At 37.9% G+C, this 72,089-nt stretch overlaps 1 long non-coding RNA gene across 1 annotated transcript; it reads right to left on the bottom strand.

Annotated features, from left to right (window-relative positions):
- Window positions 1-22,676: 22,676 nt before the first annotated feature.
- On the bottom strand, window positions 22,677-57,209 carry LOC128638448 (uncharacterized). Its single transcript, XR_008399094.1, has 2 exons — window positions 57,168-57,209; window positions 22,677-23,263 (listed from the first exon to the last, which is right to left on the bottom strand). It is a non-coding gene; the product is annotated as an uncharacterized LOC128638448 (long non-coding RNA).
- Window positions 57,210-72,089: the final 14,880 nt, after the last annotated feature.

The following is a 72,089-nucleotide window of genomic DNA, read 5'->3' as shown; positions in this document are numbered from 1 at the left end:
AAAACAATAAGCCCATATAATGGACTAGGTAATAGCAACATAATGAACAGAGTGCCACCTATGAATATCCCATAGAGGCAATATAGGACAGAGAATTAGACCTTATCATCAGTGGTAATGCGCTCATAATTCAATCATAATGTTATTAAAGTACCACATAGATATATAAAGGATATGTCAGAATAAAAGAAAAAAAAGAAAAAAAGAAAAGAAGGAAGAAAAAAAAAAAAATCAAGAAAGAAAAAGTAGAAAAATTGGAAAGGGAGAGAGAAAAAGAAGCCAGAAAATGGATAAAGGAAAAAAGAGAGGGATGAGAAACAGACCAAGGAAAAAAAGGAAGGAGAAAAAAAAAAAAAAAAAAAACCAAGGCAAGAAAAAAGAGAATTGAGCAAGAAAAGAAGGAAAAAAGAGAGGAAATAAAAAGAAAAAGAAGAAACAAAAAGAGAAAAAAGAAGGAAAAAAGAAGAAAAGAAAGAGAAAAAGAAAAAGAAAAGTAGAATAGAAGAATAGAAGGGGAGGAGAGAGAGAGAAAGGAGTAATGGATCATGGACTCCCAATAGTGTAGAACATCAAACACCCCACTGGTGTATCATGGACCTCACAGTTCATAGATAACATTGCCATCCTGTGTGGGTATTGAGACCCCTGGGGCAAAGGGTACCCAGTTCATAGATCCATCTAGATTCTTTGCGTAGCAGCATGTTTCCTCTGTCTCCTCCCCTTCGTGGAATCGGTACGTGGTCGATCAGTCTAAACCTCAGATCATTGACAGTGTGCCCTGCCTCCAAGAAATGTCTTGCCACAGGCTGGTCTGCCTTTCCATTTCTTATGGCCAAACGAATACTAGACCTATGGTTGGCCATCCTCGTTCTAGCATCGTCAGTTGTTTTGCCTATGTAAAATTTTCCGCAGGGGCAATTCAGGAGAAAAATTACAAATTGAGTAGTGCAGGTTAGATAGTACTTAATCTCATATTTTTTATTACTTTCCGGATGATGAAAGTGAGAGCCAGTTATCATCGCACTACAAGTGACACAGCTAATACAGCGATAGCAACCTTTCTTATTTGTCTTCAGCCATGTCCGTATACCCCCTTCAGGGTTGATGTCAGCTTTAACAAGATAATCTCTCAAGTTTCTTCCTCGTCTGAACCCGATCCTTGGTGCCTTCCAGTTCTTGAAAGGCAGCGTGTGGTCTGCTTCAACCAGTTTCCATTCTTTTTTAATAATGTGAGTTAATGGTATGATCTCTGGAGAGTATGTGGTCACAAAAGTGAGTTGATCATCTTGCTTGGATGGAGCCTCCGCTCTTGGTTCCATAGCTGATAGTGCAAATGATTTAATCTCTAGCAGATCTTTTTGCCTATATCCTCTTTCAATAAATCGCTGTGTCATCTCCTGTAGTTGTTCCTCGCATAATATCTCATTGGAGTTATTTCTGATTACCCGTTGGTACTGGGCTTTAGGGATATTATGTATAAGACTGGGTTGGTGGCAACTTCTGGCATGTAATAATGAATTACGCTCAGTGGCTTTGCGGAATAGAGTTGTGCCCAATCTCCCTTCAACTTTAAAAACCCTAACGTCCAAGTAGTCCACCGTGGAGTTGCTGATTGTGTGGGTAAATTTAATGGGACTCTCAAGAGTATTCAGATGGTCAATCCATCGTTTTAAACTATCTTCCCCATATCAGAAACAGGTCGTCTATATATCGACAATAGTACCTGATGTTGTCATTATTGAAGACCTTCATGATTGATGTTTCATACAGTGCCATAAACAGATTGGCCAGCGATGGGGCCACATTGGACCCCATCGCCGTCCCAGAGATCTGTAAATAGAATGTAGAATCAAAATAGAAAATAATTTTCCATAAGGCATAGCGAGAGGAAACAGATAAGTACCTCTTCTGATGGGCCAATGTATGCAGCCTTCCTAAGTGCCTGTGTTACAGCTGTAATGCCTTCTTGATGGGGGATGACCGTGTAGCGGCTAGACACATCGAGAGTGACCAGAAGGTCTTCATCAGTGATATTCTCCAACTTCTTGATGCCAGTGATAAAATCATTCGAATCACGTATATATGATGGCATAGATTGAACCAAAGGCTGTAGGTAATGATCAACAAACTGTGCTAATGGTTGGAGTAACGAACCCCTCGCTGAGACGATAGGTCTCCCTGGGGGGTTATTGGCATTTTTATGCAACTTAGGTAAAGTATACAACAAGGGGATTAATGGATGTTCACGACATAAAAAATTGTAATCTTGTTGTGTAACAAGTGCTCTTTCTTTAAATTCCATTAGTGTAGTGTCCATTCTCTGGTTAAGCCTCAATGTTGGGTCACCCCTAAGCCATATGTAGTATCCAACAGGACTATCGCCCCACCCTTACCGGCTGGGCGAATCACTATTGAGTTGTCATCTTTCAAGGATTTAAGGGCTGACCTCTCATCCCTGGTGAGGTTGTCTCTGATCCCCATTCTTGGTCTATCCTTGATGGATTTGGTGAGAATGTTTGTAAGAGTGTGGATAGTGGAGTTGTTGGAGGAGGGGTCAAAAGAACCCTTTGCTCTAAATTCACATACTTGTTCTTGATCATAGTTGAAAAATTCTCTGAGTCTTAAGTTTCTGCCAAATCTCTGAATATCAATATAGGCATCAAACTCATTAATCCCAGTGGATGGCACAAAAGATAGGCCCTTGTTCAGTAAGCTCAACTCAGACTCAGTCAGGGTGCGTGAACTGATGTTGATCACAATGTTTTCTAGATTCTCCGTTGTTGGTGGCGGCGGGCAATGCCCCCCCCCCCGCCTCGTGTGTGGCCTCCGCCTCTTCCTAAAAAACGGTTGGCTGTTGGATGAGCCGCCAATGGAGGTAGTGCCGCTCGATTGGCACTTGAAGTCTCCCATTCACTTCTATTGCCCCTTGATCGGGTCGTGACTCCTCTTTGAGTGGTAGTGGAACTTTCCAATGGGGTTTCTGTGCCTTAACTATCACCAGAACTAGTATCCACTGTTGTCATCAATTTTTTGGTATATCTACATTCCCGTCTCGGTCGGTATGTCCTTCTGTCTTCTGGGGACAGCATCCACCTACAGATAGATTTATATGTATAGTCCTGTGTGACAGTCTGTAACTTTCGGTTCTTGAAGGCTATCAGTTCCTGTTTATAGCTCTTGATCTGAAGACTGAGTTTAGAAAGCCAGTTGGTATTGGTATCAGATTCGAATATATTAAGTTTTTCCAATTCAAATGTCTGTATCTCAGCTTTGTCTATCTGGAGCAGATGACCCACTTCTCTGATAACAAGTAACATTAAGTCAAATGAGCACTTATTCAGAATTTTGCACCAATTGATGCAAAATTCGTTATTCGATCTTCCAATGGTCGGGATGTTTCTGCTTCTGAACCCCCTTGGTATCATCCTCTTTTTATGATAATCAGAGAGGTACGAGCCATGCAGATTCAGATCTATTTCCCTTTGTTTCAATTTGGTCAATGTATTGTACAGGGACTGTGTGGATTCCTCAACTTGTTTCTCCTCAATGGAGCCGAACCGTATCATTTCTGCGTCTTCATCTGTAAAAGTGACGATGTCCTCGTATCTATCTTCTGAGGTGATACCACTCTGATGTATTGGGGCTTCAATGTCCATATTAACTGTATCTTCTCTGTTCATCATGTTGTTGGTAAGACAGGTGTGTCCAAGAACCAAGTAGGAAGGGGGAAAAACCACCAGTTGGGTGTTTGATGTTCTACACTATTGGGAGTCCATGATCCATTACTCCTTTCTCTCTCTCTCCTCCCCTTCTATTCTTCTATTCTACTTTTCTTTTTCTCTTTCTTTTCTTCTTTTTTCCTTCTTTTTTCTCTTTTTTTTCTCTCTTTGTTTCTTCTTTTTCTTTTTCTTTCCTCTCTTTTTTCCTTCTTTTCTTGCTCAATTCTCTTTTTTCTTGCCTTGTTTTTTTTTTTTTTTCTCCTTCCCTTTTTTCCTTGGTCTGTTTCTCATCCCTCTTTTTTTTCCTTTCTCCATTTTCTGGCTTCTTTTTCTCTCTCCCTTTCCGATTTTTCTACTTTTTCTTTCTTGATTTTTTTTTTTCTTCTTTCTTTTCTTTTTTTCTTTTTTTCTTTTATTCTGACATATGCTTTATATCTCTATGTGGTACTTTAATAACATTATGATTGAATTATGAGCGCATTACCACTGATGATAAGGTCTAATTCTCTGTCCTATATTGCCTCTATGGGATATTCATAGGTGGCACTCTGTTCATTATGTTGCTATTACCTAGTCCATTATATGGGCTTATTGTTTTTAATTTTAATTTTATTTTAACTTTATTTATTCACCTATACACTTCTTTTGACACCCCGTGTTGTTCTTTTTTGGGGGAGTCTTTCTCATTCCATACCAACATTCAGCACTACAAGGTGATTTTGTTGTTAGATAGATGTATCTGGATTTTATTATGTTATGACAGATATATTTTTTCAGATTTGATTTTTTTGGCTACTCATTCTTTTGAATTCACCATAGGAGCTGAGAATAGCTTGTATTATTATAGATTTTTTTACACAGGGGTAGGTAGCAACATACTGCTAATTTTGGGATGTCATTCATTAAGTGTTGATAATGGATGCTTTTAATTTGGTTTATTAATTTTTTTGCTCTATTTTCTTGCTCTATTTTTTGCTCTACTTTTTGGCTTTGGCTTGTTTGTTTTTGGAAGACTGGTGGGGGACCGTGTCATGATGTGATCAAGTGCCGGTCCGATTGTGGAGATTAGCTTGAATTATTATAGATTTTTGTATTTTTACACAGGGGTAGGTAGCAACATACTGCTAATTTTGGGATGTCATTCATTATGTGTTGATAATGGTTAATTTGTTTTATTATAATTTTTTTGCTCTATTTTTTGCTCTACTTTTTGGCTTTATTCTTTTCCATTCTTCTATTCTAGGTTGGTGATTTGGGTACTAGAGGCGAGCCTGCATATATTTAGTTTACGCAACGAGATGGATTATAATAACATTTATGTTTTAACATTAGAGTAAGCACCTTTGTTTATTTTTGGAAGACTGGAGGGGGACTGTGTCATGATGTGATCAAGTGCCGGTCCGATAGTGGAGCTACACACCTTCTGTTTATGTAGAGAGCCTGCTCTTTGTGAGACGACAGCTATATACAGTTGAGTGCTTACAGCATTAGTATGATGGGTGTGCTTATTAGTGTCAGTATGACACGTAGAATCTGTTCACACTTGGCAGTGTTTTGATATGCCTACATGGGGGTGGTCCAGTCTATGATTGGATAGTTCTCTGTATTTTATTTACCTTTGTTATGAGGGCCGTAGTAGAATAATTATGTGCGGCACTAACAGGGCTTATTTATTTATTTATATTTATGTTAATTCTCCATTGCAGATTGACGACTCTGAGGCGGTGTGACACTGATTGTCCGTTTTTTGGTGCCGCTTGTGATGGCTGATCTGATACAAACACAGATCAGCTTCGGCCATTGAGGTATATTAAACATTGGCGATCTATGGGCGGCCTTACAGTGATTGTGGTCATACATATGCAGCGATCTGGGCGAGCTTTCTATTTGGGATTATATTAATGTGACATTTTAGTTTGTGAGGCAGTATGCGTCCCTAGTGACAGGTGGGCGTAGTTTGAGAGCATATAACTATGACGCATTGAGCCCTGGGTGCCACAACGCCGCTGATTGGTGGTATTACGATCCCCAGGAGTCAGAACACTGCTGGTTGGTGGAATTACGATCTCCATGAGCCAGGGCGATGTTGATTGGTTGAATCACGATCCCCATTCTCACTGTTTATTTACGGTCTTGTCTGTATATTTACCTAATTTTTAGCTGACTCTTAGGTCTGGTTGGAATGAGATTGCCCCTTTCTATTGACAATACAGGGTTCCATGTTTAAATTGCTTTATTACTATTCACTTGTATCACTGTATACATTGGTAGTTTTCTATCATTGATAGCTATTGGTCACTATGGAAGGTGTGTTATGTATCCTTGGCCATGATTGGTCAATCACTAGGGGAGGGTAGTTTGGAGCCTATTTAAGGCCTGTATTTTCACATTGTTATTTTGTCAGAGGAAGGGACTGTTGTTGTCCAGAAACGTCACAATTTTGAATTAAAACTTTTTGTCACAGTTGGAACTGTTCAGTGAGTGCTTTTTTGCTACAGAATATTATTATCCCTACAGCACCCTGACATGCTGAAAGAGTTGGTGAGAGTGCACTTACACCATTGTTTGGAATATTGGGGTTGTTCCTTACAGCCAAATTAATCTTCCCCCTTCCTACTTGGTTCTTGGACACACCTGTCTTACCAACAACATGATGAACAGAGAAGATACAGTTAATATGGACATTGAGGCCCCAATACATCAGAGTGGTATCACCTCAGAAGATAGATACGAGGACATCTTCACTTTTACAGATGAAGACGCAGAAATGATACGGTTCGGCTCCATTGAGGAGCAACAAGTTGAGGAATCCACACAGTCCCTGTACAATACATTGACCAAATTGAAACAAAGGGAAATAGATCTGAATCTGCATGGCTCGTACCTCTCTGATTATCATAAAAAGAGGATGATACCAAGGGGGTTCAGAAGCAGAAACATCCCGACCATTGGAAGATTGAATAACGAATTTTGCATCAATTGGTGCAAAATTCTGAATAAGTGCTCATTTGACTTAATGTTACTTGTTATCAGAGAAGTGGGTCATCTGCTCCAGATAGTCAAAGCTGAGATACAGACATTTGAATTGGAAAAACTTAATATATTCGAATCTGATACCAATACCAACTGGCTTTCTAAACTCAGTCTTCAGATCAAGAGCTATAAACAGGAACTGATAGCCTTCAAGAACCGCAAGTTACAGACTGTCACACAGGACTATACATATAAATCTGTCTTCTGGGGACAGCATCCACCTATAGATAGAAGGACATACCGACCGAGACGGGAACGTAGATATACCAAAAAATCGATGACAACAGTGGATACTAGTTCTGGTGATAGTTCAGGCACAGAAACCCCATTGGAAAGTTCCACTACCACTCAAAGAGGAGTCACGACCCGATCAAGGGGCAATAGAAGTGAATGGGAGACTTCAAGTGCCAATCGAGCGGCACTACCTCCATTGGCGGCTCATCCAACAGCCAACCGTTTTTTAGGAAGAGGCGGAGGCCTCACACGAGGCGGGGGGGCATTGCCCGCCGCCACCAACAACGGAGAATCTAGAAAACATCGTGATCAACATCAGTTCACGCACCCTGACTGAGTCTGAGTTGAGCTTACTGAACAAGGGCCTATCTTTTGTGCCATCCAATGGGATTAATGAGTTTGATGCCTATATTGATATTCAGAGATTTGGCAGAAACTTAAGACTCAGAGAATTTTTCAACTATGATCAAGAACAAGTATGTGAATTTAGAGCAGAGGGTTCGTTTGACCCCTCCTCCAACAACTCCACTATCCACACTCTTACAAACTTTCTCAGCAAATCCATCAAGGATAGACCAAGAATGGGGATCAGAGACAACCTCACCAGGGATGAGAGGTCTGCCCTTAAATCTTTGAAAGATGACACCTCAAAAGTGATTCGCCCAGCCGATAAGGGTGGGGCGATAGTCCTGTTGGATACTACATATTATAAGAGTGAAATCCTTGGACAACTATCTGACAAGAAAACATACATGCCACTTAGGGCTGACCCAACATTGAGGCTTTAACAGAGAATTGACACTACACTAATGGAATTTAAAGAAAGAGCACTTATTACACAACAAGATTACAATTTTTTATGTTGTGAACATTCATTAATCCCCTTGTTGTATACTTTACCTAAGGTGCATAAAAATGCCAATAACCCCCCAGGGAGACCTATTGTCTCAGCGAGGGGTTCGTTACTCCAACCATTAGCACAGTTTGTTGATCATAACCTACAGCCTTTGGTTCAATCTATGCCATCATATATACGTGATTCGAATGATTTTATCACTGGCATCAAGAAGTTGGAGAATATCACTGATGAAGACCTTCTGGTCACTCTCGATGTGTCTAGCCTCTACACGGTCATCCCCCATCAAGAAGGCATTACAGCTGTAACACAGGCACTTAGGAAGGCTGCATACATTGGCCCATCAGAAGAGGTACTTATCTGTTTCCTCTCGCTATGCCTTATGGAAAATTATTTTCTATTTGATTCTACATTCTATTTACAGATCTCTGGGACGGCGATGGGGTCCAATGTGGCCCCATCACTGGCCAATCTGTTTATGGCACTGTATGAAACATCAATCATGAAGGTTTTCAATAATGACAACATCAGGTACTATATTCGATATATAGGCGACCTGTTTCTGATATGGTCAGATGGGGAAGATACTTTAAAACGATGGATTGACCATCTGAATACTCTTGAGAGTACAATTAAATTTACCCACACAATCAGCAACTCCACGGTGGACTACTTGGACGTTAGGGTTTTTAAAGTTGAAGGGAGATTGGGCACAACTCTATTCCGCAAAGCCTCTGACCGTAATTCATTATTACATGCCAGAAGTTGCCACCAACCCAGTCTTATACATAATATCCCTAAGGCCCAGTACCAACGGGTAATCAGAAATAACTCCAATGAGATATTATGCGAGGAACAACTACAGGAGATGACACAGCGATTTATTGAAAGAGGATATAGGCAAAAAGATCTGCTAGAGATTAAATCATTTGCGCTATCAGCTATGGAACCATGAGCGGAGGCTCCATCCAAGCAAGATGATCAACTCACTTTTGTGACCACATACACTCCAGAGATCATACCATTAACTCACATTATTAAAGAAGAATGGAAAGTGGTTGAAGCAGACCACACGCTGCCTTTCAAGAACTGGAAGGCACCAAGGATCGGGTTCAGACGAGGAAGAAACTTGAGAGATTATCTTGTTAAAGCTGACATCAACCCTGATGGGGTTATACGGACATGGCTGAAGACAAATAAGAAAGGTTGCTATCGCTGTATTAGCTGTGTCACTTGTAGTGGGATGATAACTGGTTCTCACTTTCGTCATCCGGAAAGTAATAAAACATATGAGATTAAGTACTATCTAACCTGCACTACTCAATTTGTAATTTATCTCCTGAATTGCCCCTGCGGAAAATTTTACATAGGCTAAACAACTGACGATGCTAGAACGAGGATGGCCAACCATAGGTCTAGTATTCGTTTGGCCATAAGAAATGGAAAGGCAGACCAGCCTGTGGCAAGACATTTCTTGGAGGCAGGGCACACTGTCAATGATCTGAGGTTTAGACTGATCGACCACGTACCGATTCAACGAAGGGGAGGAGACAGAGGAAACATGCTGCTACGCAAAGAATCTAGATGGATTTATGAACTGGGTACCCTTTGCCCCAGGGGTCTCAATACCCAAACAGGATGGCAATGTTATCTATGAACTGTGAGGTCCATGATACACCAGTGGGGTGTTTGATGTTCTACACTATTGGGAGTCCATGATCCATTACTCCTTTCTCTCTCTCTCCTCCCCTTCTATTCTTCTATTCTACTTTTCTTTTTCTTTTTCTCTTTCTTTTCTTCTTTTTTACTTCTTTTTTCTCTTTTTTTTCTCTCTTTGTTTCTTCTTTTTCTTTTTCTTTCCTCTCTTTTTTCCTTCTTTTCTTGCTCAATTCTCTTTTTTCTTGCCTTGGTTTTTTTTTTCTCCTTCCCTTTTTTCCTTGGTCTGTTTCTCATCCCTCTCTTTTTTCCTTTCTCCATTTTTTGGCTTCTTTTTCTCTCTAGCTTTCCGATTTTTCTACTTTTTCTTTCTTGATTTTTTCTTTTCTTCTTTCTTTTCTTTTTTTCTTTTTTTCTTTTATTCTGACATATGCTTTATATCTCTATGTGGTACTTTAATAACATTATGATTGAATTATGAGCGCATTACCACTGATAATAAGGTCTAATTTTCTGTCCTATATTGCCTCTATGGGATATTCATAGGTGGCACTCTGTTCATTATGTTGCTATTACCTAGTCCATTATATGGGCTTATTGTTTTTAATTTTAATTTTATTTTAACTTTATTTATTCACCTGTACACTTCTTTTGACACACCATGTTGTTCTTTTTTTGGGGAGTCTTTCTCATTCCATACCAACATTCAGCACTACAAGGTGATTTTGTTGTTAGATAGATGTATCTGGATTTGATTATGTTATGACAGATATATTTTTTCAGATTTGATTTTTTTGGCTACTCATTCTTTTGAATTCACCATAGGAGCTGAGACTCCATTTATTTAGCTTAGAGAATAGCTTGTATTATTATAGATTTTTTTACACAGGGGTAGGTAGCAACATACTGCTAATTTTGGGATGTCATTCATTAAGTGTTGATAATGGATGCTTTTAATTTGGTTTATTAATTTTTTTGCTCTATTTTCTTGCTCTATTTTCTTGCTCTACTTTTTGGCTTTGGCTTGTTTGTTTTTGGAAGACTGGAGGGGGACCGTGTCATGATGTGATCAAGTGCCGGTCCGATTGTGGAGAATAGCTTGAATTATTATAGATTTTTGTATTTTTACACAGGGGTAGGTAGCAACATACTGCTAATTTTGGGATGTCATTCATTATGTGTTGATAATGGTTAATTTGTTTTATTATAATTTTTTTGCTCTATTTTTTGCTCTACTTTTTGGCTTTATTCTTTTCCATTCTTCTATTCTAGGTTGGTGATTTGGGTACTAGAGGCGAGCCTGCATATATTTAGTTTACGCAACGAGATGGATTATAATAACATGTATGTTTTAACATTAGAGTAAGCACCTTTGTTTATTTTTGGAAGACTGGAGGGGGACCGTGTCATGATGTGATCAAGTGCCGGTCCGATAGTGGAGCTACACACCTTTTGTAACTTGTACTTACGCTGTTTATGTAGAGAGCCTGCTCTTTGTGAGATGACAGTTATATACAGTTGAGTGCTTACAGCATTAGTATGATGGGTGTGCTTTTTAGTGTCAGTATGACACGTGGAATCTGTTCACACTTGGCAGTGTTTTGATACGCCTACATGGGGGTGGTCCAGTCTATGATTGGATAGTTCTCTGTATTTTATTTACCTTTGTTATGAGGGCCGTAGTAGAATAATTATGTGCGGCACTACACAGGGCTTATTTATTTATTTATATTTATGTTAATTCTCCATTGCAGATTGACGACTCTGAGGCGGTGTGACACTGATTGTCCATTTTTCGGTGCCGCTTGTGATGGCTGATCTGATACAAACACAGATCAGCTTCGGCCATTGAGGTATATTAAACATTGGCGATCTATGGGCGGCCTTACATTCCGCCGATGAAATAAGGAAACCAAATGTGGAGCAGATAAATTCGAAGCCGGCTCCCAAGAATCATCGTCAGAGGTGTATCCCTTCCAACGAATTGGATATTGTAATCTCCCAGACACCTTTCGGGAATCCAGGATACTCTGTACTTCAAATTCATGTTCTGGCTCAATGGGAGGTACCACAGGCAACTGATCCACCACTGTTCGTAATGATTTGTACGGTTTCAAGAGGGACACATGAAAAGTGGGGTGTATTTTATAGTGACTAGGCAGCTCCAAAGTTACAGCATTTTGATTGATCACTTTTTGCACAGGGAAAGGTCCTATGAAGAACCTATTAAATTTTTTCGTGGGAGCAGTCAAACGTAGGTGCTTTGTGGACAACCATACCAGATCTCCTGGTTTGTACTCGGGTGACGGTTGGTGCCGCAAATCATAAAACTTTTTCTGTCTGTCTTTTGATGCCTGTATGTGATTTGCAGTTATAGTGAAGGTTTCAGCAATAGTATTAACCAAGTCATTAATGACTGGGGAACTATTTTCTCTTTGCTCAAGATAATTGAAAGTGGGATGAAACCCAAAGTTGGTAAAAAAAGGGGTACTTTTGGTTGAAGAGTTCAAGGAATTATTGTGAGCAAATTCTGCCAATGGCAGTAGATCTGCCCAATTATCTTGTTGTTGAGTGGAAAAACATCTTAGATACTCTTCTAACCATTGATTTGTGCGCTCAGATTTGCTCTATTTTTTGCTCTACTTTTTGGCTTTATTCTTTTCTATTCTTCTATTCTAGGTTGGTGATTTGGGTACTAGAGGCGAGCCTGCATATATTTAGTTTACGCAACGAGATGGATTATAATAACATGTATGTTTTAACATTAGAGTAAGCACCTTTGTTTATTTTTGGAAGACTGGAGGGGGACCGTGTCATGATGTGATCAAGTGCCGGTCCGATAGTGGAGCTACACACCTTTTGTAACTTGTACTTACACTGTTTATGTAGAGAGCCTGCTCTTTGTGAGACGACAGCTATATACAGTTGAGTGCTTACAGCATTAGTATGATGGGTGTGCTTTTTAGTGTCAGTATGACACGTAGAATCTGTTCACACTTGGCAGTGTTTTGATACGCCTACATGGGGGTGGTCCAGTCTATGATTGGATAGTTCTCTGTATTTTATTTACCTTTGTTATGAGGGCCGTAGTAGAATAATTATGTGCGGCACTAACAGGGCTTATTTATTTATTTATATTTATGTTAATTCTCCATTGCAGATTGACGACTCTGAGGCGGTGTGACACTGATTGTCCGTTTTTTGGTGCCGCTTGTGATGGCTGATCTGATACAAACACAGATCAGCTTCGGCCATTGAGGTATATTAAACATTGGCGATCTATGGGCGGCCTTACAGTGATTTTGGTCATACATATGCAGCGATCTGGGCGAGCTTTCTATTTGGGATTATATTAATGTGACATTTTAGTTTTTGAGGCAGTATGCGTCCCTAGTGACAGGTGGGCGTAGTTTGAGAGCATATAACTATGACGCATTGAGCCCTGGGTCCACAACGCCGCTGATTGGTGGTATTACGATCCCCAGGAGTCAGAACACTGCTGGTTGGTGGAATTACGATCTCCATGAGCCAGGGCGATGTTGATTGGTTGAATCATGATCCCCATTCTCACTGTTTATTTACGGTCTTGTCTGTATATTTACCTAATTTTTAGCTGACTCTTAGGTCTGGTTGGAATGAGATTGCCCCTTTCTATTGACAATACGGGGTTCCATGTTTAAATTGCTTTATTACTATTCACTTGTATCACTGTATACATTGGTAGTTTTCTATCATTGATAGCTATTGGTCACTATGGAAGGTGTGTTATGTATCCTTGGCCATGATTGGTCAATCACTAGGGGAGGGTAGTTTGGAGCCTATTTAAGGCCTGTATTTTCACATTGTTATTTTTTCAGAGGAAGGGACTGTTGTTGTCCCGAAATGTCACAATTTTGAATTAAAACTTTTTGTCACAGTTGGAACCGTTCAGTGAGTGCTTTTTTGCTACAGAATATATATATATATATATATATATATATATATATATATATATATATATATATATACACACACACACTGTAATGACCCAAATAACACTTATGATTGAATGAACAAAAGTTATAGTAAAGTCTCCTTATTTCTTGAATTTCTGTAAATAAAGTTTGAACATTTAGCATTGCTGATATATATATGACTTAACATAAGGGGATGTGAGTAAGGGTTTAATATTGATACAAAGCTTATATATTGCCATTCCTATAAGCAACAAAGTAAACTTTAGTACTCAGTACAAGTATGACAAGATATATATAAACTAGTTAACATAGATTTATATGACATTGGTGATTCGTGTGTTAATTGCGCAGTAAATGTATATACAAGTAAGACTCTGCAGATTATAGCAAAAATATATCACAATGCTGTCTCAGCACAAACGCTGTACTCACGAGGAGAATGGAGGATGCAGTCTGACATCGGTTGAGACCGGAAGCAGCTGAAGGGGACTTCACCCGGTGTTCTGTGAGGCTGTCAGGTCTGGAGATAGAGCGTAGTAGCAGAGGTAACTGCACAGGAAGCAGGGAGAGTGTTGTCAGAAAACACTGAGCAACCAGGTAGGCAGATACAACAGGAGATATCCAGCTGAAGTTAATCCCTTAGTAGAAGGGGGAAGGAAACAGCTGAGTTCAGTAGCAGTGTAAGACAGGCTGATACAAGGGTGTGACCAGAATACCAAGCAATGTATTCTGGGAGCACCTAGACTTTATAGGATTATGGGATAAATGTCTTAAAGGCACAGTACACATTACAGATCACCCCTCCAAAGATGAACACCACTGGGGTTCATGGATGAGGACGTTTAGGATTCCGCCGATGAAATAAGGAAACCAAATGTGGAGCAGATAAATTCGAAGCCGGCTCCCAAGAATCGTCGTCAGAGGTGTATCCCTTCCAACAAATTGGATATTGTAATCTCCCAGACACCTTTCGGGAATCCAGGATACTCTGTACTTCAAATTCATGTTCTGGCTCAATGGGAGGTACCACAGGCAACTGATCCACCACTGTTCGTAATGATTTGTACGGTTTCAAGAGGGACACATGAAAAGTGGGGTGTATTTTATAGTGACTAGGCAGCTCCAAAGTTACAGCATTTTGATTGATCACTTTTTGCACAGGGAAAGGTCCTATGAAGAACCTATTAAATTTTTTCGAGGGAGCAGTCAAACGTAGGTGCTTTGTGGACAACCATACCAGATCTCCTGGTTTGTACTCGGGTGACGGTTGGTGCTGCAAATCATAAAAGTTTTTCTGTCTGTCTTTTGATGCCTGTATGTGATTTGCAGTTATAGTGAAGGTTTCAGCAATAGTATTAACCAAGTCATTAATGACTGGGGAACTATTTTCTCTTTGCTCAAGATAATTGAAAGTGGGATGAAACCCAAAGTTGGTAAAAAAAGGGGTACTTTTGGTTGAAGAGTTCAAGGAATTATTGTGAGCAAATTCTGCCAATGGCAGTAGATCTGCCCAATTATCTTGTTGTTGAGTGGAAAAACATCTTAGATACTCTTCTAACCATTGATTTGTGCGCTCAGATTGGCCATTTGTCTGTGGATGGAAGGAGGTACTCAAGCGTCTAGTAATGTTTAATGTTCTACAAAGATCCTTCCATAAGTTTGAGGTAAATTGGGTTCCTCTGTCAGTTGTTATAGACAGAGGTAACCCATGTAATTTGAAAACATTCTGAATGAATAAAGATGCAGTTTCCAAAGAAGTTGGTAACTTGTGGTACGGAATAAAATGGCACATCTTGGAGAAAAGATCTACCACTTCTAAGATGGTATTGAAAGATTTAGATGGTGGTAGATCCACAATAAAATCAGCTGCTATATGCGTCCATGGCCTTTCTGGGATGGGCAAAGAAAGTAGCTGTCCATAAGGTTTTTGCCTATTAATTTTACATGTGGAACACGTTTCACAAAGAGAGACATATTCTTGTACATCATTCCTCATTTTAGGCCACCAATAATTGCGTTTAATCAAATCATAAGTATGTTGTATACCCGGGTGACCTGATAACTGTGAGTCATGAAAGGTTTGTAGGATAGTTTATCTTTTCTGTGGAGGAACGTATATGTTATCTCCGTTGTAGTATAAACCATCGGTTTTTCTAATTAAATTTTCCTTTGGATAGGTTACATCAAGAAGCTGTTCGCTTTTGAGTTGTAATTCTGCTGGAATGGTTATTCCAAGGCAAGGGGTAAAACATTCTCTTGGTATCACGGAACCAAATGAAGGTTTGATCTGATGTTTTTCCATAAGTCTCGATAGAATGTCAGCTTTTCTATTTTTACTCGCAGGTCTATACGTGAGTATATACGAAAAGCGAGAGAAAAATAAACTCCAACGCACCTGCCGTGCTGTCAATGTCTTATGTGTCTTTAAGTATTGGAGGTTTCTGTGGTCTGTAAAGATTTGTATAGGATGTTCTGTACCCTCCAAAAGATGTCTCCATTGTTCTAGAGCTGACTTCATGGCTAACAATTCTTTTTCTCCTATATGGTAATTAAGTTCTGATGAAGTTAACACCCTAGAATAATATGCCACAGGGTGTATAGGAGCAATTGCATATTCAGAAGCATCTATTTCTAGAATATAGTGATATTTTGGATTAGGGTATCGCAGTATAGGTGCTGTGGTGAAACTGTTTTTTAATGTTTGGAAAGCTTGATCAGCTTTTTGTGTCCAAAGGAAAGGTATAGTACTCTTAGTTAACGATGTTAAAGGTTTGGATATTGAAGCAAAGTTTTTAATAAATTTCCTATAGAAATTTGAGAAACCGAGAAATTTTTGAACATCTTTCTTGGTTTTAGGTGTTGGCCAGTCTTGGATAACCTGTACTTTTCCATTATCCATGGATATACCATCTGGTGTTATATGGTAACCTAGGAAGGTTATATCCTGGCTATGGAAGATACATTTTTCAAGTTTGACATAGAGATGGTGAGCTTGTAATCTGGAAAGAACTTTCCTTACATGCATTACATGTTCCTGTAGGTTTGATGAATAAATTAAAATATCATCTAAATAGATCACAATGCAGATATCCAAAAGATCTCTAAAAATATCATTGATAAATCTCTGAAAGGTTGCGGGAGCATTACATAGCCCAAAGGGCATCACAGTATATTCATACAACCCGTATCGCGTTCTAAAAGCAGTGAGCCACTCATCTCCTGGTCTCATGCGAATAAGGTTGTACGCCCCTCTTAGATCTAACTTAGTATAGATAGTTGCTCCCTTCAACCTGTCAATCAGTTCAGGTATCAGGGGCAAGGGGTATCTATTTTTGACTGTTCTTTTATTAAGTTCCCTATAGTCTATTATAGGTCTTAAACTTTGATCTTTATTACGTACAAAGAACATCCCTGCTCCTGCAGGTGAAGTCGAGGGACGTATAAACCCTTTACGCAAAGTATCTGTCAGATATGTTTTTAATTCCAATAATTCAGGTTCTGAGAGGGGGAAAATATGACCATAAAGTATGTCAGAACCTGGTATCAAATCTATTGGACAGTCATAAGATCGATTGGGAGGTAAATTTTCTGCCTCCTTTTTACTAAAAACAAGCTCAAAATCAGTGTATTCAGGTGGTATAGGATGTTCCGCCACCGTCATGATTGTAAAATTCTGGTTACAAGTGTTTTCACAGTATTCAGAATTAAATGTGACACTACTTGTTTGCCAGTTAATGGTAGGTTGATGCAATCTCAACCATTGTAATCCCAACACCACTGGGAAAATAGGAGATGTTAAAACATCAAAATAAATATATTCTTTATGGTCATTAGATATCATAAGTAAAGGTACTGTCTCATGTGTTATGGGACCTGATTCTAGTTGATTGCCATCAATTAAACGTACTGACACAGGTATGTTTTTTTTTTAATTAAGGGTATTTTATTAATCTTAACTATATCAGAATCAATATATGACATGAAAGCTCCCGAGTCAATAACAGCGTCAAGTGGATGCTGATGGTGTTCCCACTGTAGAAAAATAGGAAATTTTGTATAAGTCAATTTTTCATTAGGAAAAGAGAAAATCAATGTTGTGTCATGTCCCTTACCTTTCTTAGGTTTTTTAAGGATAGGACAACTTGAGACTTCATGCTCCTTGGAAGCGCAGTACAGGCATAGATGGTTTTCTTTTCTTCTTTGCTTTTCTTCAAATGATAGAGGGCCCCTTATTACCCCTATATCCATAGGCTCGTCACCTAGCCTTCCTGGAGTGGGGTTTGTGTGTGCATCTCTGTCTGGTTGGATTATCTACAGTGTACCTTTCTCTTTTCCTTTCTCTTATCCTATTTTAATAGCTAAGTGCATCAGCTGCTCCAAATCTTCTGGGATATCCATTCTGGCTAGTTCATCTTTAATGAGATCAGAAAGTCCCAGTCCGAACTGATTTCTTAATGATATAAGATTCCATTCTGAATCTTTTTGCCAAATCTTAAATTCAGATATATAGTCTTCTACAGCTCTCTTGTTTTGTTTTAATGCTCTCAATTTTGTGTCTGCAGTGAGCTGTCTGTGTGGATCCTCATACAGAGTAGATAAGGCTTTAAAGAATTCATTTGAAGAATTTAGTATAATATCATTCTGTTCATATAAACTGTCTGCCCATGCTCTGGGCTGTCCTCTTAAGTAAGAAATAATTGTTAAAACCTTAGTTCTTTCATTTTGAAATGTTTTAGGTTTCAAGGAAAAGAAAAGTGTGCAAGAGTTAAAAAACTGTCTGTATTGCTGTCTATTCCCTGAGAATATATCAGGAGGACTGACAGGAGGCTCTGGAATTGTTTTCAGAGTGAGGTTGCATTTTATTCAAACCTTTAGTAATTATTCCCTTAAGTGTTTGATTCTCAATTTGCAATTCTTTCAGCCCTTGACTAAGCTGATCTACTCTTTGTCCTAAAGTTAGTTCTTGACGCTGTACTCACGAGGAGAATGGAGGATGCAGTCTGAGATCGGTTGAGACCGGAAGCAGCTGAAGGTGACGTCACCCGGTGTTCTGTGAGGCTGTCAGGTCTGGAGATAGAGCGTAGTAGCAGAGGTAACTGCACAGGAAGCAGGGAGAGTGTTGTCAGAAAACACTGAGCAACCAAGTAGGCAGATACAGCAGGAGATATCCAGCTGAAGTTAATCCCTTAGTAGAAGGGGGAAGGAAACAGCTGAGTTCAGTAGCAGTGTAAGACAGGCTGATACAAGGGTGTGACCAGAATACCAAGCAATGTATTCTGGGAGCACCTAGACTTTATAGGATTATGGGATAAATGTCTTAAAGGCACAGTACACATTACACACACACACATATAACATTGTTTAACATCCAATTAGTGTTGTTATAAGTATACAATATATATATATATATATATATATATATATATATATATATATATATACTGTATATGTTAGCATTTTGTTATATGTGACTTTATTAGTTCTTATAAAAATTATTATTAGGTGTGTATCATTATCTTATTAATCTAATGTCAGTACTATTATTAACCTTTACACATATTTCTATGTAAAGGCAAATGCTATAGAAAAGTTAAAGAGACAGTTTTATATTGATATTGCAATGTAGATATAATTTTACACTTCTTCAAATTAAATGATATTTTAAAAAATGTTTTTATATGGATTGTTTATTGTTAATTTAATCATTTTTTTAAAAAAGTATGATTAATTCTTATGGGAATCTATAGTGATCGTCAGCTTTGTATTTGCTAATAAAGGAATAATCCTTATAATATCCCAGAGATTCTATTTTATATTTATATATATATATATATATATATATATATATATATATATATATATATATATATATATATAAAATCACAATATATACCTCTAAATAATAATGGTTTAACTCTAATTATTCCCATATTTAAATAATTATTGATTTCATGCTCGTCATTGTTAGGGAGATTCTCGCAGCACAGTGCTCTGTTATCACTTGCTGTATTCAACGTTGGCATCAGCTCTATGTGATATCGATAAAGCGAGTCTGCAGGTTTTCTTTCAGTGATTATTAAAAGTGAGAAAGAGGGCGCCACATAGCGTGATACTGTTGATACAGGTTCAGAAGGCAAGGAATTCAAAAAAGGCTTACCGAACAGCTCGGCACCATTCTGTGACCGGTGCTATCAGGCAGACTAACACTCTCAGTGGTTAGCACACTGGGTGGCCTCGGATGAGATGCAGGCAGGTGGATCTCAGCGTTGTTGGATTAGCACACTGGGTGGCCTCGGATGTGGTGCAGACAGGTGGATCTCAGCGTTGCTTAATTAAAGCAAATCAGCGTCTCTGCAACATATGCACTGCAGCCTCCAATGGGTTTTAGACATAAAATACCTCTCCAGGTAAGGTAAATGATCGTGAGCGACAACTTCCGTGTAATAAAGTTAAAATCTTTAATCAATCCAGGTTTTTGCTACGCGTTTCTAGACCAATGGTCTTTTCCTCAGGCATAAAAACAAGGGATAAATTTACAAGTACATTGCAACCTTATATACAGGTGATTAAAAAACGGAAGTTGTCATAGTTTTAAAAAAGAGACCAATCATGGCCAAACAAACCCTATGAATCTTATCGGCATTGATTGCAAAATCTGCAGATTGGTAGCCAGTGTCGGCACATGTTACAATGTCGTTACAAAATGTTTCTAAACAGTTTCAAATATCTGTTACTGATTTTTGATATTGAATATGGAATGTTTGTAGAAAAGAGTATGAAAAAAGTGACTGTAGTTGTTTCTCACAATTGTGTGTGTATGAGAGTTGGTATGTATAAAATAAAACCTATTGGAATTTTAAATATTTGAAAAGAGTGTGTGGTATTATTTGGGACTGTTGTGAGAAGCATAAAATGTGATTAAAAGAAAACTGTGATTAAAAGAAACTTAATCTGGTTGTGAAAGGGAATACAGTGGTTCCTAGAATTGGGTTGCAAGAATTGATAATTTAATTTCGAACCTCACGGCTATGGAAGTAAGTACACTGTAGTTTTGGATATATGTGTATATAGATGATCTGTGTATAATAGTCTTCAGTATTTTTCTGAAATTGATTCATCGGTGTATTATCTTTTTTGATAACATATAGATCCAAAGTTTGTTAAATTAACAGTGGTATAAGTGTTATGATTCCAAATAATAATAGTAATAAATTGTTAAGGAATAGATTGTTAAGTATGATGTACCAAATGAATGTGGAACAAATTAGAAGTTGACATCCTATAGTTTTTGTGCCTACGGTACAAAATTATATGCCTCATTGTGAGTGAAATATGTATCTTCACCACTTAATCTGTTTTGCAATGTATGTTATTAATGTCAAACAATGAGTGTTTTGCTATTGTATATATTTGCCACTTGGTGTATTGAGAATCAAAGAATAATTGGTGAGTGTAAAAGTATTGTGATATGTTTCTATTAAACTGGAATTGTGGGAACTAAGTCGTAAACTGATAGGGCTGATAGTATTTTCTAATATATAATATCTGGCTGAAAATTATATTAATATGTAATGAAAAATAAACCTAATTGAAATGCCACTAATCGCTATGATTATTATATTGGTTCCTAATATATTGATATATTTTGATCTAAATCCTAGTGTGAATGTTATTGATAGTTTTTGATCTTGTCAGTTAGGGATGTCAGAATAAGGTGTGTTTATTATTGTTTCTGGATGTTAGTTGAAGGCTGCTAGGTCTAGGTTCGCATTTAAACCTTCGGGAAATAATGTTTTTAACTTGAAAATCCAGAAAGTTTCTCGTTGTCTGAGTTTGTTGGTTCTATTATAGTCTACTGACCTGGGAATAAAATCTATGGGAATAAATTTGAAAATGTGGGGGTTGCCTTGGTGTTTTGTTAGACAATGCGTTGGAACACTATGTTTGATTTTTGTTTTCTTGCAATTTTTGCAGTTGCGAAAATGTTCCCCCCATCTTGTTTTGGCTTTCCTGGAGGTGCGGCCTATGTATTGCAGGCCGCAAATACACTCTAATAAATAGACAACAAAAGATGTATTGCAATTATAAAATCCCTGAATGGGATAAATTTCTCCGGTGGTATGAGATTTAAAGGTTTTAGTGCCGTGTTTGATATATTGACAGGCCTTACAACCAGTTCTTCCGCATTTATAAACACCCTGTAGCCCAAAAATACCCCTCTTGGATTTTGTGATGATCTTGGATTGTTGTTGTGTATGTTTGACAATTTTGCTGGGTGCTAAACTGCTTCTCAGGGTTGGCGCTCTCCTATAAACTATCTTTGGTCTTTCCTGTACAATATTCTTCAAAATGGGATCTCTTTGGATGACATGCCAATGTTTGTATATAATCTGATTGATTTTTTGAAAATGATTATTGTATTGAGTGATAAACATAGGATTACCCTGATCTGTTGGTGTATTGATTAGTTGATTTGTTTTTTTATTATTATTGTTGTTGGATAATATCTCATTCCTGTCCAATCTTTTGGTTCTGGTAAGAGCATGGTCTAAAATGTGAGCCGGATATTTTCTTTCTATAAATCTGTTGTATATAGTCTGGCTTTGTTCAAGAAACATGTTGTAATCCGAACAATTCCTTCTGATGCGTCTGAACTGACTATACGGTACATTATTAATCCAACTCCTATGGTGATTACTATGGTATTCCAAATAGCTATTGCTATCCACATCTTTGAAAAAAGTTTTAGATATGATAGTCTGATTGAGTCCCCAACTGAGTGACAGATCTAAATAGTCTATTGATTCAGATTGTATATTGGCTGTAAAGGTGATTCCCATATTGTTGTCATTAAGTCGAGTGATAAACGATTCAGCTGATTCTAATGTCCCGTCCCAGATAAATATGAGGTCATCTATATAACGGCCATAGAATACCAGGTTCTCCCCAAGATCCGCATGGTAAATATATACCTCCTCAAATAATCCCATAAAGAGATTGGCGAAACTTGGGGGAACCTGGTACCCATGGCTGTTCCCTTAGTCTGCAAATAAAACTGATCTAAGTATAAAAAATAATTGTGTTGCAAAATGAACTTAATGCATTCTAAAATATATGCTCCTTGTGTTTTGGGTAAATAAGGGTCCTGTTCTAAAAAATGTGATACTGCCGTCAATCCTAACTCATGAGAGATGTTTGAATAAAGTGAACTGACATCACAGGTAATCCATAATTTCTTTTTATTGGTAAGGGTGAGGTTTTGTAATAACTGTAAAAGATGAGTACTGTCTCTAATGTATGACGGAAGAGTAATAACAAATTTTTGTAAAAACTGATCAATGTAGAATAATAAATTATATGTGAGGTTGCCTATCCCAGCTATGATAGGACGTCCGGGAGGGTTATTTTTATCCTTATGTATTTTTGGAAGATGGTAATAATGAGCGATACTGGGATTGTCTATTCTAAGGAATTCATGTTCTTCTTTATTTAATATACCCTGCAAAGAGCCCTTGCCTATTAATTCATGATATGATGTTTTGAAAAAAGGGGTCGGATCTCTGGATAGAATTTGATAGTAGTTAATATCCCCTAGAATTCTCTCTGCTTCTTTAGTGTAGTCTTTATAGTCCTGGATAATAATCCCTCCCCCCTTTCTTTCAGTGATGTATGTAGTTGAAATCGCTCATCTGCATAGTAGCGAAAATCTGCCATGTTGATAACCTGGGTTATCACTCTCGATTGGAGGATGCAAAGTTATTGCCAGCAGTGGGTTCGGAATTAAATACATTTTCAGAAGACGATTTCTCCTAAAAGGTAAAACAAAGAAGCACAATACTAATTACAAAAAGATCAAACATATATTGATATGGCTATTGCAGGTCACTGATGGAAGACAGTGCTTTGAATATTAGAAACCCACGGTGATGATTCCCCATTAAATACAGGTTACTCCCATGTAATGCCCAGCAAACTCCCATGGAAAAACTATATATTCATCATGTCTGCGATCGACTTTGTTAAAAAAGACAAAAAATCCACTTCCTATTAAAACTATAGCAGCTATGAAATATATAGTATAATGTTAGAATATGTATGTAAACTGTAAGCGTGATTGTACTAATCTTCTATTATGCCCTTAGGTGTGTATTTTTACTTATGTTAAGATTGTGATTGCTAGTTCTCGATATTCATATTTACATTATATTGAGAACACACAATAATGTGATCATGGTTTTAATATAATTTTTTCATAATATTACGATCACGATTGCGCAATTGTGTTTTTTACATATAATATTGAGATTGCACTATAGAAAACATGTTCTATATGAATAATAATATATATATATATATATATATATATATATATGGTTCTATCTATATTTATATATAAACATCAATGTATATTAATTAAGAACACTTTGTTATAAAGCAATCACAATATTATAAGTAAAATTGCAATATTATTAAATATGAATTTTAACAAATGCAAAATTGCAATCGCAATATTGAGGAATATGAGGAATATTACGATTGTGTGTTCTTAATATAATTCAAATATGAATATTGAGAACATGCAATTGCAGTATTAAAATAAGTAAAAAATAAACGCCTAAGGAAACAAAAGAAGACTAGTACAATCATGCTTACAGTTTACATACATATTTTAACATTATACTATACAATACATAGACATTAAACAATGTATACACATATACATACAATCCTTCAGCTCCTATATGTGTTTTATTGCTATGTTTAATTTACTATTGTATTGTACGAACAGGGATTTTATTTCTGTTGACACATGCAAATTGTATTGTCAAACAATACTGGGGGATCATTTACATTACACCTTCCATATAGGTTACGATGCATCTTCATCCAGACGGCATCTTCTATCTTCATCCATCCGGCGCGGAGCGGCTCCATCTTCAAGACATCCGACGCAGAGCATCCCCTTCGTTCAACGTCTTCTTCAACAATGAATGTTCCTTTAAATTATGTCATCCAAGATAGCGTCCCTTAGATTCTGATTGGCTGATAGAATTCTATCAGCCAATTGGAATTAAGGTTGAAAAAATCCTATTGGCTGTTGCAATCAGCCAATAGGATTGAGCTTTCATCCTATTTTCATAGGGCTCTTAGATTAGGTGTAATTAGTTTAAATATTTCATAATTATTTTTTTTTGTAACTAGCGGCTAGATTTAGAGTTCTGCAGCCAAAGGGGTGCGTTAGCTACGCATGCTTTTTTCCCCCCGCACCTTTTAAATACCGCTGGTATTTAGAGTTCACAGAAGGGCTGTGTTAGGCTCTAAAAAGGGAGCGTAGAGCATATTTAACGCCACTGCAACTCTCGATACCAGTGGTGCTTACGGACGCGCCCAGCTTCAAAAACGTGCTTGTGCACGATTCCCCCATAGGAAACAATGGGGCTGTTTGAGCTGAAAAAAAACCTAACACCTGCCAAAAAGCAGCGTTCAGCTACTAACGCAGCCCCATTGTTTCCTATTGGGAAACACTACCAGAGGCCTAGATTTAGAGTTGGGCGGTAGCCGTCAAAACCAGCGTTAGAGGCTCCTAACCCTGGTTTTTACTGCCCTCTGGTATTTGTAGCCAGTCATTAAAGGGTCTAACGCTCACTTTCCAGCCGCGACTTTTCCATACCGCAGATCCCCTTACGTCAATTGCGTATCCTATCTTTTCAATGGGATCTTTCTAATGCTGATATTTAGAGTCGTGTCTGAAGTGAGCGTTAGAAATCTAACGACAAAACTCCAGCCGCAGAAAAAAGTCAGTAGTTAAGAGCTTTCTGGGCTAACGCCGGTTTATAAAGCTCTTAACTACTGTGCTCTAAAGTACACTAACACCCATAAACTACCTATGTACCCCTAAATCGAGGTCCCCCACATCGCCGCCACTCTATTAAAATGTTTTAACCCATAATCTGCCGACCGCACGCCGCTGCCACCTACGTTATTCCTATGAACCCCCTAATCTGCCCCCCTCAACGTAGCCTTCCCCATGCCTACACTTATTAACCCCTAATCTGCCGACCGGACCGCGTCGCTATTATAATAAAGTTATTAACCCCTAATCTGCCTCAATCCCGCCTCACTAACCCTACCGACACGGATCCAACCTCTTCAAGCGATGCCTACTAGCCAAATGACGGTTCCTTTAAATTATGTCATCCAAGATGGCGTCCCTCGAATTCCGATTGGCTGATAGGATTCTATCAGCCAATCAGGATTAAGGTAGGAAAATTCTGATTGGCTGATGGAATCAGCCAATCAGAATCAAATTCAATCCGATTGAGCTCGCATTCTATTGGTTAAAGCTCTTAACTACTGTGCTCTAAAGTACACTAACACCCATAAACTACCTATGTACGCCTAAACCGAGGTCCCCCCACATCGCCGCCACTCAATTAAAAATTTTTAACCCCTAATCTGCCGACCGCACGCCGCTGCCTCCTATGTTATCCCTATGAACCCCTAATCTGCTGCCCCTAATACCGCCGACCCCTATATTATATTTATTAACCCCTAATCTGCCCCCCTCAATGTCGCCTCCATCTGCCTACACTTATTAACCCCTAATCTGCCGACCGGACCGCGTTGCTATTATAATAAAGTTATTAACCCCTAATCCGCCTCACTCCCGCCTCACTAACCCTATAATAAACAGTATTAACCCCTAATCTGCCCTCCCTAACATCGCCGACACCTAACTTCAAACATTAACCCCTAATCTGCCGACTGGAGCTCACCGCTATTCTAATAAATGTATTAACCCCTAAAGCTAAGTCTAACCCTAACACCCCCTCTAAGTTAAATATAATTTTTATCTAATGAAATAAATTAACTATTATTAAATAACTTATTCCTATTTAAAGCTAAATACTTACATAGAAAATAAACCCTAATATAGCTACAATATAAATTATAATTATATTGTAGCTATATTAGGATTAATATTTATTTTACAGGCAACTTTGTAATTATATTAACCAGGTACAATAGCTATTAAATAGTTAATAACTATTTAATAGTTACCTAGTTAAAATAATTACAAAATTACATGTAAAATAAATCCTAACCTAAGTTACAATTAAACCTAACACTACACTATCAATAAATTAATTAAATAAGATACCTACAATTATCTAAAATTAAACCTAACACTACACTATCAATAAATAAATTAAATACAATTCCTACAAATAAATACAATTAAATAAACTAACTAAAGTACAAAAAATAAAAAAGAACTAAGTTACAAAAAATAAAAAAATATTTACAAACATTAGAAAAATATTACAACAATTTTAAACTAATTACACCTACTCTAAGCCCCCTAATAAAATAACAAAGACCCCCAAAATAAAAAAATGCCCTACCCTATTCTAAATTACAAAAGTTCAAAGCTCTTTTACCTTACCAGCCCTTAAAATGGCCCTTTGCGGGGCATGCCCCAAAGAATTCAGCTCTTTCGCCTGTTAAAAAAAAAACATACAATACCCCCCCAACATTACAACCCACCACCCACATACCCCTAATCTAACCCAAACCCCCCTTAAATAAACCTAACACTAAGCCCCTAAAGATCTCCCTACCATGTCTTCACCTCACCGGGTTCACCGATCGGTCCAGAAGAGGGTCCGAAGTCTTGATCCAAGCGGCGGCTGAAGAACTCCATCATCGGGCTGAAGTCGGAAGTCCATCATCGGGATGAAGTCTTCTATCAAGCCGCATCTTCAATCTTCTTTCTTCCGGAGCGGAGCCATCTTCTTCCCAGCCGACGCGGATCCAACCTCTTCAAGCGAAGTCTACTAGCCAAATAACGGTTCCTTTAAATGGCGTCATCCAAGATGGCGTCCCTCGAATTCCGATTGGCTGATAGGATTCTATCAGCCAATCGGAATTAAGGTAGGAAAATTATGATTGGAAAGCTAAGTCTAACCCTAACTCTAACACCCCCCTAAGTTAAATATAATTTTTATCTAAAGAAATAAATTAACTATTATTAAATAACTTATTCCTATTTAAAGCTAAATACTTACCTAGAAAATAAACCCTAATATAGCTATAATATAAATTATAATTATATTGTAGCTATTTTTATAATTATATTGTAGCTATTTTCTGATTGGCTGATTCCATCAGCCAATCAGAATTTTCCTACCTTAATTCCCATTGGCTGATAGAATCCTATCAGCCAATCGGAATTCGAGGGACGCCATCTTGGATGACGTCATTTAAAGGAACCGTCATTCTGCTAGTAGGCGTCGCTTGAAGAGGTTGGATCCGCGTCGGCTGGGAAGAAGATGTCTCCGCTCCACTCCGGAAGAAAGAAGATTGAAGATGCGGCTTGATAGAAGACTTCATCCCGATGATGGACTTCCGACTTCAGCCCGATGATGGAGTTCTTCAGCCGCCGCTTGGATCAAGACTTCGGACCCTCTTCTGGACCGATCGGTGAACCTGGTGAGGTGAAGACAAGGTAGGGAGATCTTCAGGGGCTTAGTGTTAGGTTTATTTAAGGGGGGTTTGGGTTAGATTAGGGGTATGTGGGTGGTGGGTTGTAATGTGGGGGGGGGGTATTGTATGTTTTTTTTTTTACAGGCAAAAGAGCTGAATTCTTTGGGGCACTTACACTTATTAACCCTAATCTGCCAACCCCGCTATCGCTGACTCCTGCATATTATTATTAACCCCTAGTCTGACGTACACCGCCGCAACCTACGTTATCCCTATGTACCCCTAATCTGCTGCCGACCCCTATATTATATTTATTAAACCCTAATCTGCCGCCCCCAACGTCGCCTCCACCTACCTACAATAATTAACCTCTAATCTGCCGACCGGACCGCACCGCTACTCTAATAAATGTATTAACCCCTAAAGCTAAGTCTAACCCTAACACTAACACCCCCCTAAGTTAAATATAATTTAAATCTAACTAAATAAATTAACTCTTATTAAATAAATTATTCATATTTAAAGCTAAATACTTACCTGTAAAATAAATCCTAATATAGCTACAATATAAATTATAATTATATTGTAGCTATTTTAGGATTAATATTTATTTTACAGGCAACTTTGTATTTATTTTAACCAGGTACAATAGCTATTAAATACCTAGTTAAAATAATTACAAAATTACCTGTAAAATAAATCCTAACCTAAGTTACAATTAGACCTAACACTACACTATCAATAAATAAATTAAATAAACTACCTACAATTATCTACAATTAAACCTAACACTACACTATCAATAAATTAATTAAATACAATACCTACAATTAAATACAATTAAACCTAACACTACAATATCAATAAATTAATTAAATAAAATACCTACAATTATATACAATTAAACCTAACACTACACTATCAATAAATTAATTAAATACAATACCTACAAATAAATACAATGAAATAAACTAACTAAAGTACAAAAAATAAAAAAGAACTGTTACAAAAAATAACGGCTAGATTTAGAGTTGGGCGATAGCCGTCAAAACCAGCGTTAGAGGCTCCTAATGCTGGTTTTTACCGCCCTCTGGTATTTGGAGTCAGTCAGGAAAGGGTCTAACGCTCACTTTGCAGCCGCGACTTTTACATACCGCAGATACCCTTACGCCATTTGCGTATCCTATATTTTCAAAGGAATCTTTCTAACGCCGGTATTTAGAGTTGTGGCTGAAGTGAGCGTTAGAAATCTAACGACAAAACTCCAGCCGAAGAAAAAAGTCAGTAGTTAAGAGCTTTCTGGGCTAACGCCGGTTTATAAAGCTCTTACCTACTGTGCTCTAAAGTACACTAACACCCATAAACTACCTATGTACCCCTAAACCGAGCCCCCCCCACTGCCGCCACTCTATTATTTTTTTTTAACCCCTAATCTGCCGCTCCGTACACCGCCGCCAGCTACATTATCCCTTTGTACCCCTAATCTGCTGCCCCTAATACCGCAGACACCTACATAATATTTATTAACCCCTAATCTGCCCCCTCCAACGTCGCCGCTACCTTACCTACACTTATTAACCCCAAATCTGCCGACCGAACTGCACCGCTACTATAATAAATGTATTAACCCCTAATCCGCCTCACTTCCGCCTCAATAACCCTATAATAAATAGTATTAACCCCTAATCTGCCCTCCCTAACATCGCTGACACCCAACTTCAAACATTAACCCCTAATCTGCCTATTCTAATAAATATTTTAACCCCTAAAGCTAAGTCTAACCCTAACACTAACACCCCCCTAAGTTAAATATAATTTACATCTAACTAAATAAATTAACTCTTATTAAATAAATTAATCCTATTTAAAACTAAATACTTACCTGTAAAATAAACCCTCATATAGCTACAATATAAATTATAATTATATTGTAGCTATTTTAGGATCAATATTTATTTTACAGGCAACTTTGTATTTATTTTAACCAGGTACAATAGCTATTAAATAGTTAATAACTATTTAATAGCTACCTAGTTAAAATAATTACAAAATTGCCTGTAAAATAAATCCTAACCTAAGTTACAATTAAACCTAACACTACACTATCAATAAATTAATTAAATAAAATACCTACAATTATCTACAATTAAACCTAACACTACACTATCAATAAATTAATTAAATAAAATACCTACAATTATCTACAATTAAACCTAACACTACACTATCAATAAATTAATTAAATACAATACTTACAAATAACTACAATTAAATAAATTAACTAAAGTACAAAAAATAAAAAAGAACTAAGTTACAAAAAATAAAAAAATATTTACAAACATTAGAAAAATATTACAACAATTTTAGACTAATTACACCTACTCTAAGCCCCCTAATAAAATAACAAAGACCCCCAAAATAAAAAAATGCCCTACCCTATTCTAAATTAAAAAAGTTCAAAGCTCTTTTACCTTACCAGCCCTGAAAAGGGCCATTTGCGGGGCATGCCCCAAATAATTCAGCTCTTTTGCCTGTAAATAAAAACATACAATACCCCCCCAACATTACAACCCACCACCCACATACCCCTAATCTAACCCAAACCCCCCTTAAATAAACCTAACACTAAGCCCATAAAGATCTTCCTACCTTATCTTCACCATGCCAGGTTCACTGATCGCTCCAGAAGAGGGTCCGAAGTCTTGATCCAAGCGGCGGCTGAAGAACTCCATCATCGTGCTGAAGTCGGAAGTCCATCATCGGGATGAAGTCTTCTATCAAGCGCCATCTTCAATCTTCTTTCTTCCGGAGCGGAGCCATCTTCTTCCCAGCCGACGCGGATCCAACCTCTTCAACCGACGCCTACTCGCCGAATGACGGTTCCTTTAAATGACCTCATTAAATGACGTTAATAAGTGTAAGGTTAGGGGTGTTTAGACTCGGGGTTCATGTTAGGGTGTTAGGTGAACTCTAAATACCAGCGGTATTTAAAAGGTGCGGGGGAAAAAAAGCATGCGTAGCTAACGCACCCCTTTGGCAGCAGAACTCTAAATCTAGCCGTAAAAAAATATTTACAAACATTAGAAAAATATTACAACAATTTTAAACTATTTACACCTACTCTAAGCCCCCTAATAAAATAACAAAGCCCCCCAAAATAAAAAAATGCCCTACCCTATTCTAAATTAAAAATTGCCTGTAAAAAAACACATACAATACCCCCCCCCAACATTACAACCCACCACCCACATACCCCTAATCTAACCCAAAACCCCCTTAAATAAACATAACACTAAGCCCCTGAAGATCTCCCTACCTTGTATTCACCACACCGGGTTCACCAATCGGTCCAGAAGAGCCTCCAATGTCTTCATCCAAGCCCAAGCGGGGGCTGAAGAGGGACGTCCATCCTCCGGCTGAAGACTTGATCCAAGTGGCAAATGAAGAAGTCCATCTTCGGGAAGAAATCTTCATCCTATCTGGGCAGAAGAGGACATCCGGACTGGCAAACATCTTCATCCAAGCCGCATCTTCTATGTTGTTCCATCCGATGACGAGCGGCTGATCTTGAAGACCTCCGGCACGGATCCATCCTCTTCGTTCGACGTCCAACTGAAGAATGAAGGTTCCTTTAAGGGACGTCATCCAAGATGGCGTCCCTCGAATTAAGGTTGGAAAATTCTGATTGTCTGATGGAATCAGCCAATCAGATTCAAGTCATCGGATGGAACAACATAGAAGATGTGGCTTGGATGAAGATGTTTGCCTGTCCGGATGTCCTCTTCTGCCCGGATAGGATGAAGATTTCTTCCCGAAGATGGACTTCTTCATTTGCCGCTTGGATCAAGACTTCAGCCGGAGGATGGACGTCACTCTTTAGCCCCCGCTTGGGCTTGGATGAAGACATAGGAGGCTCTTCTGGATTGATCGGTGAACACGGTGTGGTGAATACAAGGTAGGGAGATCTTCAGGGGCTTAGTGTTAGGTTTATTTAAGGGGGGTTTGGGTTAGATTAGGGGTATGTGGGTGGTGGGTTGTAATGTTGGGGGGGTATTGTATCTGTTTTTTTTACAAAAGAGCTGAATTCTTTGGGGCATGTCCCGCAAATGGCCCTTTTCAGGGCTGGTAAGGTAAAAGAGCTTTGAACTTTTTTAATTTAGAATAGGGTAGGGCATTTTTTTATTTTGGGGGGCTCTGTTATTTTATTAGGGGGCTTAGAGTAGGTGTAATTAGTTTAAAATTGTTGTAATATTTTTCTAATGTTTGTAAATATTTTTTTATTTTTTGTAACTTAGTTATTTTTTATTTTTTGTACTTTAGTTAGTTTATTTAATTGTATTTATTTGTAGGTATTGTACTTAATTAATTTATTGATAGTGTAGTGTTAGGTTTAATTGTAGATAATTGTAGGTATTTTATTTAATTAATTTATTGATAGTGTAGTGTTAGGTTTAATTGTAACTTAGGTTAGGATTTATTTTACAGGTAATTTTGTAATTATTTTAACTAGGTAGCTATTAAATAGTAAATAACTATTTAATAGCTATTGTACCTGGTTAAAATAAATACAAAGTTGCCTGTAAAATAAATATTAATCCTAAAATAGCTACAATATAATTATAATTTATATTGTAGCTATATTAGGGTTTATTTTACAGGTAAGTATTTAGCTTTAAATAGGAATAATTTATTTAATAAGAGTTAATTTATTTCGTTAGATTTAAATTATATTTAAATTAGGGGGCTGTTAGTGTTAGGGTTAGACTTAGTTTTAGGGGTTAATACATTTATTATAGTAGCGGTCTGGTCCGGTCGGCAGATTAGGGGTTAATAATTGTAGGTAGGTGGAGGCGACGTTGGGGGCGGCAGATTAGGGGTTAATAAATATAATATAGGGGTCGGCTGTGTTAGGGGCAGCAGATTAGGGGTACATAGGTTTAATGTAGGTTGCGGCTGTGTACGGAGCGGCAGATTAGGGGTTAAAAAAATATGCAAGTGTCAGCGATAGCCGATTAGGGGTTAATAAATATTATGTAGGTGTCGGCGGTATTAGGTGCAGCAGATTAGGGGTACATAGGGATAACGTAGGTGGCGGCGGTGTGCGGTCGGCAGATTAGGGGTAAAAAAAATTTAATAGAGTGGTGGCGATGTGGGGGCACCTCGGTTTAGGGGTATATAGGTAGTTTATGGGTGTTAGTGTACTTTAGAGCACAGTAGTTAAGAGCTTTATAAACCGGCGTTAGCCCAGAAAGCTCTTAACTACTGACTTTTTTCTGCGGCTGGAGTTTTGTCGTTAGATTTCTAACGCTCACTTCAGCCACGACTCTAAATACCGGCGTTAGGAAGATCCCATTGAAAAGATAGGATACGCAATTGACGTAAGGCGATCTGCGGTATGGAAAAGTTGCGGCTGCAAAGTGAGCGTTAGACCCTTTCCTGACTGACTCTAAATACCAGCGGTAGTCCAAAACCAGCGTTAGGAGCCTCTAATGCTGGTTTTGATGGCTAACGCCAAACTCTAAATCTAGTCGATAGTGTTTGTTATTTTGTGTAACTTAGTTGTTAGTTTTTTGTAACTTTGTAATTTTTAATAGTAGATTTAAATTATTTGAGTAGGGTTAGGTTTTTAAATATATAATATATTTAATTTAATTTGTAGTTTAATGTAATTTTAGTATAACAGTTAGGGTAGGTTAATTATTAGTTTAATATAGTTTAATGTAATTTTAGTATAACAGTTAGGGTAGATTAATTATTAGTTTAATAAAGTTTAATTTAAATCTAAAGGTAAGTTTACATTTATTATAAGATAGGGATGAGTTAATATTTAATATAAAGTTAGCGGGTTGTTAGGTTTAGGGGTTAATAGGTTAATTTAGTTTATGGCAATGTGGGGGGCTGGCGGTTTAGGGGTTAATAGGTTTAGTAAGTGTTAGTGATGTGGGAGGTCAGAGGTTTAGGGGTTAATACATTTAGTTATTTGCGGCGGAATAGGGGTTAATATGTTTATTTGAGTTGCAGCGGTGTCAGGGAGCAGCGGGATAGGTGTTAATAAGTTTATTAGAGTTGCAGCGGTGTCAGGGACAAGCGGGATAGGGGTTAATAAGTTTATTAGAGTTGCAGCTGTGTCGGGGAGTAGCGGGATAGGGGTTAATAAGTTTATTAGTTTTGCGGCGGTGTCTGGGTTCAGCGGGATAGGGGTTAATGACTTTATTTAGTTGCAGCAGGGTCCGGGAGCGGCGGGATAGGGGTTAAACATTTTAGTATAGTGACTGTGTTTAGTGACAGTATACAAATAAAGCTGTGAAAAAGCCGAATAGCAGCAAGATCGATGACTGTTAGTTAACAACAGTCCGTTGCTCATCGCCACGTATTTGGTGCGCAGCTTTTTGACAGCTTTTTGTTAAATATGGAGAGCGTATTCAGTTCCGCGGCCGTATATATATATATATAGGTATATATAGGTATAGATGGTTAGGAAGTCGTACAATTATTCATGAAGATCAAAGGTAATTTTTAAGTAATGGACTCTGTTGCAAATGATCATTGTTTTGAGGATTGATATACTTGATGTTACTTCACTGTTATAATAAGTCATTTTATCTTATGTGAATGTTAAAAATGAATACATTTCTTTAAACAAACCCCCCCCCCCCCCAACAGTGATGAACAGTACTCTCAGATTGGACTGAGTGCACTTGTATTTAGCAAAATTAATTGGCACATCCCATGATCTGGGGTCACATCCCATAACCTGAGCAGCACTCTCAGAATAAAATGAGTGCTCTTCATATGTCCTGGGCAGCACTCTAGGGATACGTTATGTGAAAATCACATGACCGGGGCAGCCCTCTCAGAATACATTGAGTGCACTTCACATCCTGGCCAGCACTCTCAGAATAAACTATGTGCACGTCACATGACCTGAATTAACTGGTGCATATCCAATAACCTTGACAGCACTCTAAGAATAAACTGGTGCACATCACACGACCTAGGCAGCAATCTCAGAATAAACTGGTGCACATCCCATGACTTGGACAGACCTCTCTGTAAGCAGTGACTTGCTGTGAGGTCACTGACTGGTGAGGCACTAGCTAGTATCAGAGTCAGATAAACACACATATGAACCCAATAGAGGATCAATAGTTGGATACTTAAAAGTCTTCAGAAACACTCAGGCACCCACAAACAAAAACATCAAAGGCAAACACAAACTAACAGACAAACAGAAATACTCAGGCACACAGGAACATGTACTCACTAACAGACTCAAACACATTCAGAAACATTCCTGAGACACACACACGCACACACGTTCAAAGACACAAAATCACTCACAGACACTCACATAGAAAGACTTAGATACACAGACACAGAGTAATAAACAAAAATAAAAAATTGCTATACTGTATATGTATATATTCGCACAATAATATGCACTTATTGGATTTATAGCAAAAAAGATTACATCATCTTTTGTTATTGTTTTTTTTTTTATTTTTCAAAAAATCCAGGAAGTGACTATCTTGCATCTGCACTATGTTTTATAGTTTATCCATGCTGCTTTTTTAGTCTTTTGGGAGTACTGAGCCCATTTGTAACATTTTATCACATGCTTATACATGCTTATAATGCTTTTGCAAAGCTTCTTTAAAACATATTTTTACCATTAAGAAACACTGCAACAATATTTATTAGCGCCCTTAGGCAATACACTGCTATGGTTCCCAACACACAGCTGCCTAGGGATTCTGGGTAGAAGAAAAATCTGGTTACTTTTAAATCTATTTTCAAAGTCTGATTCTGGCTAAGGAATTTGATGTTTCATTCTAACGGCTAGATTTAGAGTTTTGTCGGTAACGACCCGCGTATCTAACGCTGGCTTTTTTCTGGCCGCACCTTTAAAATAACTCTGGTATTGAGAGTCCACAGAATTGCTGCGTTAGGCTAAAAAAAAGGAGCGTAGAGCATATTTAACGCAACTTCAACTCTCGATACCAGAGTTGCTTACGGACGCGGCCAGCCTCAAAAACGTGCTTGTGCACGATTCCCCCATAGGAAACAATGGGGCTGTTTGAGATGGAAAAATACCTAACACCTGCAAAAAAGCCGCGTTCAGCTCCTAACGCAGCCCCATTGTTTGCTATGGGGAAACACTTCCTACGTCTGCACCTAACAATCTAACATGTACCCCGAGACTAAACACCCCTAACCTTACACTTATTAACCCCTATTCTGCCGTCCCCGCTATCGCTGACCCCTGCATATTTTTTTAACCCCTAATCTGCCGCTCCGTAATCCGCCGCTACTTACATTATCCCTATGTACCCCTAATCTGCTGCCCCTAACACTGCCGACCCCTATATTATATTTATTAACCCCTAATCTGCCCCCCACAACGTCGCCTCCACCTGCCTACACTTTTTAACCCCTAATCTGCCCAGCGGACCGCACCGCTATTATTATACAGTTATTAACCCCTAATCCGCCTCACTAACCCTATAATAAATAGTATTAACCCCTAATCTGCCCTCCCTAACATAGTCGACACCTAACTTCAATTATTAACCCCTAATCTGCCGACTGGAGCTCACCGCTATTCTAATAAATGTATTAACACCTAAAGCTAAGTCTAACCCTAACACTAACACCCCCTAAATTAAATATAATTTTAATCTAACAAAATTAATTAACTCTTATTAAATAAATTATTCCTATTTAAAGTTAAATACTTACCTGTAAAATAAATCCTAATATAGCTACAATATAAATTACAATTATATTATAGATATTTTAGGATTAATATTTATTTTACAGGTAACTTGTATTTATTTTAACCAGGTACAATAGCTATTAAATAGTTAAGAACTATTTAATAGCTAAAATAGTTAAAATAATTACAAATTTACCTATAAAATAAATCCTAACCTAAATTACAATTAAACCTAACACTACACTATCAATAAATTAATTAAATAAAATACCTATAATTATCTACAATTAAACCTAACACTACACTATCAATAAATAAATTAAATACAATTCCTACAAATAAATACAATGAAATAAACTAACTAAAGTACAAAAAATAAAAAAGAACTAAGTTACAAAAAAAATAAAAATATTTACAAACATTAGAAATATATTACAACAATTTTAAACTAATTACACCTAATCTAAGCCCCCTAATAAAATAACAAAGCCCCCCAAAATAAAAAAATGCCCTACCCTATTCTAAATTACTAAAGTTCAAAGCTCTTTTACCTCTGACGCGGAACATCCATCCTGGCCGACGACTGAACGACGAATGACGGTTCCTTTAAATGATGTCATCCAAGATGGCGTCCCTCGAATTCCGATTGGCTGATAGGATTCTATCAGCTAATCGGAATTAAGGTAGGAATATTCTGATTGGCTGATGGAATCAGCCAATCAGAATCAAGTTCAATCCTATTCGGAACAGCCAATAGAATGCGAGCTCAATCTGATTGGCTGATTGGATCAGCCAATCGGATTGAACTTGATTCCTACCTTAATTCCGATTGGCTGATAGAATCCTATGGATGTTCCGCGTCGGAGGTCTTCAGGATGCTGCCGCTCCGCTCCGGATGGATGACGATAGAAGATGCCTCTTGGATGAAGACTTCAATCGGATGGAAGACCTCTTCTGCCCCGCTTGGATGAAGACTTCTACCAGATGGAGGACCTCTTCTTGCTCCGCTTGGATGAAGAATTTGGCTCGGCTGCGTGAAGATGACTCAAAGTAGGGAGATCTTCAGGGGCTTAGTGTTAGGTTTATTTAAGGGGGGTTTGGGTTAGATTAGGGGTATGTGGGTGGTGGGTTGTAATGTTGGGGGGGGTATTGTATGTTTTTTTTTACAGGCAAAAGAGCTAAACTTCTTGGGGCATGCCCCGCAAAGGGCCCTGTTCAGGGCTGGTAAGGTAAAAGAGCTTTGAACTTTAGTAATTTAGAATAGGGTAGGGCATTTTTTTATTTTTGGGGGCTTTGTTATTTTATTAGGGGGCTTAGAGTAGGTGTAATTAGTTTAAAATTGTTGTAATATATTTCTAATGTTTGTAAATATTTTTTTATTTTTTGTAACTTAGTTCTTTTTTTTTTTGTACTTTAGTTAGTTTATTTCATTGTATTTATTTGTAGGTATTGTACTTAATTAATTTATTGATAGTGTAGTGTTAGGTTTAATTATAGATAATTATAGGTATTTTATTTAATTAATTTATTGATAGTGTAGTATTAGGTTTAATTTTAACTTCGGTTAGGATTTATTTTACAGGTAAATTTGTAATTATTTTAACTATTTTAGCTATTAAATAGTTCTTAACTATTTAATAGCTATTGTACCTGGTTAAAATAAATACAAAGTTACCTGTAAAATAAATATTAATCCTAAAATAGCTATAATATAAATATAATTTATATTGTAGCTATATTAGGATTTATTTTACAGGTAAGTATTTAGCTTTAAATAGGAATAATTTATTTAATAAGAGTTAATTCATTTCGTTAGATTAAAATTATATTTAATTTTTGGGGGGTGTTAGTGTTAGGGTTAGACTTAGCTTTAGGGGTTAATACATTTATTAGAATAGCGGTGAGCTCCAGTCGGCAGATTAGGGGTTAATAATTGAAGTTAGGTGTCGGCGATGTTAGGGAGGGCAGATTAGCGGTTAATACTATTTATTATAGGGTTAGTGAGGCGGATTAGGGGTTAATAACTTTATTATAGTAGCGGTGCGGTCCGCTCGGCAGATTAGGGGTTAATAAGTGTAGGCAGGTGGAGGCGACGTTGAGGGGGGCAGATTAGGGGTTAATAAATATAATATAGGGGTCGGCGGTTTTAGGGGCAGCAGATTAGGGGTACATAGCTATAATGTAGGTGGCGGCTCTTTGCGGTCGGCAGATTAGGGGTTAATTATTGTAGGTAGCTGGCTGCGACGTTGTGGGAGGCAGGTTAGGGGTTAATAAATATAATATAGGGGTCGGCGGTGTTAGGGGCAGCAGATTAGGGGTACATAAGTATAACGTAGGTGGCGGTCGGCAGATTAGGGGTTAAAAAAATTTAATCGAGTGTCTGCGATGTGGGGGGACCTCGGTTTAGGGGTACATAGGTAGTTTATGGGTGTTAGTGTACTTTAGAGCACAGTAGTTAAGAGCTTTATAAACTGGCGTTAGCCCAGAAAGCTCTTAACTACTGACTTTTTTCTGCGGCTGGAGTTTTGTCGTTAGATTTCTAACGCTCACTTCAGACACGACTCTAAATACCGGAGTTAGAAAGATCCCATTGAAAAGATAGGATACGCAATTGACGTAAGGGGATCTGCGGTATGGAAAAGTCGCGGCTGAAAAGTGAGCGTTAGACCCTTTTTTGAATGACTCCAAATACCGGCGGTAGCCTAAAACCAGCGTTAGGAGCCTCTAACGCTGGTTTTCACAGCTACCGCCAAACTCCAAATCTAGGCCTTTGTGATTTGGATTTCAGTTAGACAAATAGATTTTTAAAGAGTATAATTTATTTATTGTGGATATCCCTTTACTAGTAAAATAATCACTTTATTAAAATAAACTTGGACCGTTTTTTCTCTGGAAAAAATACATGGAGATGTATTAAAATGATGCTCATCTCTTTAATAAAAATACTTTGGGCTAAATTACAAGTGGATCGCTAATCTATTGCGAGCAAACCTGGAGACACATCCCATAGCCTGGCCAGCACTCTCAGATTAGATTTTTCCCCTTACACAGGCATCTAAACCCAGAGCAAAACGGTTGCAAAATGTACTGGGGATTAACCAGAAACTTTCTAGAAAAACTGCAAAATAATTTGGCTGTAGAAAAAAATGACCCATGTTCCTTGCTTCTGAAGACTAGCCAGAAACACGGGCCTTCCATTCGGAGCTTGATAAATGGGCCTCTATGAATTAATTTAAAGCATGTCCAGGGAAGCATTTAAAATATGTCTGTTTTATTTGTGCATAATTAAAATTAAATTGTTGTTGCAGCCTGCAGCCTTGCACTAACTGCGTTTTTTGTTTTATAATTAGTAACGGTCGCTACAGCCAACTAGAGTTGCCAGGTGGCCATTATTTAACTGGACAATCCAGTATTTTATCAGATTGTCCAGTAAAATCTACAAAAAAATACTGGATACTTGAATGTCCATTTTTTTAAGTCCCATGAATGCCTCCTATGTCTCATTGAGTTCCAAATATGTTCCAGAAAGAATTGACACTGTGTATGTTCTGTGCTATGTGTTAGTGGCAGTCATGAGTTGTTAAATCACTGTTCTATTTGTGTTCCTGTCAAGAGCGACAAATCACTACTTTGTACTTCTGTTATCTGCAGCTAAAGAGATACAATTATTGGTCATCCTGTAACTGGCAGCCAAAGGGAAGCTAAGCTTAGTTGTGAAAAATATACATGCTGCAATCAAGAGTGGTAACTAAGGCTGAGCTTTTTGAGGGTGCAGTGTGTGTTCCCACTTACCACCTGTGTCCAGTCACCTACAGGTTGCCCAGTTATTTTGTGGGGGACATCTGGAACCCTACAGCCAACCATTATTGTCAATGTGCGCAATCATATATTCATATGCATACCCTTTTATAGAACTTCATACATTATTCCATTTACTCAGTACATTATCAATGCAGGTGAGACTCCATTTAACTGATAATCTAATATTAACCTACTTTACAGCATATGATTTGTTTTCCTGGTGATTCTTTTCTTTCTAACAATCTTTTCTGTACTCATAAAATAATTTAGCCCTTTTTTCTACTAATACACTGTGTATTTGAAGTGTCATTCTAATGCAAACATGACATGCTTTAATCCATTTTTGTGCTTCTGACCATTGATATTTAAGTTTTTACCCCCGCACAATTACATTTTACACAAAGAAAAAGTCCCTCTGAGGTGAGATGAAGACTGGCACTACTGATGGCTCCCTGGCTGTGTACTGCTTGGGGCCTGCAATTTCCTGTGGCTCCCAACTTTACCCTTCGTGGGTATTAAACACACAAAATTCAAGGGAAAGTAGCAAAATTAATTTATGCATAAATTAATTATAGCATTTCCTTTTCTTGTAATACCCAGGGCTCCATGTACTAATCAGCGAAAGCTGCTCCAGAGCCCTTGCGGGGCAGGTTTACATATGCAAGCCTGCTTCCTGCCATGTAAGAAGCCCAGGTCATTAGATCGCTTGATTGACAATCTCTTCTCTCATGCGATTGGTCGTGAAAGAGAAGGGGCAGGCATTACACGCTCAATCCTGTTCATCCGCGGCCCATATGCTCCACAGTGTGAGGATTATTAGTGCAGAAATTACATGTTCTAATCAATTAGAGCATGTCATTATTTTGTCATATTGCCAGAGTTAAACGCACAGGGCTAGATTACAAGTGATGCGCTATGCACGGGTCTTGCTAACTGATATCGCAACCACGCTAACTTGCGCGTGTGTTACAAGTTTAAATTAAATTTCTTTTGCTCAAGCGCAAAAATTTGCTGGTGTAAGGTCTGCTCGATTGAAGACCTAGAGCCGTATTTAACAAGCAGCGGTTGCTGCTGCCTCCGAACGCAGTTTCCGGCTTGTTGGAATTTTCAGTTAAGAAACAGCAGTCATAAGACCACTCCTCCTTAACTTGTCCATCACCTTTTAGGTGGCAGACTGCAATTATCCCTATCCGATACGATCAGGATGATTGACACCCGTGTTAGCGGAGGAATGGCCGCACATGTGCAGGGGGCGGCATTGCAAAAGGGTTTCACAAGAAATGCTTGTGCAGTGTTAAATGCAGACAGTGTATGGTGTCGGCATTTAGCGATGTCAGACGGACATTAATCGCTACAGCGAATCATGTCCACCTGGCATATAATACATTTACACCCTAGCGTAAAGTATAAGGGTTAAAAACAATGTGTGTCAAAGTGAAACACAACATAAATATATTAAAAAGTATTTTAAAATGTTACACTCACATATACACTATCTGATAAAAAATATTTATATGAACATTAATAAAAAAAGGTTTAAAAGGTATGTGGTATATGACAAGGATATTCAGTAGGGATGGGCGAATGTGTTTATATTCAAATTTGAATGTTAGAACGAATGTTATTGTAGAAATTCGATTTACATAATAGAATGTTGATACAAACAAATATTCTTAAAAATTCTATTATCGAATGTTATTTACAGTTTTCGAATGTCACTTTCTAATTCGAATGTGACATTCGAATGTGACATTCGAATTTGAATGTGACATTAAAATTCGAATATTACATTTATAAAACACAGTTATAGACTATAAATACTATTTTGAATTTGAATGTCACATTCAAATTCAAATTTAGCATTCAAATTCGAATATTACATTTATTAAACACAGTTGTAGACTAGAAATACTATTTTGAATTTGAATGTTACATTCGAATGTCACATTCGAATTTGAATATTACATTTTAAAATTGAATGAATACATAGCTAAACATTCTATTATTCGAACAAATATTTTCAAATTTTCTTGAAAAATTAAAAAACGAAAATTTGAAAATAGAATGTTAAAATGTTATATAAACATTCGCAATTCGATTCCAAAGAACGAATGTATCAAAATTCAAACATTCTCCCATCCCTAATATTAAGACTTTTGGATGTATTGGTTAAAATGAGGGTTAGTGGTCCATACAATTTCTGTGTTTAGGCTTTTCTAGTGCATTGGGCTAGGGTAATTAAAAATCCATTCACATATAAGTTTGACATTACTTAAAATTGTGTTTTACCCCACGGGGAAATATTCTCCTTGTGGCTCAACTTTAACAGATTGCTCCACTACATCTCTCACCACAAAAATAGGGATAACCTAGGCAGAGAACCCACAACTTTTGAGGGCCTTTGCACCCTTCCAAACACACCAAGACATCTCACATCCATTTTATATAAAATAATTTCCTCTGACGCTGACACACCACTCCCAACTTATACTTTTGCATGGAATAAGGAGTTACCCCAAGAACTAGAGGTCGATACATGGCTGAGGGCCTTTGAGCTCATGAAACGCTCCTCGGTCTCCGCTACTATACAAGAGATACACTTTAAACTCTTAAGCCGCTGGTATCTTACCCCGGTCAGGCTTCACAGAATTTTCCCCTCATTGAGCAGCTCCTGTTGGAGAGGCTGCGGCGAAGAAGGCTCATTGTCACATATATGGTGCTCATGTCCCAAACTGGGCAATTATTGGACAAAAATTATCCCCATCATGTCAGAAGTTCTGAACATTCACATATCAAATACTACGGAAAGTATACTGTTTTCCTCCCTACCAATTGTCAAAGAACCGGCCAAATTGGCCCTCCTGTTGATAATGATTACAGGAGCAAAAAAACTTATACCTAAAAGATGGAAAACCCAATCAGTTCCAACAGTGGAGGAATGGAGGAGGGAGGTCCTGGACCTCATTACTCTAGAGAGATATCATTATCTCAAAATAAACAAACTTGATACCCATGAGATGATCCAGGCAATCTGGAACGGTACTATTTAAGAGGGGAGGGGAGGGAGGGAAGGATATCCTATGTTTCTTCTCCTCCTCCCCTTTTTTTTTTTTCTTCCCTTTTCTATGCCTATTCTACCTTTCTCGCTAGTGGAGTGTAGCTTTCTTTAGGTACACAGCTGGGCGCGAGGCTGAGAAATCATCGGTTTCACCAAAAATTCTGTATGAAGTTTACTTTATTTAATTCTTTAAAGCAAGACAAACTGTTTAAAATAAAAAAAGAAAGAGAGAGCCATATATATGTATGGTCCGGTTTACACAATTATATGTTATTTCATGATGTAATGGAAGCATGGTTGTGAATATTGTAAACCTGTGATTCAATCAATAAAGCTCTTTTAAAACAAAAAAAATAAGAAAAATAAAAAAATTGTGTTTTACCTTAAACTGCTAATTTAATCTAAATGTATATTTTAAATGGTGAGTCTCTTATTTTTTTCATATTAAACCTTTTGGTTACCCATAGGTTGAGTCACTATTACGATTTTATATTGCATCTTAAACTTGGAACACTCAAGTCAAAATAAACGTTTATGATTCAAAAAGAGCAATCATTTTTAAGACATTTTCCAATTTAGTTCCATTATCAAATTTTACACACACTTTCTAGGGAAAAGGCTTCTTTTTGGGAGAAAAAATAAATTTGCCAGAAAAAAATCTACTGCTTATTTGAAATTTGAGTAGGTGTTATTGCATTGTCTTTTTACTATGCACCCATTAATTATGCCATTCTTCTGCATTTAGTGGTCCTTTAATTTGTATAAAATGAATTGAACATGATCTAAAATACAGTTTTGTTTAGTATTTTTAATGAAAAAAAAGTATAGTTTGTTAATTCTTAATTTTGCCTAAAGATTTTCATTGGGTGCATTAATAGAACATGTTAAACATGCTAATTTTTAGACTGAAAGACTCTGCATTTTAATAATACTGGTATTGGTTGTTTGTTTTAAGAAGTATTAACTATTCAGGTATAATATCTGCATTTGCATTTGAATTACATACTTGCTTCTCACAATTAAATATCTAGCAGCTTGTAAAGAAGCTTTGCTGATAAACAAATGTATTACATGACAAGCAAAACCGGTCGTGGAATGGATTTTTTTTTTTGAGCCAATAAGCTCAAATTCGTGTCTTGAATTTTTTTTTAATGATATCCAGGTTGAATACAATTTTTATTTCATTATGAGTCATAGAATCCAGCTTATTGTGGCCTAGCTGTAAGAAGTAGAATCATGTGTGACATGACCTAGAATGCCAATTATAAGTAAACGTACTCTGTATCCAAGTCCAAAAGAGCAGCAATACTTTTATTTGAACATCTCAAGGAAATATGAATGCTCATTGTGTGCTTATAAGTATTTTTTTTTCTTTTCATTTGTAATAAGGAGTGTTGCATTAAAAAATATGCAGTGCAAAAGAGTCCAGAAATTGTCAGAATACTACTAAGGCTCTACAAAATACATGATGAAGCAATGATAAGATGTATATAGCATGTTGTTGCTTAAAGGGACAGTTTACTCAAACATTTTCTTCCCTTAAATTTGTTCCCAATGATCCACTTTACCTGCTGGAGTTTATTAAATTGTTTACAATTATTTCCATTACCCTTATATTGGCATTTGAAATTGTGTTTTCATATACACAAATAAGTCATAAATCTCATACATTTTATGCTCTGCAGCTGGTAAAAAAAGTAATTGAAAGCACACTAAGGGAAAAACAATGTTATAGTATACTGTCCCTTTAAGCATAGAACAGAATATAAAAATAACAAATTTGTATAGAAATGAACATAATGTATTCTACTGTGTAGAAAACTAATGAAGTCTGCATTGCACTGACACAACACATTTAGGGCCAGATTACAAGTGGAATGTTATGATTTGCACAGGAGCAATATCAGGTTTTTGCATAAGTTTACGCACAAGCTAAATTGCGCTCCTATTATAAGTTGAAAGTAAATGAGACTGTTTGAGAACAATCGCGATTTATGCTAGAACTAGTCCTAAAGTCTGTTCACACAGGCCATTTTTTGCAGTGCAGCAGTCCCACCCCTTGCTCTCTCTCCCCCTCTCTCTTTTGCTTTCTCTCTCGCTCTCTCTCCCCCCTCTCTTTACGCTCTCTCTCGCTCCACCTCTCTTTTGCTCTCTCGCCCCCTCTCTTTTGCTCTCTCTCTCCCCCCTCTCTTTTGCTCTCTCTCCCCTCTCTTTTGCTCTTCCCCTCTCTTTTTCTCCCTCTCTCCCCCTCTCTTTTGCTTTCTCTCCCGCCTCTCTTTTGCACTCTCTTTTTCCCCCCTCTCTTTTGCGCTCTCTTTCCCCCCTCTCTTTTGCGCTCTCTCTCCCCCTCGCTTTTGCGCTCTCTCTCCTCCCTCTCTTTTGCGCTCTCTCTCTCCTCCCTCTCTTTTGCGCTCTCTCTCTCCCCCCTCTCTTTTGCGCTCTCTCTCTACTCCCTCTCTTTCTCTCTTTTGCGCTCTATCTTTCCCCCTCTCTTTTGCTCTCTCTCTCCCCTCTTTTTTTGCTCTCTCTCTCCCCCTTCTCTTTTGCTCTCTCTCCCCTCCCCCTCTGTTTTGCTCCCCCCTCTCTCTCCCCACTCTCTCTCTTTCCCCCTCTCTTTTGCTCTCTATCCCCCTCATTTGCTCTCTCTCTCTCTCTCTCTCTCCCCCTCTCTTGTGTGTGTGTACATATGTATTTATGTATTTATATGTGTATATTCTAACTTCGTCTTTTTGGGTGCATCAGGTTAGCGCGCAAGCCATAACTTTTTATTTTCAATTTATAGGCACAAACCTACGCACGCAAAAAGTTTTCTTCTAGCGCAGTTAGTGTTCAAGCAGAATCGCTAAATAGTGCTCTACTCGTAATCTGTCCTTTAGTGTAAAAAAACTAACTATCAATGAAAACTTCTGATATATAAAAACATCATACAGAGTTTATTTTTTGACCTTAAAGGAACAGTCTTCACTTTAGTAATCTTGAAGTCTTGCCTTCTGCACCCTTTCTATATCATGCAGCAGGAAAAGTAAAAAAAGTTATTTTAAAATTAATATTGTTTCTGGCTAATTTAAAATGGCTGCCAAGCTCCCCCCACTGATGACATCATGATCTGGACTGCATCTAGACACATCTAGTCTGCTGAATAGCATTGACAGTCTGTTGAATCCATCTAGTCTTTTGTAACTAGTGAGCCTTTAATGCAGCCCAGATCGTGATGTCATCAGTGGGTGGAGCATTGCAGCAATTTTAAATTAGCCAGAAACAATATTAATTTTGAAATATATTTTTTACTGTTCCTGCTGCATGATATAGAAAGGGTGCAGGAGGCTATTTGCAGCTTAATCTAAGGCAAGACTTTAAGATTACTAAAGTTTAGACTGTCCCTTTAAATACCACTTCTTGTTTTAATATAGTAGAAATAAACTATAAAGCAGCCAGAGTTAAAAAGCAAAGCACTGTTGCAGTTGGTATCCATTATAAAATCTGCAAATGTAATTTTCTGTTGTATAAAAATTAAGAGTGCTGGTAATTTATTACTGTAATAGCACAGGTAAAATATTACTCCAAATTGGTTCTTTAGAATAAGTATATCAAGCAAGCCATGAAACATAAAAATATGTTTATGAAAAAAATTCTATTAATAAGAATAGCACTATAATAAAAAATAAAAAAACAGGAATATCTAAATATATTCATATTTATTATGACACAAAACCACCACATCAGAATAACATCCTAGTGCAATGGGAGAAACAAACAATAGCAAATAATAACAACATCTCCTTATATGCAAATCAGCAGAAAATAATAGAAAATACTTCACATTTTACAATGGAAACCCACCAAAAACAAATATTTTATTTTTTAAGTTATTTGCCATTGGGGTATAATTTAATTTTGTGGTTTTTAAAGTTTATCACAGAGAGATAGCACAATTCATCTTCTTAAGGCTTAAAGGGACACTATGTTATCCCAATATATTTTTTCTAACTTGTAATAAGGAGTGTAGCATGTAGTGTAGCCGGTAGATTGTGATTGAAACCCTATTTAGATATAATTAATGAAATGCAGGCACCCCCCAAACACACAAAAGTATATCAATGAAATATGCTATAAATTTTATTTAAAAATGTTACACGTCTTTTGGCTTCAGCTTTGTGAGTCAGTTTACAAGTCTGTCAAAAATCTTTGCAAAGGTATAAAATATTTTGAAAATAAGAAATATGTTCAAAGCCAATCAGAAGACAATGGGGCCAAATTATCAAGCTCTGAATAGAGCTTGATGCCCCTGTTTCCGTGCGAGCCTGAGGAAGCGGTCTTCAATCTGCCCGATCCTGTATGATCGGGCTGATTGACACCCACTGCTAGCGGCTGATTGGCCGCGAATCTGCAGGTGGCGGCATTGCACAAGCAGTTCACAAGAACTGCTTGTGCAATGATAAATGCCGACAGCGTATGCTTGTGCAATGATAAATGCCGACAGCGTATGCTGTCGGCATTTATCGATGGGCGGCGGGGATAATACGCTACGTCCGCACTTTAATAAATCGGCCCCAATGTGTGCAAGTTGAGTGAGTAGTGGGTTTCTTTACAGTTGGTCAAAGTATGTGTAATTTTTTTACAGCTTAATTTTATCTGGGTCACTGGACTTTTGACACACTTGACATGACCATGTTTACTAAACATCATTTGACTTAAACAAACATGTTTGTTGGCTGGTTGGTGCAACCAAGTGAGATACTTGTAGTTTGAGAAGAAATTCAATTATAAAGAGTTACAGTATATATGAAAACTAAGTAAATTAGTTCATATATATGGTATAATATACCCAAATAAAATATCAAAGTTAAGAATAAAGAATTGTCTCACAATTAAATGCTTCTTTAAATTAATACATATCTGTATTCTAAATTATTATACCAGTTACCATCAATTTAGTGGCAAATAATCATTTTAAAGACTTATTGGTGCTATCTAATTTGTGTTATAAATAGCAGTTTGTGTCTTTTTTGCATAATTATGATTTATTTGACAGAGTTACATGATTTCCACCTTAGAGAAATGGACCTTATAAATTGCCATAGATGTGTTATTTTAATTTGTCAAGGAAACAAAATTCTGTTTCAGTCATTATTTTAAAAGTTAGTTGGAACATATTTTAGCAACAAATTAGATGAAGTATGTTAAAGTCATGTTTCATAAAATATGTGAAAAGCCAAATACAGTAGAATGGCAAGCAGACATTTCTAGTGTTAGGGTTAAAGAAAAAAATATACAAGATTGAATTCATTTGTACCTAAATAAATATATCCAATAGTATAAAGGAACAAAGTATATGTGCTTGACCTTTTAATGTCAACGTTGTCATGCAACAAGACAAGTAAAGGCTATGTTGCAAAATCCTGATTACTATGATGAAAAAGATCAATAGAGTACTTTCAGTAAATGCCACTGTGCACTTTTGTCAGCTTACCACAGTGTTTATATATATATATATATATATATATATATATATATATATATATATATATACATACAGGGAGTGCAGAATTATTAGGCAAATGAGTATTTTGACCACATCATCCTCTTTATGCATGTTGTCTTACTCCAAGCTGTATAGGCTCGAAAGCCTACTACCAATTAAGCATATTAGGTGATGTGCATCTCTGTAATGAGAAGGGGTGTGGTCTAATGACATCAACACCCTATATCAGGTGTGCATAATTATTAGGCAACTTCCTTTCCTTTGGCAAAATGGGTCAAAAGAAGGACTTGACAGGCTCAGAAAAGTCAAAAATAGTGAGATATCTTGCAGAGGGATGCAGCACTCTTAAAATTGCAAAGCTTCTGAAGCGTGATCATCGAACAATCAAGCGTTTCATTCAAAATAGTCAACAGGGTCGCAAGAAGCGTGTGGAAAAACCAAGGCGCAAAATAACTGCCCATGAACTGAGAAAAGTCAAGCATGCAGCTGCCAAGATGCCACTTGCCACCAGTTTGGCCATATTTCAGAGCTGCAACATCACTGGAGTGCCCAAAAGCACAAGGTGTGCAATACTCAGAGACGTGGCCAAGGTAAGAAAGGCTGAAAGACGACCACCACTGAACAAGACACACAAGCTGAAACGTCAAGACTGGGCCAAGAAATATCTCAAGACTGATTTTTCTAAGGTTTTATGGACTTATGAAATGAGAGTGAGTCTTGATGGGCCAGATGGATGGGCCCGTGGCTGGATTGGTAAAGGAAGAGAGCTCCAGTCCGACTCAGACGCCAGCAAGGTGGAGGTGGAGTACTGGTTTGGGCTGGTATCATCAAAGATGATCTTGTGGGGCCTTTTCGGGTTGAGGATGGAGTCAAGCTCAACTCCCAGTCCTACTGCCAGTTTCTGGAAGACACCTTCTTCAAGCAGTGGTACAGGAAGAAGTCTGCATCCTTCAAGAAAAACATGATTTTCATGCAGGACAATGCTCCATCACACGCGTCCAAGTACTCCACAGCGTGGCTGGCAAGAAAGGGTATAAAAGAAGAAAATCTAATGACATGGCCTCCTTGTTCACCTGATCTGAACCCCATTGAGAACCTGTGGTCCATCATCAAATGTGAGATTTACAAGGAGGGAAAACAGTACACCTCTCTGAACAGTGTCTGGGAGGCTGTGGTTGCTGCTGCACACAATGTTGATGGTGAACAGATCAAAACACTGACAGAATCCATGGATGGCAGGCTTTTGAGTGTCCTTGCAAAGAAAGGTGGCTATATTGGTCACTGATTTGTTTTTGTTTTGTTTTTGAATGTCAGAAATGTATATTTGTGAATGTTGAGATGTTATATTGGTTTCACTGGTAAAAATAAATAATTGAAATGGGTATATATTTGTTTTTTGTTAAGTTGCCTAATAATTATGCACAGTAATAGTCACCTGCACACACAGATATCCCCCTAAAATAGCTAAAACTAAAAACAAACTAAAAACTACTTCCAAAAATATTCAGCTTTGATATTAATGAGTTTTTTGGGTTCATTGAGAACATGGTTGTTCAATAATAAAATTAATCCTCAAAAATACAACTTGCCTAATAATTCTGCACTCCCTGTATATATATATATATATATATATATATATATATATATATATATATATATATATATATATATATATATATGTTACGGGTAAAAACAGAAATCCGGGTAATCTCAGTATTACCTGGGTAATCCTGACATTACCCAGCAGTTCTGGGTAAAGCCCAATGTAAAATCATACACTGGGCTATACCCGGGTAATCCTAGAATTACCGAATGTCTTTTGGATAAAGCACAAAGTAATCCTAGAGTGCCTGGATAAAGCCCAAAGCCTGAATACAGCATTTAATCGCTACCTGCTTTGCTTAAAGGGACATTAAACACTCATTTTTTCTTTGCATAAATGTTTTGTAGATGATCTATTTATATAGCCTATAAAGTATTTTTTTTTTAATGTATAGTTTTGCTTATTTTTAAATAACATTGCTCTGATTTTCAGACTCCTAACCAAGCCCCAAAGATTTATGAGAATACCATCAGATACCTACTCCAGCTTTCTCCTGTTTGTGTAAAGGGTATTTTCATATACAAAAGAAGGGGGAGGGGGAGTCTCTTATCTCCCACTTGCAGTGGGCTTTCCAGCTACCTTTTTAAAAGAGCTAAACCGAGAGCTTCTAAGTAAGTTGTTAATCAGTTTTAAACTGGATTTTTATATCAGTATCTGTGCATCTTATTCTTTATGGTAGTGTCTACATGCAGTTATATGAAAATGAGTGTATACTGTCCCTTTAAGCACCTGGATACAGTTAAATTTTTTTCAAGCAGGCAGTTATCTGTGTTAACACAGGTAGTTTGCAGAATAGTGCCAATTTGATAAGGGATTACCCACTAAATAGTGATGTATTGAATAATGGTGTATATAATGCATTAATTCACCAGTGTGCATGCAGTGCGTATTGCTATTGAAAGTAAAAAAGGCTCCATATAGCAATACAAATTCTCCTACAATTCTCCCTTTAGTGAATAGACCTGTTAATGTTGATAAGGGGTTTATTCTCTAATTGTTGATAGGGAATTATTCACTAAATGTTGATATGAGGTTTAATTAATAATTATTAACCAATTGGCTGTGGTTAAAGCCTTATGTAATGTAATTCCCCCATCTACACTATTTTTTTACCTCCACCTGGAGGATTCAAGGAAGGTGCCCCACTGATCCTCTGGCATCCATCCCAAGTAAACCTTGGGGAATGAGTTCTCCTAGAGGGACTTTGCCCCCCTTGAACCCCCCAGAGGGAGGCAAAAAAGATAGTGAAGTTCCGGGAATTACAGTTCATCGGGTTGTTGGTGTATCAAAACATGCTACAAAACAAACATATGAAAATTAAAAATGTTTCATTTACTGTTGGTGTAACAAAACATAAAAATGTTTCATGTTTCATGTAACAAAACAAACATGATTTTTTTTTTCCTTACAAGTGTTTAATTTCTTATTGGTGCGTTTTCCTAGCATTACCCAGGTAAAGCCCAACGTATGATTTTATTGGCTTTATCCAGATGTTTAAATTCCTGTTGGTGTGTAAAATGTTTAATGTAATACAACATGCTACATATCAAACATAGGAAATATTAACTTTATCCAGAAGTGTTTGGGCAATATTAGCATTACCCGGATAAAGCCCAATATCTGATTTTATTAGCTTTATCCGGAAGTGTTTGCGTAATCCTACAATTACCCTAGCATTACCTGGGTAAAGCCCAATGTATGATCTTACACTGGGCTTTACCCACAGCCACTGGGTTACCCAATATCTGACTTTACCCATAACATATATACTGTATACATTTATTGTATTTCATTATATAATTTTGTGTATGTATGTATATATATATATATATATATATATATATATATATCAGCAGTAATATGAAGTGTAATATTAGACTAAGTTTTAGTCATTTTATGCCATTGTCTTGAAGGAAGAATTTTTAAAACGTTCATACAATTTTGAGTGCTAGAGCTTTATCAAAGTTAATATTTGGTGTATTCTTTTATACTAAGTGGGGTTTAGTAGTAGTAAGTGTAAGCTGATGAAAATATTATCAAAGTTAGTTTTTACCTCTCTCAAAAACTTAGAATTGTGTGTAGCTTTACAATATATCTAGTAGGGGGCATTTCCAGGCAGACAACATTGCTGGCAGCATTTCATACACTAGCAAGATTAGAACCTGATAAATGACCGAATATCAGCCTCTTCTCCTTCCATCCAAGATTGAATCTTTCACAGTATGATTTCTTAATGTTCATATCAACAAAAGATTTTACTTTTGTGGCAACTTTACCGCTGTGATCTGTGGCGGATGTGGTCACGGAAACCTCAGCACCCCTTCCCTCCCAGTAAAGGGGTAATCTAAGAGCTAGAATCGCTCTGAATAAACCTGCTTACTTATACAAGAATCACGACATGGCAATGCACAAACATAACAGCCACATAGTCATACATGGTCTTTTGGGTGAGCTTAAGCGTGAACTGATATAGAGACATAATAGCTTCCTGACTATATTTCAACCCACCAAGCCTGTTGAGGAGACTTCGGTAAATACAGAGCAGATAGATAGGGAACCTCTAGATCGACAGGAGTGTGTATGATTGATTATTAGGCAGATGTCTGCCAGTATACTATCCCGGTATGGGTGGAACAGCTTATACAAGATCCCCTGATCAACCATTTGAGCACAACTGATCAAACAGAAGACAAGATCCCACATGGTTGCGTTGGGCCATTCCTGACATCAACAACCTTACTGCACCTACCGCCAGACAATGTTTAATCTACAGGAAACCAGAGTTCTGGGCTCTGCAACAACCAGAGACAAATTAAGCTGCGGAGAAGATGAGCACCTTTTACTATGCTGCAAGTGCTAACTAATGGCTTCTGGGGCCATGTTCCTTGCTTCATAATTAGTTTAAAGAAAAGTTGAAGTGATCTCAAAATGGTGAATCAGCCTCGTAGAGGAATCAGGTTAGACACCACAATTTTTTCTAAGAGACCATTGCTCTCTTTGCTTCATCGTGTCAAGGTATATGTAAGGTTAATAAAAATATATATTTTAATCATATATTTTAAGGTTAATAAATATATATATTTATTCAGATCTGACTGGTAAGTAGAAAATGATTCATTTCTGTCAGACAAACTGACTTCAATCATGTGTAATTCTCCCCCACTGAACAGGTAAAGTTATTCAAAAGGCAACATTTGCTCTTAATTGGAAGTGCAAACTCATTGTTCAGCTCTCCCCCCATTTAGTATGCAGAAATTATTCAAACACCCCAGTGAGGGAAATAAACATTTGTTAAACTTTGACAAGCATCTCAGGATACCATTTGTCTTTCAAACTGGAAGGTGTGATATGATCTCCAAAGTGACATGTTTTGTGAGAATTTCAGCATTACTCTCAGGTGCAAAAAGACCCAATGTGGTGAGTAAAAGACGAAGAGTCTGGGAACTGATTTAGAAGAAAAAGCAGTGTTTTTATATATATATATATATATATATATATATATATATATATATATATATATATATATATATATATATATATATATATAATGTATGTGTGTATTGTATATATACATGCATATTTTGAAAGCATGAATACATTAGCCTCTGTGTTTTTAAAGAAAATAAATAGATATTTGTGGAAAAAAAAAAAAAATATTAATGACACTTATTATTTTATTTCAGGTGGACCATGGGCAAAATTCCTGCATGCAAGAATTGTGGGAGACATAGAGCATACTATATTATGTGAAAACATATTAGATATAGAAATGCCAGGATACTGATAAAATTGTAATACATTTTAAGCTAATAATTAGCAGTATTAAATTGCCTTAATATAATATGATGTTAATAATATAACATATTTGGTATCAGAATAATCAGGAAAAAAAAATCTAATACTACCCATCTATAGTTGGGGTTATATATGATTAATGCAGAGAGTGTGATCTGATTAAATAACCATTTTATGAGAATAATTATCTTGTTAAAAATGATTAGAAATGTAAAGGTGAATTTGTTTTGTCTGTATGTCTGCTGCCACCTAAGGGCCAATACCGGTAGGACAGTTAAGGGAATTTAACTGTTCAAAAGATGCTTTGCCATGGTAAACATGATCAACTCCGTTAAAGGACAATCCAATCAGGTATTCCAAATACTCAATCAGAAGAGACAAGGAGGGCCACCCATAATTTACCCATGATGGAAAATGGATATAAAATGAATGCAGGATGGAGAAAAGAGAGATTTTCTGCTAAGCTAAACTTGTAACTGGTTTGTTGGGCGTGAATTACCACTTTACTCAAGCAAAGCGAATCTACCTTTCTCATTGATTGCAATATACACTTATTAGTGATCTGAGGTAAAATAATTCCTATTAAGGAATATTGGATATTGATTGCTCTTTACCCTGGTAACGTATTCAAGGTTATTGGTAAGACTATTAGTTAAATTATAAGTCACTGCAGTTTAAAGTACAGTTGAAAGATTTAAAGAACCAGTTTGTATTTCAAGTTAATATTTCATAAGCCTAGGTATTGTTTAAATTTGTATCTGGTAGGCTAAGTAATTTATCTGTGAAAGTTCTGATGTTTTAAATCAATATTGAATTATGATAAATTGCAGTTAAATAGCATAATTTATATATTATCCTATTGTTTATAAGCACTGTTAGGATTGTATTGCTTGAATGTTAAAAGTTAAAGGTTTTAGTCCCATTGTGTTAACTGAATGAAAGGCTATTTGTAAATAAGGCTGATTTATTAAGGTAAATTTTTCTGGGCTTTGTAAGAAAGATAGCATATCTTAATATTTGGTTTTAACGTATATAATATTGTGTCATATTCTGGTATTGCAAATATATTTCAAAATGTTCATGGATATTAACTAAATAAAAGAATTCAGGTATTTATCTTAATTGTATGGTTTCTAGTAGATGCATGTTGGTTAAGGGTTTCTATTTTTAAGGATAATTATTATTTGTATTGTGTTATAACCCTGCCATAAGCTGATATATTATTTGGAGAGCACTACTGAGATTTTTATATAAATATACTGACAATCGGTATAGCACTAAAACTCATGTATGATATATTATAAATAAAAATGTGTCACAATGTAAAACAATAACTAACCCAATACCATGATAAAGTGAAAATAAAGATGTGTTAAAAAATAATATACAAAAAATCTAATACTGACCATAAATCAAAAACCAAATATCAAAATCCTTTGATGTAAAGTGAGATAGTCTTTATTTTCAGAAATATCCTCAGCAGTTATCCTCAAAGGAAGAGAAAGAGATCATAGCATAACTCTGCATACAATATGATGGCTAATAAATGTTCCGAAAAGGACAGTTTCATAGACTTAAAAGAATTTGCACTGAACCATCCATTTTTGAGACACAGTCACAGGTTTTAAAAGTAAGATTTTTAGAAAAGAACTATAAAGAAGAATTTCTAGATAATGTAATTTCTGTTATTGGTATGAAAGAGAGAAATGCATTTTTCAAATACAAAAAAAAAGAACACACACAATTTGAGGAGAACAAGACAGGACCAATAGTACTGGATTATTGTTCACAGAATAGAACTATAAGTAACATTATACAAAAACATTGGGGTATCCTAAAAAGGTATTCGGGGTTGTAAATAGCCTGTGCTATTTAGGATCTTTCCTTAGTAGCTTTCGGCTAGATTATGAGTTTTGCGTTATGAGGGGTGCGGTGCTAACTTGCACGTTATTGTCACCATTTTCCTAAACCCAGCGTTAGGCAAGAAGTTAGCATAGAGAAAAATTGTGCTCCATACCGCACTCCAATACCAATGCTGCTTAAGTCAGCAGTGAGCTGGTTTTACGTGCTCGTGCACGATTTCCCCATAGACATCAATGGGGAGAGCCAGCTGAAAAAAGCCAAACACTTGCAATAAAGCAGCTTAAAGCTCTGTAACGCAGCCCCATTGATTCCTAAGGGGAAACTAAATTTATAATAAAAGTGAGTGGGGGTAGGGCAGAGTATAGTGTAAACAGGAGGTCAGTAGTTAAAGGCAGATAGCCAAATTTGAGTATTATAATCTCCTAACTGCTAGACCTTCCTGCCACAGATTTAGAGTTAAAGAACAAAGTACAACTAACAAGAAATTGTAAATAGACTTACAAATGTGGATAGATAACTCAAATCTGTGAGAGAGAAAATTGGCCAACTGCCATTTTTAATCAGACAAATATATATTTTTTTAAAATAATTTTCTATTATAGCAAGACATTCATACACTAAAGTTTATGAAGTAAATAATATATTAACCACACATACATGAGCAAAGGATGAGAATTAAAAACACTGCACCCAGGTTGAACTGAAGTTCTAAATTAATCTAGATTCAAATGTTTAAGATATCTGGCAGCAAAAGTATAAATATAGACTAAGCCCTTACAATCCGAGGGCTAAATTACAATTAATTTTAACAAGTATAATAATATGCTGCTACAAGTGTCAAGAACAACGAGGGTAAGCAAATTAAAAAACGGAAAGACAAAGCTTATCCCAGAGGACCCCTGACGTACGTTTCACAAAAAACGCTTCCTCAGAAGGGTGGCGAGCCGCTGCTGAAATGTAATATTTATGAGTCTATAAGACCCTCCTCAAACAATGATTGGATATGCCTGTTTAACATTTGTGATATTGTGAATGGCTTAAAAGTATGTCAATCAAAAGGGTAGGAGACGATAGGATAAGGTATAGGGTGGTGGTTCCTGACATAAGCATCATTGTCTTGCATGGGCGTGTTTGTATACATTTACGTCACTTTTTTAACCCTCATTGGATGATCATGTTGAACATATGTTGCAATATGATACTGTTGCCCAGTATCTGATATATTGTGAAAAAATTGTTACTGCAGTTGTAACTTGTGTCCGTAGACAGATTAGCTACTTGATGAGACCCTACTTCCTATAATAAATAGAATGTAAGATCAAGTAGGTAATGTTAGAAGATAAACAAAATCACTCTCTTGTCGTCAGTACTTGTTGATATCAAGAAGTGAATATATATGGGACTATGCTGCAATGTTCCTCTATGTAAACGAGTGGTGTCTGTGATATTTATAAGCAAAGTATGTTTATCATTGTCATTCAAGGGCGTGTCGTAATATGTCATAACGTACGGATCCATTTAATTGGATGATCGTCCTCCCATATGTTGCTGTTAGTCATAAGGGGCGTGCCAGAACGTTATGTGTTAAGCCCTCATTGGATGATCATATCTAACATATGTTGCGCTCAAAGAGTGTTAATAAAAGTGCCCAGTATATGAATGATAAAAGTAATATGATCATGACATAAATCCACATATGAATCAGCTTGTATGAAGAGAAAATACACCTCTCTATTGCTCCGATATCAAGTCGGACATGAAAAAGCAAGTAAAGTTTGTCTTGTATATTCTAATACTCAGAAATGTCATTAGGATGCAGTACACATAATGCTACAACAATTATTAGAGTGCAGCACATATAACGCTACATCAATTCTTATGCATAGGCAAGAGATAACTGTGATCGATCACTGTGTATAAGCAGAATGTTCAAAAGCCGTGTTTACCTTTGAGGTTAAGGGGCGTATCACTTGACAGTACGTCACATTGATCGCATTTCATTGGATGATCGTACTGAGCATACGGTGCTCCTGTTTACCAATAGAGTTAAGGAGCGTATCAGCCATCATATCAGTCACATTTCATTGAATGATCGTACTCATATATGATGCTCCTGTCAGAATCCAAACAGGAGCATGGGAATTAGTATGATGTTGATAGAATGGCGTGAATTGCATATTGTACATAGGTGATATGTTTGTTATAGGAACAATGACCTGTTATCTAGACACCAGAAGTAGTTTTATTTATGTAATCCATTACTCTCTATTGATCAAATATAAATCACAAAAGTATAGTAAGGTATGTGTGTTAGAAATATATATAAAAAGATAACCATATTTGCTCACTACATAGCAATTTGAAACACACTTCCATAAGTACGATGTTAGTGTACTTGCTATTATTATATTCAAATATGTAATAAGCAGTATGGGTGCTGTTTAGGGTGAATATTCATCATGTTATATTGTGCTCCTAATAAGTACCTTATATATATAGTTGGTGTTTTAGATGTGAATAATCAAAGTGACATATTTGTTAAATGAAGACATCACAACTCAAGTATATATCTTGTATGTCAGTACTATGATCTACTTTACCGGGAGGTGATAATTCCTATATGAATATATTAGTGAGCACATGATTAATAGTTTAACTATGGATTTACACAAACCATGTCATGATGGATTAAGAAGTGAGATGATTAGAATATGTATCAGTATATTCATATAATGCATATACTTGTCAGTGCATTAACATAATGGAGGTGACCTTTCAAAAAAATGAATTGTAAGACCATATGTGATAAAAATTAATTGTTTATAGAGAAAAAATGATCTCTAACGTGATAAAGATACCGTAATATTATACGGGAATAAATATTGTGCAAAAGTCTACCATCAATGAGTGAATTGAAAATTGAGTGAAATATGTGGGAGAGAATGAGTGAGGGGTCAGAAGCATAGACCTAAATATGCGGTTAAAGCTAAGAGTAAAGTAAATAAATATTGTGTGCTAAAAACAAGGTACCAATAAGGGATATAAGTGGATATTATATTGTTATGATAGTGGACTGTGGATGAATGAAAAGTGAAATAAGTGAAGGAAGAATTACAATAATCAACTAAAAAAGAAAAAGGGAAAAAAATCATAAATAAAAGAGTGCCAATGTTATAAGTATACAAAATAATTGTTGAAGTCATTCATGCCATTAGGTTTTACTGAGTTTAAACGGTAAATCCATTTACATTCAAGTTAAAGTAGTGTTTTCTCAAGATTGCCTCCTCGTATACCAAGGGAGGCTTTCTGAACAACCATATACTTTAGATTTGTGGTAGAACACTTGTGATGTAATTGAAAATGTTTCGCAACAGATGTTATTGGCATTTTTTATGTTGTTGGCATGTTCGAGAATACGGACCCTGATTTATCGGGTCGTCATGCCAACATAAATCATTTTGCATGGACAAAAGAGAGCATATACAACCGCAATAGTTCTGCAAGAAAAATGAGAGGCTAATGTGTATGAATGGCCAGCTCTGTCTTCAATGGTTTTTTACTTCAATACATATTGACAAGCAGAGCATGTATCACAGGGGTGCATCTCTGGGTTAGAATCCTTTTTCTTAGTTGATCTCACATAATGGCTAGATACAAGTCAGTCCCTTAAGTTTGTGGGTCTTTTATACCCAATAGAAATCCTATCACCTATAGTTGCTTTTAAGGAAGGGTCATTTTGTAATATCTTCCAATGTTGATTGATTATTTTAGTTACTTCTGACATTTGTGGGTTGTATGTAGTGATCAATCTTGGATTTGATTCATCCATATTTTTGACCTTTGGGACAATTAAGTTGTCTCTATTGATATTCAAAGCCTTATATTTGGCTCGCTTGACTGCTTTCCTGCTATAGCCTTGTGCCATTAGTCTGTCCATTAAGGCTTTACTTTCTGTAAGGTATATTTCAGCACTGGATCAGTTAAGTCTGAGACGCAAAAATTCCCCAAAAGGAATTGCCTTAAGGGTGCAGGGTGGGTGGGCAGTAGATCTATGTAACAGAGTGTTAGTCGCTGTATCTTTTCGGTAAATGGTGGTGTTAATAAATCCGTCATCTTTCTTAAATATAGTTAGGTCTAAGAAGGAATTTTTATGCTGATCAGCTGAATAAGTTAATTTGATGTTTTTGTTGTTCACATTTACTTTCATCATAAACTGATCCAATTCCTTAGATGTCCCTTCCCATATAAATAAGGCATCATCAATATATCTTAACCACAACGGAATGTGGTCAGTATATTGTTTTAATTCAGTTGAGAAAACATCAAAAAGCTCCCAATGCCCCAAAAACAAGTTGGCATACGGAGGTGCGCAAGCTGTACCCATTGCAGTACCTTGCGTTTGTAAATAGTATCTATCGTTGAAGGTAAAAAAATTGTGTGTTAGAACAAAATGCAATAGTTGAACCACAAATGTATTATGATCTTCATTATCATTAGTATTAGATGATAAAAAATACTTGATGGCTGCAATCCCATCTGCATGTCTTATATTTTTGTAAAGTGACTCAACATCTGCAGTGACGAGCCACATATTGTCAGTTAGCTGTATATTTTTTAATATTTGTAATACCTCCATAGTGTCACGAACGTAGGAGGGCAATGTGGTTAGATATTCTCTTAACCTTAGGTCAACATATCTGCTTGCGTTTTCAGTTAGATTCTCATTCCCGGAGACGATGGGTCTGCCAGGGGGTATTTGGGAGTTTTTGTGCACCTTTGGCAAGAAATATAGTGTAGCGACTTTGGGATACTATGTAAGCAAATACTTTTTATCAGAATTTGTAATAATGTTATTTGCCCAATCTTGTTTAACTAGATTATTGTATGGTATCAACTAAGAGCTTTGAGGATTGAAAATTAATTGTTTATAGCATGTGGAATTAGACAACTGTCTAGAAGCTTCGTCAGTGTACATTTTTGATGGCCATAATACCACGTTTCCGCCCTTGTCAGGCGGTTTTATAATAACGTCATTCCAGGATTCAATCTCTTTCAGAGCTTTGAATTCTGGTGATGTTAAATTGTGACTCTTTTGAATAATTAGTGTAATCCTAGTGAAATCTAATTGCAGTTGCCTGCTTGCCAGCGTGTGTGCCAGGCCCACTTGCCCAGTGCCACCACTCATATCTGGTGTAACAGTAGTGTAAATTTAAAAAAAAAAAAAATAATTTTTGACTGTGAAACATCAGTCTGCTTGTGTAATCTAATTGCAGTTGCCTGCCTGCCAGCGTGTGTGCCAGACCCACTTGCCCAGTGCCACCATTCATATCTGGTGTAACAGTAGTGTAAATTTAACAAAAAACAACTTTTTTGACTGTGAAACATCAGTCTGCTAAATCTAATTGCAGTTGCTGCCTGCCAGCGTGTTTGCCAGGCCCACTTGCCCAGTGCCACCACTCATATCTGGTGTAACAGTAGTGTAAATTTAAAAAAAAACAACTTTTTTGACTGTGAAACATCAGTGTGCTAGTGTAATCTAATTGCAGTTGCCTGTCTGCCAGCGTGTGTGCCAGGCCCACTTGCCCAGTGCCACCACTCATATCTGGTGTAACAGTAGTGTAAATTTAACAAAAAAAAACTTTTTTGACTGTGAAACATCAGTCTGCTAGTGAAATCTAATTGCAGTTGCCTGCCTGCCAGTGTGTGTGTGCCAGGCCCACTTGCCCAGTGCCACCACTCATATCTGGTGTAACAGTAGTGTAAATTAAAAAAACAAAAACTTTTTTGACTGTGAAACATCAGTCTGCTAGTGTAATCTAATTGCAGTTGCCTGCCTGCCAGTGTGTGTGCCAGGCCCACTTGCCCAGTGCCACCACTAGTAGTGTAAGTTTACATTTAAAAAAATAAAAACATTTTGGACTGTGAAACATCAGTCTGCTTTTTTGTGTCAGGCTCACAGAGTATACTGTGCCCACTTGCCCAGTGCCACCACTCATATCTTGTTTAATAGTAGTGTAAGTGTACATTTAAAAACAAAAAAAACTTTTTGGACTGTGAAACATCAGTCTGCTTTTTTGTGTCAGGCTCACAGCTTATACCCCACTTGCCCAGTGCCACCACTCATATCTTGTTTAATAGTAGTGTAAGTGTACATTTAAAAAAAAAAAAAAAAAAATTTGGACTGTGAAACATCAGTCTGCTTTTTTATGTTAGGCTCACAGCATATACTGTGCCCACTTGCCCAATGCCACCACTCATATCTTGTTTAATAGTAGTATAAGTGTACATTTAAAACAAAAAAAACTTTTTGGACTGTGAAACATCAGTCTGCTTTTTTGTGTCAGGCTCACAGCGTATACTGTGCCCACTTGCCCAGTGCCACCACTCATATCTTGTTTAATAGTAGTGTAAGTGTACATTAAAAAAAAAAAAAAAAAACTTTTTGGACTGTGAAACATCAGTCTGCTTTTTTATGTCAGGCTCACAGCTTATACTGTGCCCACTTGCCCAGTGCAACCACTCATATCTTGTTTAATAGTAGTGTAAGTGTACATTTAAAAACAAAAAAAACTTTTTGGACTGTGAAACATCAGTCTGCTTTTTTGTGTCAGGCTCACAGCGTATACTGTGCCCACTTGCCACCAACACTAGCACCACAGCCGCTTCACTTGATGTGTCAGAGGAGTTATTTACACATCAGTTGGAAGAAATGAGTGATGCACAACCATAATTGACAGAGGATGTAGATAACAGTGATATGTATCAGTCAGGCAGCATTACAGACATGGACGTAAGGTGTGATGATGATGATGTTGTACCCGCTGCTGCTTCCTTTGTTGATTTGTCAGATACAAGTGAAGCGGTTGATGATGACGATGCGTCCATGGATGTCACGTGGATGCCCACTAGAACAGAAGAAGAACATGGGGTAAGTACAGATAGGGAGACAGAGAGGAGGAGACAAGTTGGAAGCAGGGGGAGGTCGTCGCAAGGAGCTAGTGGCACAGTCAGACAGCATGCATCGGCACCCGGGGTCAGCCAGACAGCATGCCAATCAACACATGCTGTTGCCATCACCAGAATGCCGTCATTGCAGAGCTCAGCAGTGTGGCTTTTTTTTTGTGTCTGCCTCTGATAACAGCGATGCCATTTGCAACCTGTGCCAAAAGAAACTGAGTCGTGGGAAGTCCAACACCCACCTAAGTACAACTGCTTTGCGAAGGCACATGATCGCACATCACAAACGCCTATGGGATCAACACATGAGTAGAAGCAGCACACAAACTCAAAGCCGCCATCCTCCTCCTGGTAGCATCTTCAACCACGTCAACCACTGCTGTCCTCCTTGCCCCCTCTCAACCATCTGCCACTCCGTCTCTCTTCCAGAGCAGTTCCTGCTCATCTGCCCAGAGTCAGGTGTCTGTCAAGGACATGTTTGAGCGTAAGAAACCAATGTCACAAAATCACCCCCTTGCTCGGCGTCTGACAGCTGGCTTGTCTGAACTCTTAGCCTGCCAGCTTTTACCATACAAGCTGGTGGAGTCTGAGGCGTTCAAAAAATTTGTAGCTATTGGGACACTGCAGTGGAAGGTACCCGGGCGAAATTTCTTTGCACAAAAGGCAATCCCTAACCTGTACTCGATTGTGCAAAAAGAAGTAATGGCATGGCTGGCACACAGTGTTGGGGCAAGGGTCCATATGACCACTGATAGCTGGTCTGCAAAGCATGGTCAGGGCAGGTATATCACCTACACTGCGCATTAGGTAAACCTGCTGATGGCTGCCAAGTATGGAATGCGTGGCTCTGCAGAGGAGGAGTTGGTGACACCGCCACGACTTGCAGGCAGGCCTGCTGCCACCTCCTCTACTCCTCCTACTCCATCCTCTTCCATAACCTCCTCGGCTGAGTCCTCTTCTGCTGCTGCGTCTTGCTCCACATCAACGGCACCCCCCCAGCTCCGCAGGTACTATTCCACATCCCGGATACGGCAGTGTCATGCTGTCTTGGGGTTGACTTGCCTGAAAGCAGAGAGTCACACCGGATCAGCACTCCTGTCCGCCCGAATGCACAGGTGGATCAGTGGCTGACTCCGCACCAACTGGAGATCAGCAAAGTGGTTTCTGACAACGGAAGTAATTTGGTGGCGGCATTGAAATTGGGCAAGTTGACACATGTGCCGTGCATGGCACATGTGTGTAATCTGATTGTACAACGCTTTGTGCATAAGTACCCAGTCTTAAAGGACATCCTCAAGCAGGCCAGGAAGGTATGTGGCCATTTGAGGCGTTCCTACATGGCCATGGCGCACTTTTCCGATATCCAGCGGCGAAACAACATGCCAGTGAGGCGCTTGATTTGCGACAGCCCGACAAGTTGGAATTCAACACTCCTAATGTTCAACCGCCTGCTCCAACAAGAAAAAGCCGTTAACGAGTATTTGTATGACCGGGGTGCTAGGACAGCCTCTGCGGAGCTTGGAAGTTTTTTTGCCATGTTACTGAGCGCTCATGCGCAATGCCTGTAGGCTCATGCATCCTTTTAAGGATGTGACAAACCTAATCAGTTGCAGTGAAGGCACCATCAGCGACATCATACCATTTGTTTTCTTCCTGGAGCGTGCCCTGTGAAGAGTGCTGGATCAGGCCCTAGATGAGCATGAAGAGGAAGAGTTGTGGTCACCATCACCACCAGAAACAGCCTTATCAGCATTGCTTGCTGGAACAGCAGCAACACTGGAAGTGGATTGTGAGGAAGAGGAGTCAGAGGAGGAATGTGGCTTTGAGGAGGAGGAGGAGGAGGAAGACCAACCACAACAGGCATCCCAGGGTGCTCGTTGTCACCTATCTGGTACCTGTGGTGTTGTATGTGGCTGGGGGGAAGAAGATACCTTCAGTGAGATCACTGAGGACGAGAAATGGGACATGAGTAGCTCGGCATCCAACCTTGTGCAAATGGGGTCTTTATGCTGTCGTGCCTGTTGAGGGACCCTCGTATAAAAAAGCTGAAGGAGAACAACCTGTACTGGGTGTCCACGCTACTAGACCCCCGGTATAAGCATAAAGTGCCTGAAATGTTACCGAATTACCACAAATCAGAAAGGATGCAGCAGTTCCAAAATAAATTAAAAAGTATGCTTTACACAGCGTATAAGGGTGATGTCACAGCACAACAGGAATCTAACAGGGGAAAAGCTCAAAGTAATCCTCCTACTCCCATGACCACACCGGCAAGGACAGGACGCTTTACAGATGTGTTGTTGATGGAGGACATGCGGAGCTTTTTAACTCCTATGCATCGCCACAGCCCTTCGGGGTCCACCCTCAGAGAACGACTCGACCAACAGGTAGCAGACTACCTCGCCTTAACTGCAGATCTCGACACTCTGAGGAGCAATTAACCCCTTGACTACTGGGTGTGCAGGCTTGACCTGTGGCCTGAGCTATCCCAATTTGCAATAGAACTTCTGGCCTGCCCCGCTTCAAGTGTCCTGTCAGAAAGTACCTTCAGTGCAGCAGGAGGTATTGTCACTGAGAAGAGAAGTCGCCTAGGTCAAAAAAGTCTAGATTACCTCACCTTTATTAAGATGAATGATCAATGGATCCCGAAGGGACTGACATTGGGTGATACATTTGAGTAAAAAAGGCCTGATGAGATGATCTGCCTTGGGCTACAAATGGGCCACACGCTGCTGTATTTTATCTTCGAATGCCGGATGACTTGCGTCACTTATCGGCCACCAACTAGGCTTCAAGCTGCAATGTTTGAAGGCACTTTCTGCCTGGGAAACAAACATCAATTTTTCTGGCCCCTGCTACAGCTGCGGCTGCAACAATACCTAATTTTTCAGGCATGTGTACATGCCAAATTTTTCTGGCCTCTGGTGCTGCACTGTGGCTTCAAAACCCAAACCAAAAAAAAAGGCACTTAACAGGGATTAAACTGATAGGAATAGTACTACTTAACACACCACTCCTATCTGGTGGCACATTAGATTGCATGCGCAGTGCCCCAAATTTGAAGTAGGAGGACCGACCAAGCATCTTTTTCCATCTCCCGGTTCCTAAAATCCATGCCATATACAGGTCCCCTGATAGGGGACATAACAGGGATTAAACTGATCAGAATAGTACTACTTAACACACCACTCATATCTGGTGACACAGTCGATTGCACTGCAGTGCCCCAAATTTGAAGCAGGAGGACCGACCAAGTATCTTTTTTCATCTCCCGGTTCCGAAAATCCATGCCATATACACGTCCCCTGGTGCCGCAAATGCCTCTGGAAACCTTACCATGGGTCACAGACCGCAGGTCTTGTAATTCTCTATATGAAGCTATTAGTAGAGAGAGGCTCTAACTAGACAGACTACATGTTAAGCACTCAAAGGGTTAATGTAGGATACATCAATAAATAGTGAAAAGACTCTATTACATAAGGCAAATCAGAGTTGCTGATGGTCAAGTGAGCATACGTGCTCTACGTTAAAACATAACTTTTATTCATATCAAAATTAAATATAAAATGCTGGAAAGTTACTTTAAAAACACTCTCAGATGCTGAGAATTTATTGAATAGCCTGATCACGATGAGTTCAATATAGTAAAGTAGGTAGTATATTGTGCTTATAGACTACTTAAGTTAGATTGTATCAAATTCATATTGATACAGTCTTATAGTAAAAAAAGGTCTTTACTCAAATAGTTGGTTATAAATAGACAGATACTATATATAATATAATATAATATAATATAGAATCTGTCTATTTATAACCAACTATTTGAGTAAAGACCTTTTTTTACTATAAGACTGTATCAATATGAATTTGATACAATCTAACTTAAGTAGTCTATAAGCACAAAATACTACCTACTTTACTATATTGAACTCATCGTGATCAGGCTATTCAATAAATTCTCAGAATCTTAGAGTGTTTTTAAAGTAACTTTCCAGCATTTTATATTTAATTTTGATATGAATAAAAGTTATGTTTTAACGTAGAGCACGTATGCTCACTCGACTATCAGCAACTCTGATTTGCCTTATGTAATAGAGTCTTTTCACTATTTATTGATGTATCCTACATTAACCCTTTGAGTGCTAAACATGTAGTCTGTCTAGTTAGAGCCTCTCTCTACTAATAGCTTCATATGTTGAATAATACATAGCACCTACTCCAGTCAATAAAATTTAAATGGGAATAACTCCCACACATAATTAATAGTGATAAAGGGTTAAAAAGTAATATAGAGTATTAAAGAAATACTTGTATAGCAGTGCCGTTGATACCCCCCTCTCTCCAGAATTCTTGTAATTCTCTGTCTGGGAAAATATCTATCTATCAAATCTAACTATTTATCTATCAAATCTATCTATCTATCTATCTATCTATCGTATCTATCAAATGTATATTGCATCTATTGATATATCTATCTAATCTATGTATCTATCTATCTATCTATCTATCAAATCTATCTATCTCGTGGCCGGCCGGACTGTTTTGTGACAGCCACTTGTGTTTCGGCCAAATGTCCATCGGCCAAATGTCCGTCTGCCAAATGTCCGTCGGCTAAAAGTCCGGCCTCGATTGCACGCGCAGTGCCCCAAATTTGAAGTAGGAGGACCGACCAAGCATCTTTTTCCATCTCCCGGTTCCTAAAATCCATGCCATATACACGTCCCCTGATAGGGGACGTAACAGGGATTAAACTGATCAGAATAGTACTACTTAACAAACTACTCATATCTGTTGGCACAGTAGATTGCACGCGCAGTGCCCCAAATTTGAAGCAGGAGGACCGACCAAGCATCTTTTTCCATCTCCCGGTTCCTAAAATCCATGCCATATACACGTCCCCTGGCGCCGCAACTGCCTCTTGGAACCTTACCATGGGTCACAGACCGCACGTCTTGTAATTCTTTGTCTAGGAAATTATCTATCTATCAAATCTATCTATTTATCTATCAAATCTATCTATCATCTATCTATCTATCTATCGTATCTATCAAATGTATATTGCATCTATTGATCTATCTATCTAATATATGTATCTATCTATCTATCTATCTATCTATCTATCTATCTATCTATCAAATCTATCTATCTCGTGGCCAGACTGTTTTGTGACAGCCACTTGTGTTTAGGCCAAATGTCCATTGGCCAAATGTCCGTCTGCCAAATGTCCTTCGGCTAAAAGTCCGGCCATGATTGCACGCGCAGTGCCCCAAATTTGAAGTAGGAGGGCCGACCAAGCAACTTTTTCCATCTCCCGGTTCCTAAAATCCATGCCATATACACGCCCCCTGATAGGGGGCGTAACAGGTATTAAACTGATCAGAATAGTACTACTTAACACACCACTCATATCTGGTGGCACAGTAGATTGCACGCTCAGTGCCCCAAATTTGAAGTAGGAGGACCGACCAAGCATCTTTTTCCATCTCCCGGTTCCTAAAATCCATGCCATATACACGTCCCCTGATAGGGGATGTAACAGGGATTAAACTGATCAGAATAGTACTACTTAACACACCACTCATATCTGGTGGCAAAGTAGATTGCACGCGCAGTGCCCCAAATTTGAAGTAGGAGGGCCGACCAAGCATCTTTTTCCATCTCCGGGTTCCTAAAATCCATGTCATATACATGTCCCCTGATAGGGGGCATAACAGGTATTAAACTGATAAGAATAGTACTACTTAACACACCACTCTTATCTGGTGGTACAGTAGATTGCACACGCAATGCCCCAAATTTGAAGTAGGAGGACCGACCAAGCATCTTTTTCCATCTCCCGGTTCCTAAAATCCATGCCATATACACGTCCCCTGATTGGGGACGTAATAGGGATTAAACTGATCAGAATAGTACTACTTAACACACCACTCCTATCTGGTGGCACAGTAGATTGCACGCGCAGTGCCCCAAATTTGAAGTAGGAGGACCGACCAAGTATCTTTTTCCATCTCCCGGTTCCTAAAATCCATGCCATATACACGTCCTCTGTCGCTGCAACTGCCTCTGGGAACCTTACCATGGGTCCCAGACCGCACGTCTTGTAATTCTCTGTCTGGGAAATTATCTATCTATCAAATCTATCTATTTATCTATCAAATCTATCTATCTATCTAGCTATCTATCCATCAATCGTATCTATCAAATGTATCTATTGCATCTATTGATCTATCTATCTAATCTATGTATCTATCTATCTATCAAATCTATCCATCTCGTGGCCGGATTGTTATCTGACAGCAACTTGTGTTTCAGCCAAATGTCCATCGGCCAAATGTCTGTCGGCTAAAAGTCCGGCCACAATTGCATGCGCAGTGACCCAAATTTGAAGTAGGAGGACCGACCAAGCATCTTTTTCCATCTCCCGGTTCCTAAAATCCATACCATATACACGTCCCCTGATAGGGGACGGAACATGGATTAAACTGATAAGAATAGTACTACTTAATACACCTTATAATAACGCAGAGGGAGGCAACGCAGAGAGAGGAGTGTGAAGAACAGGAGTCAGAGGAGGAAGGTGGCTTTGAGGAGGTGGAAGACCAAACACAACAGGCATCCCAGGGGGCTTGTTGTCACCTTTCGGGGACCCTTGGTGTTGTACGTGGCTGGGTGGAGGAAGAGACCTTCAATGACATCAGTGAGGACAAGGAATGGGACATGGCTAGCTTGGTATCCAACTTTGTGCAAATGGGGAGTTAGCGGTTGTGCAAATGGACTGTTTGCGGTTGTTTGCGGTGCGTTAAACGGGGAGTTTGGTCTGTCACTGTGAAGCGGGCGTAACCCTTACACTACCTGATCAATACAACATCATACCTGATGTTTTAAAGCACGTTATTCCAAACAATTTAGGAATGTTAGGTGATTTATGCCCTTTATGGATTAAAACCAGACTCTGCATCAACTATGTAATTGTACGTGGGAGTTTTGCCATGGATCCCCCTCCGGCATGCCACAGTCCAGGTGTTAGTACCCTTGAAACAACTTTTCCATCATTATTGTGGCCAGAAAGAGTCCCTGCGGGTTTTAAAATTCGCCTGCCTATCGAAGTCAATGGCGGTTCGCCCGGTTCGCCCGTTCGCGAATAGTTGCAGATGTTCGCCGTTCGCGAACGGAAATTTTAAGTTTGCGACATCACTATTAACCAGGTGAGCCGCTTGAGATTTTAAGAAGGTGCATGTAATAACTATTGTCAGGAATAGACAAGGTATGCATTAAGAACTTATAGAGGATGTGGAAAACATATAGTCAGGAATGAACGAAGTCAGCAATTTTGATATTAATAGATATCAGTAAAATCCATGTAGTTCATAAAATAGTTTGTGAATCTAAATAGTCATAAAATTACTTAAACTAAACTGTAATTTAATTAAGTAAGATCTTACTTTTAGGGGCAACTACAAGATCTTATTAGCAAAACAGAAAATAAGAGATTAACATCAAATAGAAAAGTTAGCAAGACCTCAGATTGGATGTATTTTCCAAAAGTATATACTTCAGTAAAACCAGACACCAAATGTACATTATTTCTTTAAAACTGTAAAGAAAGCCTTCCCATGGGTGATGCAGGAGACAATGACGAAATTTAAGCTGTATAGTAGCTGAAACAAGAATAATTAAAATACTTATGAAATACTAATGAATCAGTAGAATACTCTGAAAAAAAAAACACCCTGAGACTCCCTCTTCTTGATAGACTACTGAATCCATTGAAACCATGAACCCACCCTAGGAGAACACTAGAAAATTACATAAACATGCCATCAAATGGAGAGGCAACAGCAAAAGAGATTAAATCACTACATAAAATAAGTCTTGGTCACTGACCCCCAAAAGCAAATTTAATGTGTAAAATAGCTTTATTAACCTTCACTGGCTGTTGCTTATTGTCTTGAGAACTGTAGATCTGACGTCTTTAAAATTTCTTATACTCTATTAAGTATAATAACTAGTGATGTCCCGAAAAGTTTGCCGGCGAATAGTTCCCTGCGAACATAGCTTGTTCGCGTTCGTTGCGGCGGGCAAACATATGTGATGTTCGGTCTGCCCCCTATTCGTCATCATTGAGTAAACTTTGACCCTGTACCTCACAGTCAGCAGACACATTCCAGCCAATCAGCAGCAGACCCTCCCACCTCCTGGACAGCATCCATTTTAGATTCATTCGGAAGCTGCATTCTTAGTGAGAGGAGGGACAGTGTAGCTGCTGCTGATTTAATAGGGAAATCGATAGCTAGGCTAGTGTATTCAGTGTCCACTACAGTCCTGAAGGACTCATCTGATCTCTGCTGTAAGGACAGCACCCCAAAAAGCGCTTTTTAGGGCTAGAACATCAGTCTGCTTCTTTTTTTTTCCCTATGTAATCTAATTTCAGTTGCCTGCCTGCCAGCGTGTGTGTCAGGCTTACAGCGTATACTGTGCACACTTGCCCAGTGCCACCACTCATATCTGGTGTAACAGTAGTGTACATTTAAAAAAAACAAACACTTTTTTTACTGTGAAATAATAGCAGTCAGTTTCCTTCACACGTGTGCGTTTCAGGGCCTGCCAGGGCACAGTGTCACACCAGTGCAACTCATATCTTGTGTAACAGTAGTGTACATTTAAAAAAACAACAACACTTTTTTGACTGTGAAATAATAGCAGTCAGGTTCCTTCACACGTGTGCGTTTCAGGGCCTGCCAGGGCACAGTGTCACACCAGTGCAACTCATATCTGGTGTAACAGTAGTTTACATTTACAAAAAAAAAAAACACTTTTTTGACTGTGAAATAATAGCAGTCAGTTTCCTTCACACGTGTGCGTTTCAGGGCCTG

Source organism: Bombina bombina, chromosome 1, assembly GCF_027579735.1.
Source record: "Bombina bombina isolate aBomBom1 chromosome 1, aBomBom1.pri, whole genome shotgun sequence".
Classification (NCBI taxonomy): domain Eukaryota; kingdom Metazoa; phylum Chordata; class Amphibia; order Anura; family Bombinatoridae; genus Bombina; species Bombina bombina.
The sequence above is the reverse complement of the archived record's forward strand: the minus strand, read 5'-3'. Positions and strand labels throughout refer to the sequence as shown.